At 41.5% G+C, this 60,948-nt stretch overlaps 1 long non-coding RNA gene and 2 other non-coding genes across 3 annotated transcripts; all 3 read left to right on the top strand.

Annotated features, from left to right (window-relative positions):
- Positions 1 to 16,884: 16,884 nt before the first annotated feature.
- On the top strand, positions 16,885 to 41,554 carry LOC145535836 (uncharacterized). Its single transcript, XR_014075511.1, has 4 exons — positions 16,885 to 16,900; positions 18,776 to 18,811; positions 31,621 to 31,687; positions 37,036 to 41,554. It is a non-coding gene; the product is annotated as an uncharacterized LOC145535836 (long non-coding RNA).
- TRNAR-UCU (transfer RNA arginine (anticodon UCU)) lies at positions 26,041 to 26,112 on the top strand. Its single transcript has one exon. It is a non-coding gene; the product is annotated as a tRNA-Arg (tRNA).
- An 11,517-nt stretch (positions 41,555 to 53,071) lies between the features above and the next one.
- TRNAC-GCA (transfer RNA cysteine (anticodon GCA)) lies at positions 53,072 to 53,143 on the top strand. The gene has a single exon. It is a non-coding gene; the product is annotated as a tRNA-Cys (tRNA).
- Positions 53,144 to 60,948: the final 7,805 nt, after the last annotated feature.

Raw genomic sequence — 60,948 nt, 5'->3', positions numbered from 1 at the left:
TGGCATGCAGGATATTTAGCTGCAGCATGCGAACTCTTTAGTTGTGGCATGTAGGATCTAGTTCACCGACCAGGGATCGAACCCAGGCCCCCTGCACTTGGAGCTCAGAGTCTTAGCCACTGGACCACCAGAGAAGTCCCCTCTTATCGCTTATTTTAAACACAACCTTTATCATATACTGAATTCTTGTATATACAAGAACTGCTTTGGATGCTATTTTCTGATGCATTGCTCTGTCTTCCTAGTCCTGTGCTATTTCACTGTGTCAACGACTGTAGTTTAAAATCTTTTAATATTTTGCAAAGCATGCATAACTTCTTTATTTTTCCTTAATATTTTCTAGAGGTTAAAAAATCCAGACCATTCTTGCCAGTTTTCCTTTCTGGATGAATAATTAGACTCAGAGTTTCAAATGCAATTGGAAAAAATGTATAGAATTAAAATTAATTTGTAGAAAATTGACTTTTATGGACCATGGTAGATATCTTTATTTATCCTCATAATCTTTCATATGCTTTAGTAAAGTATGATGGTTGCATTAATGTAGGACTTACCCATTTTGTGTTGGGTTTATTTCTAGAGATTACTCTTGTGGATGTGTAGAGCTAGTTTTTGAAGGATAGGTGAAATTTGGATTTGGGGAACAAAAATAGCACATTTGAGGGCTTAGTGAAGAAAATAAGCATGTAATGTCTGGGAGAAGGTATAAGAGTTAATTATTGGGTGGTAAAAACTTTATAGGTAGCTCTCTATTATGTGTAGGATAAGTTTTACTAACAATACTTGCCTTACCTCCTTCAATGGCAGGCAACCCACTCCAGTATTCTGGACTGGAAAATTTCATGGACAGAGGAGCCTGGCGGGCTACAGTCCGTGGGGTCGCAAAGAGTCACAACTAAGAGACTAAAACTTTCTTTACCTCCTTGAAAGGATTGTTATGAAGGTTCTTAAAATGTGTGAGATATATGAAAATTAGTCTAGTCCAACGCAAACAAACAGAATTGTTGAGGACTATTTAAATGTTAGATGAACACATTCTGACACCTTGTGGTCATTTAAGGGTATGTATGATGTTAGAATTCCATTGGTTGAACTGAAAGTATATGGATTGTCCACAAAGTCATATTTAGAGCTAAAAGGAGGGATCTTAGAGATAATCTAATCTAATCTAATCTAATCTAATTTACACACAAGGAAAGTGAGTCCCAGAGAGTGGGTCGTCTCTGTTCCATCTCACACAGCTTTTTAGGAACAGAGCTGGGATCTTTTTTTTTTTTTTCTGACCTCTTGCCTGTTGCTCTTTTTACTATAATTTGTCCCATTTGCTGACTTTTTACAGTTAGAGGAGAAAACAACTCAAAATTATCATAGTTTTAAATTCCTGGGAAATTTCACTATATAATTTTGATATCATCTCTGAAGAATTTAAATCACTTACCTGTGTATGTGTCAGGGTGATGGTGGTGTTTTCTATGGGTGGAAGGGAGGAATTAGGGCTGATTTCTGGGTGTTTCTCAAGCTGGCCAAACTCTGAGCCTTAAAAAACGTATCATTCTGGCTCAGTGCAGTGGATCTACACAACAGTTTGAACTTCAGGGACCTAGAATATTTTCTAAGCTATTCATGGGATTTTCTTAATAGCCCAAAGAGATCTGTATCTTCCAGGAATGGGTCCCTCTTTCTATGCCTGCTGCCCTAAGTCATTGGAAACGGAGCCTCAGCCTGTCAGCAAGAGAAGTTTGGGTGGAGTGGTGAGGATGCAAACCTGGTTGGAATGGATTTGATAGACAGGGGAGGAAAAGAACTAGAGACAGTGAGTTTGAGCCACTCTTTTGATGAGCTTTACTGTGAAGGGACAGCAAATTTACTGTAAATGGAGTAGCAGCGGGAGGGGACTGAGGGAAAGAGATGATGAGAGAAATGACATGTGCTTGTATGCAAATGGGAATGTCCTCCTTAAGGACAGGAGGGTGTCCTTGAGTTGGTGATGGGTAGAATTTTGTGCACAGGTGGAGGGGTTGGCACAGATGGACAGGAGTGCAGAGATGACTGCGGATGCAGGTAGAAGGGGGAAGGAGCGCTGGGAGCTGGTGGAATTTCTCTTTTGACCTTTTGTATTTTTTTAGTGAAAGAAGAAATGAGATCTTCACCTGGGTGTGAGGCTGTGGGAAAATGTTAGGGATTTGAGGGGACAAGAAAATATATTAGACTGTGTTCTAGGAGAATGGGAGAGTAAATGGACTTGGGAAATTGAATAGTGTAGTTTTTAGGAAACAAGTCCTGGAAATTGAGTTTCTGGGTCAAAAATTACATGCGCATTCTTTTCTCTTGATAGATATTAACAACTTATCGCTATAAAAGTTAAACCCATTTATACACCTACAATTGATATATGAGCTTATCTGTTCACCTGTTTCTTTGGCAACACAGTATGTTATCAAACATTTTGGTTTCTTTCAGTATGATAGTTGAAAACCCGCATTTTGGTGTACTTTTATTTATATATCTCTTCTTATACCTGAAGTAAGCATCTTTTCATATGATTAAAAGATGAGAGGATTTTTCCAGGAAAAGACCTCTCAATCTCAAGAGGTAAACAATTCTCTTTCATCTCTATGGCTAAACCTATACTGAGACCCAGAGCCCCAGACCACAGAAGCTTAGAGGCAGGAAAGATCTTAAAAGAGGTTTGGAGTTTTGTCCAAGCTCACAAGAAACAAGTGAGGGTTAGAATAAGGACCATAAGCCAGGATTCCCAGTGTCCTGGTCAGGACTCAAGTTCTGTGGTCTTGGAGGAGGCAAGTGATGAAGCATTCATACATGAGCTTTTGGAGGATGAATCAGTCCATGTGTTTGTGATGGATGAGGGTGGCTGAGGAGCAGTGGTCTGCTCATAGCCGTCATTTAGCAAACATGCAGAAGGGAAAGAAGGGAGAGCTTTGCAGAACACAGCAGTGGCTTGCTGGCTCATAGAAGCCCGAATTAAGTGGTCTAATAGGTTCCAGGAGAGAAAGTCAAAACCGAAGGAAAAACTCGCAGAAGTGCACAGGACTGCTGTGTCTGACCATGTAATCTATGTGCTGCACAGAGGGCCTTGGAGGGTGAGGGCAGGCAGGAAGGCCAGAAGGTCAGCCTCCATTTGCTGTGTCATGAGCCCACAGGCTATGCAAATCCAGAGAGGATTTGCATTTCTCCTTTGTCCAGCCAGAAGGAGCTTTACCAGTTTGTTACCCTAGAGGGACTTCATTTCCACATGCATCTGTCCTGAGGGGGTGCCTTTCTCTAATTTGAATAAAAAGGCTGTGCAGCAAAATGTCCCTGACAATGGCTGTGGGCCCTCACATGCCCTCCCAGGCCCTCAAGTTCCAATTGTGGAATTGTGTGGAAAGAATGGAGTCAGGGCTAGCAGTTATGCAGCTATGGAAGGAGTTAAGAGGGAGGGGACTGAGTAGAGATAGGTTTAGGGAGATAAGGACAAAACTTGGAATAATACAAGGAGCTGAAATGTTAATAAAATTAACATAATGTACTCCATATCCAGCAGATAATTTACTGTATTTACATAATTATGAGGAACTATTCACATTGAATGTGTGCTGTCATTAACATGGAACATTAATAATAGACTCCATTTCGATATAGAGATTTCCATGGATCCTGCCTAAGGATGATGCGCAAATTGGTGAAGTATTCCTTATTTTTAATCTCATAATAGCCTATAATGGAATATAATCTGCAAAAAAACTGAATCACTATACTGTATACTTGAAACTAACACAATATTTTAAATCAGCTCTACTTTAAAGAAAAAAAAAGAAGATTCCATTTGGTTTCTCACCTGCCTTGCTGTAGTACAGGTTAGGAAGTCTCTTCATCAGAAGATAAGAAAGTCAGTGCCAGGGAGGAATTAAGACTAACACAAATGATATTATATATAATATATTATAAATTATTCTGTTATATAGCTATTATTCACTTTGTAAGAAACTGAATCATTTTTGCATACATGTTGCATTGTATGCAACATATGTCTCCAACAAATATTCATTTTCTGAGTATAGCTTTTCAGGTGTTGGCTCCTCATTTGAGATAAACAGAATTCCCACTAGCATTTGAACAATAAAAACCAAAGTAAAACAAGAGACTAGCTTTAAAGAAAGCTGTACCCTTGTAAATTATGTGTCTGGACTAGTACCCTTTATCACCAAAACATGTGCCTCAAATTACAATTAAAGTCATACAGCCGTGTTCATATGATCTGCTTAAGAAGGAGGATTTTGTGTGTGCCAAGCAAAAATAGTCAAAGAAAATAAAGCAACAATCCTTAAAGAGAATATTCATCTTAAAGATATGGAAGATTATAGTACTTAATTTATGAGCAAATGATTATCTAATTTATTGTGTTTTATAGACAGTGCTGATAGCCAATACACAGGCAAAGACAGAATCATATAGTATGTGAAAGAAGCCCTAGTCCATATTTTCTTTTGAAATAACTGTAATCTCACAGAATGTGAATACTGTATTGATTTACCTGAGTACTTTGATGAAAATCCGCTATGTTGATGACCACTATTGTTTTCATTCGATTTGGCCGGTGATTGATTCAATTTTATGGGTGCTGCAAAATACTTGAGACAGTTAACTGTCTTGAAAACCTCTAACAGTGAAAAATAATTACCCTTGTATACAATTTTACTTCCCCTGTGGCTAATGTAACTTTTTAAGCCTATCAGTTGTTCAGTTAACTTTTACTCACCTGAATAAACCATGTTCAAATGAAGTGGACATTGCACTAAAAATACAAAAATGAAAAGAAGAAAGAGCATTGAAACTTTGTTCATTATCTAAATATTTTAACTCTTTTGTTATATGAAGAAAAGGAAGAGTTAAGTCTAATTATCTGTCTTTTCTCTAGCCTTTGAACCGAGATCCTCTGCTTACTTGACAACTCTGAAGAGGAGCCAGTAAAATGAAGTCACACACGTCATCATAGTGGTATTACTACACAGAATCAAGCCAGCCAATGGGGTGACTAGGAGAATGAAGAGGCAGGCCTAGAAGGCTGCTTAGAGTGGAGTGTAGTCCTTAGAGTGTAGGCATAGGGGTGAATTAAGACTAGATCTCTGCCCTCAGGGAGATTGTAGTTTAGTAACAGAAGGCAGACAAGATATTTATGACAATTCAGGATGACACTAATCACACAAATAAAATAAAGGAGACAGTAGAATATAAACAGGAGGGATTTGGTTATCAAAATGCCTGGACCCCAATCCTGTTCTTTCACTAGTTGTTGATGTAGAGCAAACTACTTGATCTCTGAAGCTGTTTCCTTATCTGAAAAATGGGGGTGAAAATAACACCTCTTTCACAGAGTTATTGTGATGGTTAAATAAGATCATCAGTGTAAAGTTCACAGTCCTGTCTGACACCACAGATCTACATCCATAGTAAATCAACAGCTCAGTATACCTCTAACCTTTGGGATACTATTCAGAGACCTAAACCCAAGTGGCTCCCTCCCAGAGTTTCCTGTATGGAGACAAATTGGATAATTGCAAAGCCCATCTAGTAGTTACCTAATATCCCTAAGCAGCTGATTATGGCAGGTTTTTGCTTTATTCCTGTAAGACCCCACTCTTGTCTTTCTCCCATCATTCTGTGATTGCAAATGATCTTGTGGGGCCTTGGCCCCACTCTGTCTCTGCTCTGAGTTCTCTGAATTTCATCTCTGACTCAGTCCCTCCATATTGGTTTATCTCTGAACCTTGATGTTTGCTCTCTTTTGATTTAGTTCTGGACAGGTAATCTGTTCATGGCACTGGAACTTTAATCAGTGTGTAAGTCAGGATTCTACTAGAGAAGCAGAACCAGTAGGAGATATATATAACACATATATCATATACACACAAGTATCTTATATATATATATATATATGAGATATCACACATACATACATATTTTCTATGATATCTCTATCTATCTATCTATATCTATCTATCTACCGATCCTTCTATCTATTTATCAAGAAATTGGCTTATACAGTTTTGGAGACTGGTTAGCCAAGTTTGGGCATGCTGACAGGTTAGAAAATCTTGAGCAGGAGCTGATACTGCAATCTATAGGCAGACTTCCTTCTTCAGAAAAATCTCAGTTGTGCTCTTAAGGTCTCTCAGCTGGTTGGATGAGGCCCACCTACATGATTGAGGATAATCTCCTTTACTTAAAATGAACTGATGATAAAGGTTAACATCATCTACAAAATATCTGCACAGTAACACCTCGAGAAGTGTTTGATCAGATAACTCTACTATAGACTAGCCGTGTGGCCACACATAAAGCAAACTAAACATCACACTCAGTTTCTCTGAATTCCTTTAAGCTTTAGTGAACATCTAGTGCCCCTGAGACTTGGTCCTTCCATTGTCAACCCACTCCAGTATTCTTGCCTGGAGAATCCCATGGACAGAGGAACCTGGCAGGCTAAAGTCCATGAGGTCACAAAGGGTCAGACACAAATGAGCATCAGTTATTCTCTATTCTTGGCTTTAATATGCCACATACTCAGTCCAGCTAGCTACTGCTACCCACCCATAAGGATGTGGCTCTTCCTGAATGATGTTGACAGAGGTGTAGAGAGAAGTACAGGTTAGAGGGCCATTTAATTCTATCTCTTCATCTTCTAATCCCTCTGGAAACCCCTAATAAACAATTAGGCTTGAGATATAGTAATTCATGCTATATTGGTGATTTATTAAACAGCTCATTTCAGGTGATAGTGTGTTGAGAATCTTCCAGTCCAGTGATTTCTAAACATCTTAATCCCTTGAGGAACTTTAAAAATCCTAGTTCTTAGATGTCAAGCCCCAATATCTACTAATTCTGTATTAGGGAAGTACTGCATATTTCCATTTGAAAATATTTTTCCTGGTGATTCTGATGCACAGGCAGTTTGGAAACTGTTGAAATGGTCTAGTCCTCTTGTATGACTGATGAAGAAATTCTTTTCATAATCTTTAAGCGGATCTATAAACTTACCCATCTTGTCTTTCAAAGTGCTTCTCTTATTTCTAAGAAAGGGTGCCCTTTGGGGTTGATTCTCTTTCATAACATTATGCATTTTTCCTTCCCGTCACTCTTTCCAATCGGGCTACCACCTCCCATAAACAGGCTTAGCCTCACTCCAGAATCTCTTCCTCCTTCTATCTCTCCATCAATTACCTGGCACCACCATACATCCATCCCGTTACGTAGGTCAATAACTAACAGTCATCCTAAATGACTTTTTCCCTTACCTGGATTTTCTTTCTCTGTTATAGCAGCAGTAATATACCCTCTTGACTTCACTTCCAAAATACATCCTGAATTTTATCCCTTTTCACCATCTCCTCTGCTTCTACCTGAATCGAGCCATCATCATACTTTGCCTGGACTCCTCTTCTACAAGACAGTCTTCCCAAATCTCTCTGCTTTTACAACTTGCCAACATACAGTCTGTTCTCAACACAGTAGCCAAAATTAAAATTTTAAAATATAAATTATATCATGTAATTTCCCTGCTTAAGTCCCTGTAATAGCTTTCCATTGCAATTAGCTAGCCACATTTATTACCATTTCCAATAGGACCCTGTGTGATCTGACGTTTGTCAATCTTTATGGCCTCACCTCCTACCCGTTTCCATGTTTTTGTCTCTGTACATGTCAGGCTTATTCAGTCTTAGGACTTTTACGTTAGTTGTTCTGTCAGCTCAGGAAGCACTTCTGCCTTTAGTTTCTTGGTTTCCTCCTGATCAGTCCGATCATGCTTCAAGTGTCAGTCTCTCAGAGTGGTCTTTCCTGAGGACCTAAGATGCTCTATCATGTAACTCTGTTTTAATTTCTTGTAGCACTCATCATTATCTTACAGTCTTATTATGTGTTTGATTCCTCATTTTGGTCTGTTTTCTGTCTGAAACTTGTAAGCTCTTTTAAGCATAGACCTTGTCTGTCTTATTCACTGTTGTACCGCAGCATCTAGCACAATGCTTGGCTTTTCCCTCTTTCCCCTTTGATTGACTATATAGTGCCCAGAAGTATTTTTTGATCATCAGAAGTAACACTGGACTGTGGTATCAGCTCCTGCCCAAGAATTTCCAACCAGTCAGCATGCTCTACAGATTGTAGACTTGCCTAACTAGTCTCCACAACACTATTACATCAAAGCCAAGATTAGAGTTTATTTATTTGATATTTTTATTAAACATCAAACCTTACAATCGCAAATGCTTTTAAAAATAATTTTAACTCAGAATCTTAAAGATAACAAAGCGCTATGACTTCCATTAGTTCTTTTACTTGTTCTTTACAAATATTCTTTGTAGTAGGTGGTATTATCTCCAATTTATAGATGAAGAAATAATTGTTAATGTAAATTTCTGTGTTCATTCAGACATTTATAATGTGCTAGCTGGCACAAGGGATAGAAATGCAGTAATCTAGAAAGTTCTAGATTGAACACTGGTCTTTAGCCTCCAAATCCTCTTCTCTGACCTCTACATTAGAACCCTCTGTTGAATATATGAATCATTAAAATAGGACAGGTCATGTGTTTCAAAAAACTAAAATAAAAAATATTATATATATTTGCAGTAAGTCTATGAAGTCATTGTTGATCTCTTCTAGGTAGACTTTATGATGTTGATTTTTTTTAAAAAAATCTCATTTCTTGATGTTAGAACACAGATAAATTTTAATTTTGGTGTAATATAGAAAATGATTCCTCTTTCTGTCAGAATGTGAGATTCTTTTGGTATTTAGACAGTTGGAAACTATAAAATTAACGATTTTACAATGTATATTAAACAAGTAAATATTATTTTCACAAAAAATGTATTCTGAGTATGCTGATATAAAAAAACTTTTCTGAGGGGGAAATAAAAGAAGTAACCCTAGTCTTCTCTGTGTTCTTCAACTAAAATCAGGACTACTTTAACGAGTTTGTAACACTACTCTCCGAAAGGCAATCTGCAGAGGAGGATAGTTAGAAAGGTGAAGAGTTTCGAAATGTCAGTTGTCTGAGGAGTAGGTCATGAAACTTCCATGTTTCATCTGGAGAAGGGCAGACTGAAAAGAGCCATCTCAGGTTCATCACCAAGGCTCACCCTCTTTTGCTCGTTTGTACTCTCTGACTTTCTACCTAGTTTTGAGTCATTAATGCTTCCTGTTGGGTTAAAGATAAGCTCAAATTCTGGGCCTTTTTTTCTCCTTATAACCCAAGCTTCTGAATTCAGATGGAAATCACACTTCAGTTCACATTCTTGGCAGAAAAGTCAAGTTTCTTAGGTGACCTTCTGTGATTGTATTTATGCTGTACCGACACCAGTGCAATCTCTGCTAAAGGCTCTGTGCTGATAGATGCAAAAAAGGCTGGAAAACTCCATTGGCTTTCTTTTTATGCAAAGAAAATTAGTTAAATGCATCATATTCTCAGGTTCCTTGGGCATTACGTTGCAAACACTATCATCTTCTCTTTTATCTCCTGATTTAAAAGAAATTGGTGATTTTTCATAGCAGTTTCAGGCATTGAAACATCAACAGCTCAGGATACCAGTCCTAGTGCAATGTAGTTCCAATTCTGCCAGTCCTTCTGCCAGAGACTGTTTCTTATTTTCCCACTGAAATGGGTCCTGAGGATCTTACCTTGCTATTGGAGTGGCGAGCATGGCTCTGTTGTTGCATCTCTTTAGTGTCTGCTGTGGTTCAGCAGTGCTGTTCTGCTTTTCCCAAATGGGGACCCAAAGTCTCACATACACAGTGTTGTTGATGACCTGCCTTAAGAATCCAGAGTCCTACCTACTGTATAGCACAGGGAATTCTACTCAACACTCTGTAATGGCCTATATGGGAAAAGAATCTAACAAAGACTGGATATATGTATATGTAAAACTGATCCACTTTGCTGTACACCTGAAACTAACACAACATTGTAAATCAATTATACTCCATCTATGTCCATCACTAATATTGGCCTGTAATTTTCTTTTTTGTGTGATACCTTTGTCTAGTTTTGGTATCAGGGTGATGGTGGCCTCTGAAAGAATCCAGAGTCCTAATTTAGTATTTTTGAGGGTTCTCCCTAAACAGTTTGTTTAATTTCCAATATTTTATCTAAATTGAATTGCATTTTTATCAGGAAATAATTTGTGTGTGTCTGTGTTAGTTGCTCAACCTTGTCTGACTCTTTGCAGCCCCACGGACTGTAGCCCTCCAGGCTCCTCTGTCCATGGAATTTCCCAGGCAAGAATACTGGAGTGGGTTGCCACTTCCTTCTGTAGAGGATCTTCCCAAACCAGGGATTGAACCCAGGTCTCCTGTGTTTCCTGCTTTGCAAGCAGATTCTTTACTGTCTGAGCCACCAGGGAAGCCCTAATAATTTAGATCAGGCCTAAACTAAAGTCACTCCTTTGTATAAATATTCTTCCCTGAACTCTCCAGTGAAAATATTTATACATTATTTGGAAATGGTAACACTCACTTTAGAACTTAAGATAAAAATCACAATTCTCCCTTTTCCTGGTATCCTTTACCAGACTTGCTATCACAAATTATACTAACATTTTAAAAGCTATTGGGGTAGCTGGGCCTGGGAAGTTATTTTTGTCAATCATTCACTAAATGGTTTTCACAATCATGGAAGATTGTTGCCTAGACACATTGTTTTGTTGAGAGTTGCAAAATGGTGGGTTTTTTTCCCCCTATTTCTTTCATTTCTTCTGCATGTAGTAGTTGGAAATTTAAAGTGCTTCCACTTAGCTAGTTGACTATGTTGAAATACAGCCTGCACGGGAAAGTTGAGGTAAATGCCTGAGTATTTCCCTTATCAATTTTCAAAATATGGGGTTGTTACCCTAGTAACTACCAATGGTGATCAATAGTTTGATGGAGGAGTTAAGTGTGATTTTTATATATTTAATGCATTGCAGTAATTGCAGGTGCTTTTTGATGATCCTTGCTAAGTCCTTAGGAATCCCTTAATGTTGGCTCCTGAATAGGACTGGAAGTTCCCATTAGGCAACCAAACTGGCAGGTCAAATCAAGAGCCATTGCACTGAGATGCCTGGAAGAAAAGAGGGCTGGTTGCTGAGGGCCAACTCTACTTATTTGGCCTAAAGTAACGTGTTGGACTCACAATGAAGCCATATAATTTTCTCTCCGTGTTTTGTTATTTTTTCACATATGACTAAGTGCTTACTTGGGTGCCTGTATTAATCTTTTCATAATTACCTTTTGTTCCTTTTACCCCTCTTTGTAATTTTACCACACTGGGAACCACCCTTCACCACATCCCCACACTGTCAGAGTTTTGAATATAAGTTGTGAAAGCAGGTATCACTAATCTTCTTTCCAATTTCAAAAAGAAAGCTTCCAGTGTTTCACAGAACGTATAAAATGTGTGCACTCTCTCTCTATGCAGACACACACACAATTTGTTGATACATTCAGGTGGTCTTTAGCAAAAGAGCTGCTAAATTTGGCTTGCGAGCCTGCCATATATACAGTTGGTAAGAAGTCAATGAGCCAAGGAACTTCCCTGGTGGTCCAGTGGCTAAGACTCTGTGCTCCCAATGCAGGGGGGGCCAGGTTCGATCCCTTGTCAGGGAACTAGATCCCACATGCCCCAACTAAAGATCCATCATGCTGCAACTAAGACCTGGTACAGCCAAATAAATTAATAAATATTTAAAAAGAAGTCAATGAGCCAAATGAATGCACGGAGTCTCACATACAAGGACAGCAAAAGCAAGATCAGAAGATCAGCATGATGTCAGCGCCTCATGTCCCTCATCCCACAAAATGACAGTGAACCACAGGGACAAGATGACAGATGACGTGAGCAGCAAGGTGCTCTATCATGGAGGAGCTATTTTCATATTACATCTAATTTGTTTTATAGCTTGAAGTGGTACCCTAAGAGAGGAAGCAAGACGGAAAATCCCATGCCTCACTAGAATGAGGGAGGCTACCTCCTGGCAGCCCTCCAAAAGACAGCAAGGAGGTGAGAAACAGTCCTCATAAGGCTGCTTGTCTTGACATGTTCTGGGGAGGATCACAGAGCATTTCACCAAGACTTAGGTCAACTTGCTGTTGGTTGAGCCTTGCCTGTGTGGAGAGGTGGCAGGTTGGTAGCACACCTGAGCAGAGGCATTCCCCTACAACCATGAACAAATCCTGAAAATTAAGGGAGCCTTTTAACTATATTGATACACTATAATAAAAAATATTTTTTATTATTACAATAAAGTTGTACTAATATGAAGCACAAGCTGAAATCAAGATTTCTGGGAGAAATATCAATAACCTCAGACATGCAGATGACACCATGCTAATGGCAGAAAGCAAACAGGAACTAAAGAGCCTCTTGGTGAAAGAGGAGAGTGAAAAAGCTGGCTTAAAACTCAGCATTCAGAAAACTAAGACCATGGCATATGGTCCCATCACTTCATGGCAAATAGATGGAGAAACAATGGAAACAGTGACAGACTTTATTTTCTTGGGCTCCAAAATCACTGCAGATGGTGACTGCAGCCATGAAATTAAAAGACGCTTGCTCCTTGGAAGAAAAGCTATGACAAACCTAGACAGTGTATTAAAAAGCAGAGACATTATGTTAGCAGCAAAGGTCTGTCGAGTTAAAGCTGTGGTTTTTCCAGTAGTCATGTATGGATGTGAGAGCTGGACCATAAAGAAGGCTGAGCACCAAAGTATTGATGCTTTTGAACTGTGGTGTTGGAGAAGACTCTTGAGAGTCGCTTGGACTGCAAGGAGATCAAACCAGTCCATCCTAAAGAAAATCAATCTTGAACATTCATTGGAAGGACTGATGCTAAAGCTGAAACTCCAATACTTGGCCACCTGATGTGAAGAGCTGACTCATTAGAAAAGACCCTGATGCTGGGAAAGATTGAAGGCTGGAGGAGAAGGGGACGACAGAGGGCGAGATGGATGGATGGCATCACCAACTCAATGGACATGAGTTTGAGCAAGCTCTCGGAGGTGGTGAAGGACAAGGAAGCCTGGCGTGCTACAGTCTATGGGGTTGCAAAGAGTGGGACACGACTGAGCGACTAAACAACAATATTTAATGAGTCAATTATATTGTGTTCTGTAGAAATCCTTCAGTCTTGGTAAATCAGGATTTTACCACTAGATGGCGCATGACAAGCATTCATCCTTCAATTGGTTAGTATGGAGGGACTACAAACTTAATTCTCACTAGTGTTGTGTTTTTTTTTTTTTGCAGTCTCACTAGTTTTAAAACATATATACATTTTAGCTTCCCTGGTGGCTTAGACGGTTAAGAATCTGCCTGTAATAACTTTAAATATAATTATTGTGCAATAACTTTTTGTTAAAGCATTTTATTCTTTATTTTCTGAAATTTAGAGCAAAGAACAATGCAGTAAACACCTGCATGTACTTAATCTCGATTTACCAATTACTTGTTGTTGTTTAGTCTCTAGGTCATGTCTGACTCTTTGAGACCCCATGGACTGTAGCCCGCCAGACTCCTCTGTCCATGGGATTTCGCAGGCAAGAATACTGGAGTGGGTTGCCATTTCCTTCTCCAGGGGATCTTCCTGACCCAGGCATTGAACCCACATCTCCTGCATTAGCAAGCGTATTCTTTACCACTGAGCCACCAGCGTATTGCTAATTTGCTCTATCCTTTCTTTGATTTTTTTCTAAAGCATTTTAGAGTAATTTGTAGATGTTATGGCACTTCACCTCTGAATACTTGAACATGTGTCTCATGAGAACAAATCTATCATCCCACATTATCATACCAACTATTATATTGATCTAATATTACCTAATATCTAGCCTATATTCAAATGTCCCAATTTTTCCCCAAATGTCTCTTATAGCATTTTCTACTGAGGATCCAATCCAAGATCACACATTGCATTTGGTTGTCATAGCTCTTTTTGGGGGTCATATTTCTTAATCTTCTTTAATCCAAAACAGTTTCCCTGCCCCTCCTTTTTTTCTATACAAATATGAAAATGCACATATATTTTAAAATATTTCCTATGTATTTCTTCCTCCACCGAGTGTCCAATATTTTTAGGCAGATAATGTAACAACCCTAATTATAAATGTTATCCCAAATGGATGACTTTTTTTAAAAAAATAAAATACTTCTAAGTGCGGCAATTGTACATGTCATGTATAACAAAAACCCATATAGAAATTTGAGGGGTAGCTCTTTGTTAGATTACAAGCTTTTTAGAAAGGTAATGGAATGTGTTTATTCATTAGTCTAGGGAGACTATACATTTCTATCCACAGTATTTTGAATGTGGTGAGACTCAATACATGTTTGAGGGGTGAATGAAAGGTTTTCTCTCTCTTCTTTTACTGTAGTAAAATATGCACAACATAAAACGCATCATTTTAACTATCTTAAGTGAACAGTTCAGTGGTATTAAGTACGTTCACATTGTTGTGCATGGTTCTCTTTTAATAACCCAAGGAATATATGTTAATTGTAGAAAAGTTATTAAATAGATAATCAAAAAGAAAAATGATCTAAACACCCCTCAAACTTGCCGTCCATAGAAAACCCAGACATAGTTATTCCTAACATTTTGGTAAATATCCTTTTAGTTTTCTTTATGTATACTTATTCCTAGCCAAACTACCACACAATTGCACTCATCTCACACTCTAGTAAAGTAGTGCTCAAAATTCTCCAAGCCAGGCTTCAGCAATACGTGAACTGTGAAATTCCAGATGTTCAAGCTGGTTTTAGAAAAGGTAGAGGAACCAGAGATAAAATTGCCAACATCTGCTGGATCATCGAAAAAGCAAGAGAGTTCCAGAAAAACATCAATTTCTGCTTTATTGACTATGCCAAAGCCTTTGACTGTGTGGATCACAATAAACTGTGGAAAATTCTGAAAGAGATGGGAATACCAGACCACCTGACCTGCCTCTTGAGAAACCTGTATGCAGGTCAGGAAGCAACAGTTAGAACTCAACATGGAACAACAGACTGGTTCCAAATAGGAAAAGGAGTACGTCAAGCCTGTATATTGTCACCCTGCTTATTTAACTTATACGCAGAGTACATCATGAGAAACGCTGGGCCGGAAGAAGCACAAGCTGGAATCAAGATTGCTGGGAGAAATATCAATAACCTCAGATATGCAGATGACACCACACTTATGGCAGAAAGTGAAGAACTAAAGAGCCTCTTGATGAAAGTGAAAGAGGAGAGTGAAAAAGTTGGCTTAAAGCTCAACATTCAGAAAACTAAGATCATGGCATCTGGTCCCATCACTTCATGGGAAATAGATGGGGAAACAGTGGAAACAGTGTCAGACTTTATTTTTTTGGGCTCCAAAATCACTGCTGATGGTGAGCAGCCATGAAATTAAAAGACGCTTACTCCTTGGAAGGAAGGTTATGACCAACCTAGATAGCATATTTAAAAGCAGAGACATTACTTTGCCAACAAAAGTCCGTCTAGTCAAGGCTATGGTTTTTCCAGTGGTCACGTATGGATGTGAGAGTTGGATGGTGAAGAAAGCTGAGCGCTGAAGAATTGATGCTTTTGAACTGTGGTGTTGGAGAAGACTCTTGAGAGTCCCTTGGACTGCAAGGAGATCCAACCAGTCCATCCTAAAGGAGATCAGTCCTGGGTGTTCATTGGAAGGACTGATGTTGAAGCTGAAACTCCAACGCTTTGGCCACCTCATGCGAAGAGTTGACTCATTGGAAAAGACCCTAATGCTGGGAAGGATTGGGGGCAGGAGGAGAAGGGAACGACAGAGGATGAGATGGTTGGATGGCATTATTGACTCGATGGACATGGGTTTGGGTAAACTCCGGGAGTTGGTGATGGGCAAGGAGGCCTGACGTGCTGCGATTCATGGGATCGCAAAGAGTCGGACACGACTGAGCGACTGAACTGAACTGATTCTTAGCCATATAAGATATAAAAATGATCATATTATATATACTGTATAGTAACCCGCCCTCATTTTCTTAGCATGTAGTTAATATTCTCCATGTTAATAATAAATAAGTGGGTTGTTTTTGATCTGGTTATATTTTATCCGCTATTTTTGCAACGTGTACCTCCAGTAACCATGAAGGTGGGTGGGGAGCATGGTGACAGGGCTAGAGATACAAACGAATTCTGTGCATTAATTTTTTTCTCTGAGCACAGTGGATAACAACACTGATTTAGAGCCTGGATTTATAGCTGTGTTGCTATTTGTAATTTGGGGATCACAGAAAGGGTTAGGCATCTTTCGCTAACGTCCATCTGTAGGTCAGGGGTCTAGTGACAACACTGCCCCAAGGGACAGGGACCAGACAAGAACAATCTCTGTCATTTGATTGGAATGTCTTTGGAATCTGAAATCTTCCCAGGGAGAACTTGTTATTGAATTCCTGCCTTGCCTTTATTGGGGAAAAGGCATGCATCTTGAACAATAAAATGGCAATGCTCACCACCAGAGACTAGACGTTGTGAATGTTCTCTGATGCCTAGTAGGACCACTGCAGAGAAAAATATTAATGAGACTGTTGCTAGGAGATGGGAGAGCCAAAGATCATGGCTTTGTAGGGGTTTCACTGGAAAGCAAGGCAATTTAGGTATGTTTTAAATCAGCGGTTTCACTATTAAATTCCACCCTTTGTTGAGCATGCGCTTTTTAGCATGTAGTGTTTAATATGATTTTATGTTTGGGGAGGAATTTTGAGGATAATGCCAAGGCATTTTTTCCCTTTCCCTCCAGCTAATCCCTTCTTCGCAGCACAGCTCATTTTCCATCGGCCGCTGAGGCTCTTCCCCCCACCCCTTCAGTGCGACAACTTCCGAGCTGGTGGAGAGGCAGAGCGAAGGCAGCTGGTAAGTAGTGGAGAAATCTTTTGTAACATAGATATCAGAACGTTTTTTTATAGCAAGCGACATGTTTTGATGGATCAAAATAATACAGAACTGTGGAGGAATTTCTGATTTTAATCCATGGCATTGAGAAAATGGCTTAATTCAATTCTAAACATTCCACGGTCACTTTTCTAGTTTAAAGCTCATTTCTGAAACGGTGAATGAATTTTTAGAAGGAAATATAGAAACTTCCCTTTTGTGATTCTGGTTAAGATAGTACCTCAAAGAGGACTCGATGAAGATGTTATTGAAATGAGAAATTGCGTTCGGAATGCTATGGCAGCTTTAGGATGTTTGCATTAGATGTGATGAAATGGATGACGATTCACAGTGTTCTAAGATCTGATTTCCTTTCACGGTATGGAGAGCGCATAAGAAAAATGTTATTTTGCAATGGGGAAAAGAATACCATGCCTCATTTTTTTAATTAAGAAAATCATGTGACTGGATGTCTGTACAGGAGAGAAAATGAGAAGGAGGGCACACTGTAATGTTCAGATTAATTGCTTCACATGAGAGATGAACATGTGTTGAATGAGAAAGATTTAAATTTGGTTTTAGGATGAAACATCATGAAAGAGAAATAATGACTATTGTGACTGTGCCTTTATTTGGAAAATAATTCATTTGTATTTGTGGACATCGATTTTTACAGTAAAGACAATATGATCAGTGCTTCTTCTTGGGAAAGGGATGTGGAAAAAATAGCAGATTCCTATCAACAAAGCTTTTATATTTGTTTCTGAATCATGCCTGAAAATGTTTACACTTTCGTGTCTCCTTTTACCTGGAAATTGCTTTCGTAGATACGTTTCTGCAAGAAAAAAGAAAAAAAAAAGCTGAAGTGCTGGGTTTTTTATTTTTCTGAAATTCAGATTGCCTTGGCAATAGGAAGCAAAGGAGGAAAAGATAGATAAGCAGATTTTTTGAGTTAGATGCCAAAATAGCAGTCAGGGAGGAAAAGATAAGAATGAAATAGCTTTAAATAAAGTTGGTAAGAGGGGCCATTTTTTCCAAGCTGAAAATGTCTGCTGGTGGCATGTTTTGCAGGAGGTGGTGGGGAGAGTATGATGAAGCCATAGGAGGGAGGGGGGGCTTCGAACAGAGCACTGCGGCAAAGAGGATGACTGACACATCCAGGGACACGTGACCATCCTCTGCTGTAGTGAAGAAGATTTTCCAGGAGTCCATCTTGTATAAGAAATTCTGTACCTACTAACATACAAATACTACTATAATCTTTACATAATACATCTTGAGTTTATCTGGTTTGCTCCATCGTTGATAAACTTGGGCAAATTTACTCTTTGCTTTTTATTGTCTCTAATCCCAGACTTTCTTTTCTGTACTCTCATCCCTTTTATAGCCCATATTAAAATCAATATCTTATTAAAATATCTTGCCGTCCTTCCCCTTTATTATAAAAATTCACATATTTGTTGTAGAAAATTGGGGAAAATCTAAAGATGCCCATACAAATTACCCATAATCCTATAACCAAGAGCTAATTGCTGTTAATATAGTCAGTCCCTCTTCTCTGAATACATGCAAATCTATGCATAAAATATGTATTTATATATAAAATGAAGATCCTATGCACATATCCTTTTCAAACTGCTTTAATCACTAAGCAATATATTGAGAGAAATTTTCCATATTTTAAAATATCCCACAAGAATGCGATATTTTGTGGATGCTTAATTTTCGATCATATAAGTGTTCCACTAAATGTCCAATTATTGGAAGTTTCTACGTGCAATTTTTGCTGTTATAATTTAAGGAATATCTTTCCATATAAACCTCTGTGTGCTTTTTTGTTTTTTGTTTTTCTCCTAGGATAAATCCATAGCTGTGGAATTCCTGGATCAAATGGTACGAAACAGTTTAAGGTTTCTCCCCTACCCCGCCAACCCCATACAATATCGCCTCATTTATTTATCATATGTGTGTGGTAAAAGCATTATTTTCCAGTTTATTTGCCTATTTATGTTTTATCATTTATGGTGAGTTTTCTTAAACATGTTGCAGCTTTACATTTTTAGACATCCATAACTATCACGTTTTGATTTTGTGATTTCTTTCTTTTATGAGTATATTCACCTGCATTTTTCCTAGTCATTTACTTGTTTCATTCTTTGTAATTAACTCTAATTCGTCTAGAATTCATTTTGGCATATGATATGAAGTAGATCTAATTTTGTGTTTTTTCCAAATAAGGTCACCAATTGTTTCAGCATCATTTATTGAATAATCCAACCTTCTTCCACTCATTTGAAATGGCAAGAACTGTCCTCCCACTAGATAGGGTGTAGCTTTCCACAGGTCGGCCATTTTCTCTCTACCTAAGAAGGTTACATTCAACAATAGCACTGGTACCTTCTTGCAGCTTCTGACAGCTTTCTATACTATAGCATGACGTTCTTGCTGATGCCTTTAACAAATTCAGGGCACACACAGTTTAGGGCAGTGGTTTTCAAACAGGATTTAAAAATTTTAAATAGTCAAAAAATTATCTTTCTGAGATGCGTTTTACAAGCGAAAATCAAGGAATCTTGATATATTAAACCACTGCTCCAGATGTACTATTCCTCCTAGACACAGCTGACAGCCTAATTGTGTAGTCAAATAATACTCCTGGGGTTAGTGTTATTCCTAAAGTTCCTCCTTCAACCTCTTTTTCTACTCCTCAGGTACTCGGAGAATTAAAGCTGACTGGATTCAGTTCCTGGAATTTTCTAGAATGGTAGAAGTGGAAAATGTAAGAAATGTATAAGGAACAAAAATAAATAATGTTTGCCAGCCTGTTGCTGGCAGTAGTCTGATCTAGGCATTTAAAGGAGGCAGGATGAGTCCCAATCCATGCCACCACTGCCACCATCTCTTGTAGAGAGGGACATACCCCTGTGAATCGCCTCTTTTTACTGCAGGTATAAGGCTCAAGCATAAACCACGGAGTCTTTTAGTGGGCGATGGGTTAAATGTTGCTCAAAGAAATATTTGACTATTAAAATCACCTGCTACCCACTGTTGACCCACTGACTCCCAACACAGTATTCTTTTCTCTGTTGACTTCTGACTCGCTTCTAGCCTTTACTGATTTAGGAAGAAAAAAGGGGGGCGTGGGTGGGAGGATGCCTTGCCTGCCCTTTCTGCAAGGGGCTCCTTTGGCTCACAGCCGCAGCCCCAATCATTCCTAGATTTGCGGTATTAGGCTATGATTTGTTTGTGGCTGGAGGTTGGTTTCCATGGCAATGGCAGCTCACCAGGGCATGCGCATTCGCTCTTCCGCAGCGGCAGAATGCGGCTGTGGAGGCGAGGGAGGGGTCATGGGGGCTCCAGACGCTGAAGGTGTTATTTTGCTGTCTTGATGTCAGTTCTTCTGGGCTGAAATGCCACCATTATGGTATATAGAGCATTGAATTTTTTTTTAATCCTCGGAAGGCTTTGAGCCACTCCCTTTTTCTTCCTCCTATATTACCTGCTCTCAGTATGTCCACCAGAGATCATGTAGTCTTCCCAATCTTTGAGGCCACTCATCCACAAGGGGATCTTGACGCCTCAGGCCCCCCAGGGGATTCATAATGGTGTGGGCACAGGTAACAGACTGCCTGGTTTCAAACCTCCACCGGTGGCTAGTTGCATGACCACAGGTATAATTTTACTTAATCTCTCTGTGCCTCAATTTCCTCAGATGGAAAATGGGGGTAATAATAGCGCCTTTAGAACAGTGTCCCGTAATGATAATCAGTGTATAAGTGTTGGCTATTATTCTTTGTAGATATTAAAGGAGACTTGCCCTGAAACAGACTTGTGCTGCAATGTACAAACTCACCCTCTAATGTCCCGTGGCCAAACAGCACAAGCCTGGCAGTTATCCCTACAGCACAAAGACTCTTCGCTTTGCATGTGGATAAGCACCAGGGCCACAAACGTGCCTCACAGCACACATTTCACCACATCACCCAGCCTCACCCAGGGGCACACATATCCTCCCTGCAGCCAAAAGTCTCACTAAAGTATGCAGATCTGCATCCCCTGTGACACAGAGAGACTCTACCCGAGACACACAGACCATTACAGCCCCTCTGATTGTCTCCACGTCACACAGAGCCTTTCCCTGGCACACGTAGAGCCCACAGACACAGCCCACAGAACATAGATTCTTCCAAAAGCAAGCATCTTCTCAAGGCCCAAAGACTCACTCCAGAGGTCACAGACATGCCCTCCCATCGACCAACACGCCCCATGACACAACACTCTTCACCACACAGCAGGGACTCAGTCCGTGGCACATAGGCACCCCATGGAACAAAGGCTTTCCCCACAGCATCCAGATTTCTCCCATGCCCCACCTACTAAACCCATAGCTGAGGTCCTCCGCAGGGTGCAGACTCCGCTTGCATCTTCCTGACCCAGCACAGGGACTCTCACCAAGGGCGAGGACTTTTCCCGGGGCACAGAGACGCCCCCCAGAGTACGCAGGCCCTCCTCCGGGCACAGGACCTCCTCCCCCTGCTCCCGGCACACAGCCTCCCCCATCCCAGAACACAGTTCACTATACAGCTTGAAGACCCACACAGAGAGACACACAGACTCTCCGCTGACAGACAGGCGAACTCCACAGCATGCAGACAAGCAGCACAGGACCCAAGCCCGCCCCAACGGACACAGATGTGGCCCGCAGGACACAGACACGACTCAGATCACACAGACTCACCCCACGAAACACACAGACTCACCCCACGAAACACACAGACTCACCCCACGAAACACAGTCCCCCTCACCGACGCTCCCCACAGCACACAGTATACTGTCTCCAGTATCTAGGCTCACCCCACAAACCCAGCTGTCTCCCCAGGACCCAGGCCCTCCCCCTGGGCACACAGACCCTCTCCGCCTCAGCGGACTGGCCCCAGGACACACAGCCTCTCAGTGGGACACAGTCGTGTCCACAGCACAAGGACGTGCCCGCACCACCTAGACCCTCCCCACAGCTCCAAGACTCAACCCACAGCACCAAGATTAAATCCAGAGCACAGACTCGCCCCACTGCACTTGGACAAGCTCACCCCATCACAGAGAGATGCAAAGACGATCTTAACATGTATCCCCCACCCCCTTGGACTGTGGCACGACACACCATCTTTCCCTCCAATGTACCAGTTGACTCCACAACAAACACAGACACCACACAATGCAAACACTCACCCTATGGCACCCTCATGTGCCCTACAGCACCCATAGCTCCTCCAAATATGCACTTCTCCATAAGGCACACTGTGGCCTTGGATCAAGAAAGCCCCTGTCAAATTCTTCAGACACACTCTGTGATACATAGACACACCTCACAACTCACAGCATTACTTCCCAGTGTGCAAACTGGCCCTACAGTGCACAGGCCTGTTCCACAACAGACACTCTCATGCTGTGGCAGCACCTAACTTTTCCCTGAAATGTTCAGATTCGCCCCTCAGCACACAGTCACCTCACAACCTCCATACAACCTATGACAAAGCACAACCCTACACTCAATGATGCAGAGTCATGTGACAGGACACACTTGTCATGTAGATTCACTTCACCCAAACCATACTCCTTAGGGTGATTACGCAGTGCACACACACACCCCCAAACACTCACCACCCTTTGCTCTACAACCTCCTGATTCACCCATCACACACAGATGGCTTTCACACCAAGGTTGGCCCAAGGAGGCCCAAAACTTCATCCAGATGCACAGATTCTCCCATCAACACACAGACTTGCTCCACGACACACACAAACACCACAGAACCCTGAGCCTCACCCCAAATACTCAGTCAAGCCTTTCAAGTCATAGATTTGCCCCACGACATAATCACACCCACAAAACTTAGAATTCACAGAAATGCCTGTGAACACATAGATTTCTCCCTCAATGCATAGAATTGCAACACAACACATATTTACCCTAAGATAGAAAACCTATAAAGCACTTGAGTCTTCCCCAATATGTAGACACACAACACACACTATTACCTGTGCAACGCCAAGATTTCCATCATAGTTTACAGACGTGCTTTACCATCCCACTGAGCTGCAGCCCTGGCCCACAACACACACCACTTGTGTAATGGCTAAGAGCAAGGCCTCTGGACCCAGACTACTTGGGTTCGAATTCAGGTTCCACCCCTTTCTACTTGTGCACATTGGGTAAGTATATTTCTCTGTTTTTTGGCTTGCTCATTTGTAAAACAAAGATAACAGCCGTACCTATTGAAAAGGGTTGTTGTGAGTATTGAATGGATTAGGATATGCTAAGCGCTTAATACAGTGCCTGGCACACAGTAACTGTTTCAGTTGTTAATGTAATTAACAATGTAATTGATAGTACCATTGCTAATGTGAAAAGGGTCAACCCCAGAACATCTGGGAACATTACAGCACACAGACGCTTCACCACAACAGCCACACACCCTACAGAGCATGGACAGGATCCTAAACCAGATCCTGCTCGCCACACACAGAGCTTCATCACAGTTCAGAAGTGTGCTCTGTGATGCATGGGCTTGCTGCTTAATACACACACTCACCCCCACAGTATCCAGACCCACAACACAACACATGCACACACGCATGCACCCTCCAACTCGGCGATATGCCCTCTGTCACATGAACACACCCTATCACGCACAGATTTTGTCCCATCATGTGTAGATACAGCACAGAACTATGCTCCTAAGGTCATGCTCCTCAGTGAATAAGTCTTGTGCCTTGATTGTGACTCATCCCACAGCATACAGCATCACCCAGCTTGCCTCACGGGCACAGAGAACACTTCATAATACGTGTCTCACCTCCCAGACCCCTCGGGTGCTTACTGTGTAAGCGCTCAGCATTGCGTAACACACACCCTACTCTGCAACACGGTGTCCTCAGCCCAAATGCACACCTGCATGCAAAGCACCAGCATGCCCCAACAACACAAAGACACTTCCTGTAACATGAGCACAGCTAGGCCCCAGATGTGCAGAGATATTGTACACCAATACACACCCCCCCCCATGCAGAGGCATCCTAAAATGCCCAGACCCTCCCTCCTCAATTAGCTTCCCAGCTGACACAGTGGTAAAGAATCTGCATACCAATGCAGGAGACACGAGAGACCGGGGTTCGATTCCTGGGATGGGAAGATCCCCTGGAGTAGGAAATGGCAACCCACTCCAGTATTCTGGACTGGAAAATTCCATGGACAGAGGAGCCTGGCTTGCTACAGTCCATGGGGTCATAAACAGTCAGAGACGACTGAACACGTACACACATTCCCTCCTCAATGACCTCAGAAAACAGGCACATCCCTGCAAGATAAACACGTTTCCCACAGTACACGTGGTCCCCTCATCACTCACAGAACTGCGTCACGATTACAGACTTCCCCTACATGACTCAGTCTAGGGCAGCAATACCCATCGTCCAGGGACTAGATGTACAACATGTAAACACACCTTTCCAAATCGACACTCCTGCAAACACACAGGGTTCTCTGACAGCTCACAAAATTGCTTCACCACATACCTGTCCTTTAAAGCAAGAGCTCAGCACAGTGGCCACAGTTGGTGCAGAGTGGAAAGCCTTGCCACACAGGACAAACATTAGCATCTTTGCTTCCAAACTTGCTATAAACAATGCCCCCTCTGCACAAGACCCATCCTGAAACTCAGGGAGAAGCCTCACACACTTGGATGAATTTCTGCTCTCTGTAGGGGCTCTGCAACCTACACTATACCACCACACCGACAGAGACCCCACAAGGTCCAGAGATATGCACATCCCCAAACAAAGCAGCAGTGCAGATTGTGGTTAAAAGCTTACTCTTAGGATTCAAGCTATCTGGCTTCCAAGCCCACGTGTATTGTTAACTAATCATGTGCCTTTGGAAAGGAGTCTTAACGTCTCTGTGCCTTGTTTTTCTCAGGTATAAATTGGGAGTAATAGTGGTACCTACTTATTAGGGCTGTCAAGAAGAATAAATGAGTGACTGCTTATAAGGTGTTTAGAAGAGTGCCTGGCACAGAGTTAGTGTTACGGATGTTAGCAGATCTGGTTGTTGTTGTTACTGTTGTTTCTGCACGTGCAACTGGACCATAATGGTACAACTCAATCTAAAATAATTCGAATTAACACACAGCATGCAGCTCAGAATCACATCACAGCTCACTCCCACCACCCTTTCCTTACAATTTCACTATCGACTGCAGTTAGCCCACAACACTGGGAAGCACCTACTGTGCAGAGTCTCTAACACACGGATGCATCACATAACACACATGGCAGTGCACAAACACACCCATGACACACAAACTCATCCATGCAAACACTCATCCCATTGAACTAAATGCACCTTGTCAAACACACACACACACACACACACACACACACACAGGGGGTCTACAATACATATACCACAGAACACATTGGCCTCACAACACAAAGAACTCACTTTAAAATCCCTAGAAACAATCCGTAACACATAGACTTCTCTAACACAGAGAGCTGATCCATATTGCCTTGACATGCCTTATAGCATATAGACTTGATTTCACCACAGACTCCTCCCACAAAGTAGAGAAAGGCATCATGACACACCATCTTGTCGCACTGCGTACAGTCTAGTCTCCGAAATCCTGGGTGACCTCCACAGGGTATGGATGTCCACAAAACCCACAGCCCCCCCAAGGGAACAGAATTACATCACAGTGCAAGGGCCCCAAACACCTTTAGTTGTGTCCACCTAGTCCTCCAATAGATATGCAAGGCCCAGAGCCCTCAAATACGACCTGTGACTGGTAATGCAAATGTCTGCCCACCTTACCCACACTCACATCAGAACATCTGGAGGGAACTTACTGCTGACAGACCACCCCACACTGCACAGCCATGCCTCACAACATACAGATATTCATCTCAAAGTACAGACACAACCCCAACCCACACAACCTGCTCCATAATGCACAGAGTGATAACAGTGCAAGACATGCTCCACAAACACCTGTCTGCCATGTCGTACACACATTCATCACATAGCACCATCATGCCAAGTATAAAGCCCAACAAAGAGACATCCCTGGTGGTCCAGTGGTTAAGACTCTGCACTTCTACTGCAGGGGCACGAGTTCAATTCTTGGTCAGGGAAGTAACATCCCACATGTCCAAAGTACGGCCTAAAAACTACCCCAACAAAGCACAGGTAAACCCCCCAGTGCATAGACCTGCCTCATAACAAAAGACACCATGCATGGGCTGGGATCACCATGCACACCCTCACTCTATAAACCTGGTTTGCTCCACAATAGATGCAGTCACTCCACAATGAAAACACTAGAGCCGCAACACCCAGGCTCACTGAAAAGAGTTTCCCCAGCACAGAGGAGGCCCTATAACGTGCAAGTATGCTTCCTTACCTCCCAGGCTTGCCCAACCAAACCGTGCAAGGCATACATCACACACCAGTCTGGACAGATGGTAGAACACCTTGTATACAACACAAACATGACTGATAGCATACTTAGTCCCCTGCAGTGCACAGACTTACCCCACAGAGCACACGCTCATCCCCGTACGCAAAGGCACATCCTAGAGCACACAGACATGGGCTGCAACCTCCAGGATAACCCCGCAATGTCCAGATTCACGTCACAGTACCATTAAACCCCATATCATTAATGCAGACAGAAGTGCACAGCACACAGACTCGCCTTCAAAGCACATAGCTGTACAACACAGCACAGATGTGGCCTAGAACTGAGATGTGGTGCCCAACACATACACACACACACACACACACACACACACACACACACACACACCGCACCTTGCTGGGGAGACACCTGGCTTACAGGGAAAATAGGAGCAGCAACTTGTCATGCGCAGCACAAAGGCACACCCTGCAATGCTTATCCACAACCTATTACAAGGACTGACCCCACCACTCTGAGCTCAACACACAGTGTACAGAATTGCAAAAACCCAACAGGCAGACACAAATACGAAACCCAGACTCTTCTTGGAAAACACAGAATCGTGTCACAAAGCCCTGATATGCCGCACGGTGCAGTGTCAAGTCACAATGAGGAGACACAACTCATGCCACAAGACTCTTCTTACAATGCAGAAATGTGCCCCAGCACGCGTCTCTCCTAGATGTTCTCCAAAGACAGTGCCGAAACTCTGCTCACCACTCAGAGACCCACACAAAGGAGCATACAACCAGCCCAAATTGGGCAGATTCCCCAGGTATTGTAGAGGGTCAACTCAAGACACACAGATGTGTCACACAACACTCACAGTTGACACAAAACACATGCATTTGTACACACATGTCCCTCAGCAAAATAAGTGCTCCCCAACACTTGCAGTCAATGACAACACAACCTCCTCTCCCAACAAGGCATGGAATAGCATCTTAGGATACCACCCATTCTGTTGAATACAATCTGTAGAACCTTCTCACAGTTAACACACTTAGCCCATAATACGAAGATTTGCTCAAGCAGTGTAAACACATGCACTATAACATGCAGAAACACCCTACAATATACTGACACATGCGAGATAGAGATTCCTCTCAGAACTCACAGACTTACATTACAGCACATTAGCTCACTATTCAGGGTACAGATGAACTCGACACACACTTTTTGCCCCACACCACACTAACTCCACAAATTTCAGACTTGTCCCAAAACGTGCAAATTTGTCCCTTGGAGTCTCAAACTCACAGTGCAATACACAGACTCTAAAAATAATTGCCAAACCACATGAAAACATAAAAGCATGCCCCCATAGAAACACCCTCATTAAGCCCATAGTTGTGTTTCAATGGATAGGAAAGAACAACAGCACTCCCACTCAGCTCACAATTCTTGGGGTCACCCCACAATGCACAAAATTGTATCATACTGCACAACCGCAGTCAACAACTCACAGATCTACCCCAGAGAACAAATTCGTGCCACCACACACTTAGCACACGACTCCCAAACTTGTACTAAACACTCACACTTAGCCACAAATACACAAACCCATCCTGCATCAAGCCCAGTGTGACACACACACTCACATCTGCCCCACAGTGCCTGTACACACATTAGAATGTACAGGCAACAGTCACAACTTAAGACACTGCCAAAACAATGGGTAGAATCCAATCACACCACCGAGCTCTCGCTACATTGGCCAGACTCACATCACGGCAGTCCAAATTACACAAAATGTAATAGATGTTCTATACAAAGCTGTTCTATACATCCTGTTTACATCCAACAATCCACACATATGCCCCCAAAGATGTAGACCCCCCAGAAACACAGAGAAGTGCATAACAACTTACAAACACTTCTCAAAACATGCACTTCATAACAACTGGACTCCTCCACCATATCTGCTCACATCCTCAAATGCAGAGACTTGCTCCCTCCCCCACCCGCAAAGTCTTGTCCAGGATCTCTAAAACCTGTGACAGAAAACTTACCTGCCTGACAGTACATACACAATTTTACACAACTTCCAAATTCATCCTACAATGCACAGGCTTTCCCCCTACACACGGCCTAAGTCCACAGTGCAGAGACTCATCTACAAAACAAACAATGAGCCCATTATGCACCACAACCACCAGATGCCCCCAAACACACAGAACGTGCGCCACAACTCCAAAAACCACCCCGCCATGTGTATATGAGCCCTACAGTGCCTAAACTCTCCCAGAACTCCAAACTCAGCTCTCAACGACCTAGACCAGATGACTGATGATATTACGCATGCTCCACAACGTGACTCCCATTGCAGCCCGTAGAATAGTATCACCATACACAGGTTTCTCTCACAACGCAAAAATTCTCCAAAAAAACCGAGACTTGCTCCCTGAGGCATCCAACATCACTATAACACTTAGATTTGCCTCAGAATCAGTCTTGCACCACAGTACTCGCCAAATGTCTCACAACATCTACAGTGACCTTATAATGGACAAACTTGCCCCACCATGTCCAGGCTTACCCCACCACACCAAGACATGCCCTCTAACCCACAGGTAACTTCCATAAAGCCAAAGTCTCCCAATACTGCAAAGCCTCACTTTACAACATCAACTCACCCAATTTTACCCAGTGGTAAAAGTACATTTAAAAAATATCCAGCCACAAATTCAGTCTTGCCACACAACGCCCAGACGTGTCTTCCAGCACACAAACTAGCTCCATAATCCCTAGCTACAGTTAACCTATGATGAGCAGGTGTATCCTGTGACACAGAGACTTCTCCCACAAACGCAAAACTGCATTCTGATGCACAGATTCACCCCAGCACGTACACACACAATCGCTCTGTAAGGCAAATACTTAACCCCACAAAGAAAACATGTGTCGCCAACCCCCAGAATTGCCCTAGGACACACAGACTTTCCCCACGGGAGGAAGACATGATCCCCATTACAGAGTTGTTCTCCTCACCAGATGTACTTTCCAACACAGCCTTGCACTTTGTCACCCCTACACCTCAGCAAAACCTCCCAGAGAAAAAGTGCCTCCTACAATGTGGAAAACACCTTGCAAATGCAGGGACATGCCCAACCGTTCCAGAATGGCCACATCAGGCTCAGACTTCCTCCCCAAAGCAAATTCACTTGGAAACACCTAGAACAAAATCACAACTTACAAGCACACTCCCGATCACGTTCTCCCCACAACGCACTGCCATGCCCCACAATATTCAGACTGATCCGCCTGCACAAAATCTCACAATTCAATACATGAGCCACAATACTACAGACAAGCCTCAGAGTACACAGGCTTGTCCTACACCACTGAGAGACACGCCCTATAATGCATAGACTGACCTACCACACAAACGTACCTCACAGAGCAAATCTTTACCCAGCATAAAGATCCCAAACTCCAGACATGTTCAGTCATACACTGTCATATGCTACAACACAGAATTACTTCATGAAGCAGATATGCCTACAGCACACAGGGTAATCTTAACGCAAATACGCAAGCTCCTGCACACCCAGACTCACCCCTAATAATACACACTCTCTTTAAAACACCAGAATATACCCATCACCTCGTCCAGAATCAGTCTAATCATACAGTGTGCAGCATGGACCACATCTTCCAGAAATGGCATACTATGTAAAGACACAACTCCACTTAGGGGACTGTCCCTCTTTATGAAGCCACATAGATTGCTCGTGAGGCACAGATATATCCTACAGTGCAAAGGTTATCCCTATGACATACCAACTTACTATAGAATCTCCAGAATCAACCCATGACATGTTGTCTCACCCTGTGAGTCAAGCATATGCCCCACAACACACAGACTGCAGTGTGTATACCACAACAGCTAGACACGCCCTACATTGTGAGGACATGTCCTTCAGTCCATAGATTTACCTGATGGTACATCCAAAAAAGGCTTCCCCAGTGGCTTAGTGGTAAAGAATTTACCTGCCAATACAGGAGATGCAAGAGAAGTGGGTTCAATCTCTTGGTTGGGAAGATGCCCTGGAGGAAGGCACGGCAAGCCACTCCAGTATTCTTGCCTGGGAAATCCCACAGACAGAGGAGCCTGGTGAGCTACAGTCCATAGAGTCGCACAGAGTCAGACATGACTGAGTGACTAAACACACACACACATCCAAAAAATCCTAGTCATAAAAATCACAATGCTCCGAATCACTCCCACAAAACACACTCACTCCAAACCTCAGACCTCACAGGACCCATAATTCATAGCGATAACCCATAATCCACAGCTTCACCTTACACCCTATAGCTATGCCTCCCTTAATGCAGAGAACAACATCACAGTGCACATATGAATCATACCAGTCATGGACTGACACCATGAGAAACTCATAAGCCCTACCGTTTACTAACACTCCACATACTTCACACACACTTGCCCCACAACAGCTAGACTCACCTTCCTTCAGACAGACTCAACACACAACATTTAGCCTCACTCCAACTACACAGAGACATGCCACCTAAACTCAGAAACTAGCCCTGGGACACTCAGACTTGTCCCACAGTCCTCACAGAAGAGCCATACTGAGAGACACACGATCCACAGCACACATATTCATCCCACAATGCCCAGCTGGGCCCCAGACTTCACCGATACCCTCATAACATCCAGACTTGCTACATAATTTTCAGAAGGCTTCACAAGAAAAGCAGGGTAGTAAGTGTGTGTCCTCTGGAACATTCAGATTGACTTCATGAGGCATCCACACTATCACGTTTAAGCCTCAACAACAAGTTGTTACTCTGTAGGACACGAACTGAGGACCTACGTGCTCACACAGGATTTTGGCATGTGAGTTCATTTCTTTGGCTCTGTATAAGCATTTGTAAACATGGATGAAATATTTCCTTTTCAGCCATTCCAAGGATGAAATGAGATAGTTTCAGGAAAGAATCAAGGTTCAGGACACAGGCTTGGGAATGCAGTTGTGCCTGTTCCCAGTCCTGGTTCCGGCACTGGGAACTGGACGCATTCGAGAGTAGAAGTGGTTCAGGGTAGAGCAGAAGGCAGAAAGCTTTCATGTCAGTCAGGCCTGGTTTTGAATTCTGCCTCTGCCACTTGTCAGCCATATGATGCTCATGATGCACTTTAATTTTCTGATCCTCAGTCTTCATTTGTCAACTGTGGATGATGCTGGTTCCTGCCTCCAAGACTGTTGGACAATATGGCACCAGGTATCTTAATCTGCATTTCTAGTCAAAGAGAAGCAGTAGAATGGGAAAGAAGGTTGCACCAGGTGGGCCCTGCCTAGGCCCAGCGGGAGGAGGAAGATAGGTGCATGCCAGGGTCTCTGACAGAAAGGTCCCTGATGGCATCAGGACCGGAGGATCTGAGCAGCCACCATATATGGCCTTCAGATTATAAAAGCCTGTGTTATTACACCATAGTTACCATCTTTAATAATGCACATTTTCTGAAGAAGGCCATCGTTTTGTTTTTTTTTTTGCTCACATATGTGTTTAGTTTCAGACCTTGAGATCTATCTTAGAATGCTTCAGAAAAGTGAGTGGATCAGTTTTATTCTATTGTTTGTTGTCTCTCTGAATGTATTTCTCATTCTTAAAAGAAGAAAAAATTACCAGTGTCTTTAAAAGTTTCCTTCCTGGTCTCTTGCTCCTTTTTTTTCCTTTAAATTTATTTATTTTAGTTGGGGGCTAATTACTTTACAATATTGTAGTGGTTTTGCCACACATTGACATGAATCAGCCATGGGTTTACATGTGTCCCCCATCCTGAACCCCCCTCCCACCTCCCTCCCCATCCCATCCCTCTGGGTCATCCCAGTGCACCAGCCCTGAGCATTTGTCTCATGCATTGAACCTGGACTGGCGATCTGTTTCACATATGATAATATACATGTGTCAATGCTATTCTCTCAGATCGTCTCACCCTTGCCTTCTCCCACAGAGTCCAAAAGACTGTTCTATACATCTGTGTCTCTTTTGCTGTCTTGCATATAGGGTTATTATTACCATCTTTCTAAATTCCATATATATGTGTTAGTTTACTGTATTGGTGTTTTTCTTTCTGGCTTACTTCACTCTGTATAATAGGCTCCAGTTTCATCCACCTCATTAGAACTGATTCAAATGTATTCTTTTTAATGGCTGAATAATGTTCCATTGTGTATATGTACTACAACTTTCTTATCCATTCGTCTGCCGATGGACATCTAGGTTGCTTCCATGTCCTGGCTATTGGAAACAGTGCTGCAATGAACATTGGGGTACATGTGTCTCTTTCAATTCTGGTTTCCTTGGTGTGTATGCCCAGCAGTGGGATTGCTGGGCCATATGGCAGTTCTATTTCCAGTTTTTTAAGGAATCTCCACACTGTTCTCCATAGTAGCTGTACTAGTTTGCATTCCCACCAACAGTGTAAGAGAGTTCCCTTTTCTCCATACCCTCTCCAGCATTTACTGTTTGTAGACTTTTGGATAGCAGCCATTCTGACTGGCGTGAAATGGTACTTCATTGTGGTTTTGATTTGCATTTCTCTGATAGTGAGTGATGTTGAGCATCTTTTCATGTGTTTGTTAGCCATCTGTATGTCTGCTTTGGAGAAATGTCTGTTTAGTTCTTTGGCCCGTTTTTTGATTGGGTCGTTTATTTTTCTGGAATTGAGCTGCAGGAGTTGCTTGTATATTTTTGGGATTAATTCTTTGTCAGTTGAAAAGGCCATCTTTTAATGCTTATTTTTGTGGCTATTTCAAGAGCAGGAAGAAAATCTTGAGCCCCCTCTGCTGGCCGAACAGTAGAAAGGCAGGTGAAGAAATGCGTAGAAAAGTCTTTCTCCAGTAAAGTAGTTACATCAACATATATAACCTTCATCACAGATAAGTACCTGCACACCAGAATACACACATACACGCATAGTGCCACAGATATTCACACTGACATAGACCTACAGGTGTGTCATCATCCCACAGATCATACATTCTTTCAGCCACAGCCAAAGACATGTGTTTGCACAAATATGAGCATATAACCCAAAGTCCCAACAGGGATCATCATATGTCTACACAAATACACATATGCATCCACACAGATCCATACAAATGCACACAGCTCTGTATGTAGACACAGAGCACCATGTAGTCAGAAATATACACTCCACACTCGCACAGGCCCAGAGAAGCATGCAGAGACATATGTATGCCAACCTAGGCATCCAGAGGATGTGTTTACTAATTCATAACCTCAGAGTTGCAAAAACACAGATGCATACACATACAGACATATGACAACATATAGATGCTTCTAGAGGCTGATGGGGTACATGTCCATTCCCAGACACTTCAGATGTTTATGCAGACATATAGACAAACCCATGGAAGCTCACACAGACACATGGGTGTTTGCCTGTGTACACACACACCCATAGACTTCACGGAGTTGTCCATATGCAGACACAGGTGTATGTGTTTTTATTGATACACAGAGACACGGAGACATTTACACAAAGACTGAAGCGTGGAGATTTATTCATAGGTAGATACATGTGTTTTAAATATGTACTTACTATTATTTTCATGCTCACAGGATCACATGGATCTACACACAGAGGCATAGATGTTATTAAAACATACCTGAGCACACATGTTCCTGCCTGTACATGCAATCTACATGCTCATGCTCACCATGAAAACATATAAACGTGCACACATGCATATGTATAGAAATGACCATGGGGATGCACATGGGAATGTTTGTGCATGTTGGTGTGCATGTAGAAACACACAAGCATGCAGCTGTGCACACATACATGCACTTGTACATGGAGACATATCCATGTACACACCGACACAACAGAAATGATCCATAAATAAATCTCTACATGCATATACATACAGAGACAGTGCTGTATACATATAGAGACATAGACTTTTATATATAGAGAGATATGCATTATATATAGATACAGGGGAGAGAATGAGGCAGGGAAGAGAGAGGGAGATTGATTCATATGCAGAAGTGTATACCTGCAGATATGGGCATATAGGCACACAGGCCTAGAGACCCACACAGAGGTATACATGGGCAAATATGTCTGCACTCACACACACTCACTTAGATGCACAAGAGGAACATACAAAGTCACACTCATGCACAGAATCTGTTAGATTCACAGAGACACAGGCATGTAGACAGAGACAGAAATACATGGACTCACATCCATGTAGACGCACAAAGGTATCGACACTGAAGCTTGTACAGATACATCTATACAGATTTACACACGTGAACACATTCCACTTGAATGTACAAATGGACAGGGAGACCCACAAATATACCTGAACAAACACAGAGGCACACAGGAACACAAGCATGCATGTCTGTGCACACAGACATAGAAAGGTATGCACCCACACTGGCAGAGCCCAGCACACCTTCACAGACACACAGTTGCACAGACACATGTGTGTATTGTCATATGTATGCATGCAAACAGAAGTGGGCATAGGTACCACAGAGGCATATACAAACCAAGAGGAACAGAGACACAGCAGAACACATAGGGAAAATCCCCGTACACAGAGTCCTCAAATGCACACAATGACATAAATGCCTGCACGTGGACACACAGATGCATTCACCCAGAGAGTCATCCAAAGACATTAGTTCTCATGCAGACAGACTTATGCAAACTCACACACATGTGCCCATAGACATGAGGATGGTCACACAGACATACACATCCAACCAGAGGTGGAGGAACAGATGCATGAACACCAAGGCATGCGTGTGTGAATAGAGAAGCCCTGAGACACAGATAAAGAGGCTTATAGGCAAGAATGTACACATGTGGGTACATGGACTCCCACCCCTACACACACCTATGTCATGTACACACAGATACACAGACATGCAGAGGCCCACAAAGATGAATATTTGCAAACAGTAAACATGAGGACAAAACATGTCCACACAGGCATGGGTGCTATCTTATACACACGGTCTCTTGCAGAGATATAAACACTGAAGACAAGACTTCAACCACATAGATGCTGACACGCTCCAAAGCCCCTTACAGGAACATGTACACAGAGCTCTATAAATGCACTTGCCTATATGGACACACAAATTCACATGCAAATGTAGATGGCAGGCATCCCCACCCAGAAATACACAGGCACACAAAATCTTCAGCCTATAAAAGCGAGAGACATACACATATGCATGCATGTGTGCTAAGTCATTTCAGTTGTGCCCAACTCTTTGCGACCCCATGGACCGTAGCCCTCCAGGCTCCTCTGTCCGTGGGATTCTCCAGGCAAGAATACTGGAGTGGGTTGCCATGTCCTCCTCCAGGGGATCTTCCCAACCCAGGGATCGAACCCACATCTCTTTAAGTCTCCTGCACTGGCAGGTAAGTTCTTTACCATATATATGTAGAAATAGAGACAAACCCACAGGCACACAAATGCACAGATGCACAGAGATGCACCCTCACATGTCAATATATACACACATTGACTTGTGCTCATGTGTGCACATGCACACATGATCTACAAATGTACTCCTATGCCCACACAACACTCAGTCTAAATGTACATCAAATATAAGAGTGTACAGACACTAGTACATCTGTCAATGTAAGCATATAGGTGTATCCATGGGCTTAATCATGGTACAGACAGAAACACAGACTTCCACATGCATAGACATAGAGACATATGCAGACTTAAACATATGAAAACAGACTCAACCACATATAAAAGAATGTGACTTTTAGTGCATCTTTTTCGTAGCCTCTTCAAGAGAAGAGGAAAATTAGTGAGCTCCCTCCGATGGCTAAACTATATAAAGTGATGTGGAAATTACCAGAAATATCTCTGAAAGCTCTGGATTGCACACGTGTTTGTGTGTGTGCACACACACACACTTCTACATGCACAAATCATGGACATAAAATCACACAGAAGCACAGAAATATAAATATGAATAGGCAAATATAGAAAGACCCATAGACAGTTACACACACACAACCCCAAAGTATCTCAGAGTGTGATATTTAAGGGTGTGGCTATTTAACTTGCAAATGAACAAAACAAAACCTGCATTTGCATCCCATATCTGGCACTTACTGACTCAATGATTTGGGGCCATTTTCCTGCTTTCTCACCTGTATCCTGGGGGTTATATTAACACCTAGCTCTTAGAGCTGTTTGCAGATTCAGTGCAATGAAGGGCTTAACCTTGTGCTTGGAATGTCCCAGAGGCCGCTGCTGCTGCTGCTTTTTGGTTTTGCTAGAGCTGAAGTACTTAGTTGAATAGGGTTTGAGTTTTGTAGTTAAACTGCATGGTTATATCAGAGAGATGTATTAGTTAACAATATTTGTAAATGATATTAATGAAGAATAAATGACCCTCCCAGACAAGGCTATTTCTGAAATTTTCAGAGATGAGCAGGACTTCTTACTGTCCTTGGGAAATGGAAACACCTAAAACAAATATTTCTTGCTATTGTTGTATGTCGTTGTCACCATTCTATGTTATTCGTATCCTTTTCCTTTTTGCAGGAGATAGGAAGATTGAGAGAGCTGGTGGAAGCGGGGAAGAGGACGTCTTTCGCCACCTAGTGACCATTTTGAGTAAGTACAGTATTTGTGGGTTGCTTAGAAATACTCCCTAAAATTTCACCCATTGCAAGGTTGTATAACTGCCCTGGTGAATAAGCTGGTATACATCAAGTTATAGTGGTTTCTGCTATACCATAGACCCCACCCTTATCCACTGTTTCGATTTCCAATGTTTCGGTTACCTGCACTCAACTGTGGTCTGAAAATATTAAATACAAGTTTCTAGAAATAAACAATTCATAAGTTTTAAATTGCACGCCATTTTGAGTAGCATGATGAAATATTGTGCCGTCCTGCTCGGTCCCACCCAGGATGTGAAGTATCCCTTAGTCCTGCACATCCCACTCGTTAGTCACTTAGTATCAGATCGACCATTGAGATATCACAGCCTTGTGTCCAAGTCACCCTTATTTTGCTTAATAATGACCTCAAAGTACACAAGTAGTGATGCTGGCAATTTGGATACACCAAAGAGAAGCCATGAAGTGCTCCTGTAAGTTAAAAGTTCTTGAGTTAATAAGGAAAGAAAACCACGTTGTATGCTGAGGTTGCTAAGATCTACGGTAAGAACGCATCTTCTACCCATGAAATTGTGAAGAAGGAAAAAGAAATTGGTGCCAGATTTGCTATTGCATCTCAGACGGTGAAAATTACAGCCACAGTGAGGGATAAGTGCCTAGTTATGATGGAAAAGGCATTTTATTGTACAATAAGATATTTTTGAGAGAGGCCACGTCCACATAACTTTTATTACAGTGTATTTGTTCTATTTTACTATTTTTCATTATTGTCATTAATCTTACTGTGCCTAATTTATAAATTAAACTTTATCATGGGTGTGTATGTATCAGAAAAAATATAGTCTATATAAGGTTGAGTACTATCCACGGTTTCAGGCATCCACTGGGGGTCTTGGAACATATCCCTGGGAATAAAGGGGGAACTATTCAGAAATTAACAAGTCATAAAATAAAAAGAAGTCTTTGTTTCTAAAATTCTTTCCCTCACTCAGTTTTCCTCTGGGATTCAATGAGACTATGTTTTATAGCAGTGGTCTTCAAACTTGCTAATTATAGGCTACCTAAAATAATTTTGAGAAACTGTCTCCCTGTCAAACATCTTGAAGTTAGCATCTGAAATTTCTTATCATAAGTTTAATTATTTGTACAGTTATCATTTGCAGCATATTATAAATATTTATACTTTTAATAAATGATTTAATGATTTAATCACATTTTTAATCTGTCCAATGAGCTAAAAATACCATGCTAATTGGAGAAGGGAATGGCCACCCACTCCAGTATTCTGGCCTGGAGAATTCTATGGACTGTATAGACCATGGGGTCGCAAAAAGTTGAACATGGCTGAGTGACTCACTTTCACCTTAATCTGTCCAATGAGCTAAAAATATCATGTTAACTAGATACTCATCATTGTTAATTAAGAGCAAACAAACTAGAAAAAACCATGAACAGTTAGAAATTTTACATGATTTTATTATCTCCTTGAAAATACCATTCCATTCAACTTCCTTCACATAATTTATCTTAATGCAATTTATTTTTGTGTTTAAAGACCTTTTATTGGTCACCCGTACATCTCTGCAAAAATATAGGTTGAAATAAATTTTCCTATAATGCTAAGCTTCTAAGTACTAAATCTTTTATCATTAAATTATTAGTAGCACACAGTTTATCAGAAGAGTATAAAATATTACACATTTTGAAAAGTAAAAAATGAAAACTAGAATTCGGTTGGCAATGCTTTTCTTAAGTGAATTTGATTGTTTATTTTTCCCCAAATTAGTTCATGGCTTGAAGGATGACTCTTACTTCTAATGAGACGGAGTACAGTATAAATTTTGTTCCCATAAATAAGGAGAAGGGAACAGAATGAGTGTCCAAGTCACAGGTCAAAAATCACATGGTGACCAGTCATTAAAAAAAAATAATAATGACTTAAACTTTTTAAATTAATTTTTTAAATTTTTAACCGACAATTTGGCTGAGCCCATCTTTAATTGTTTGAAAGAAAAGAAGCCCAATTTATAGAAGGGTTTCTTGCTGAATCATTAATTTTAGCATTTCTGGGAGGTTTACCAGAATAACCTTATTACCGAGGTTTAGCAAATGACTATTATATATCATTCTTTCATTTTGAGTCATTGTTTTTAATTCAGTGGACTTACAAAGATTGGGAAAATCAAAACACTTAGCTCAGTTGTCACTTAGTTAATACAGTAATTTTGACAAAATCACTTTAGTTTATTATTTCCTGTAAATATGAAACTTTGAGGCTACCGATTTGGATTATTGATTTTGCAGGAAACATTTATAATATAACTCAGTTGGCAAAGGCAATGTTCATATCAAAATAATCAGCCAAATCAGCTTTATCTTCAGATAAAGTGTCCAACTTCACTTTTCAATGGAGAATATAAATTAATATGCATTTTGAGGAACATTATTTAAACCATGGAGAAATCAATTTGGGGACACCTCTGGTTAAATATTTTACTAGCAAAGTAAATAGAAGATTAAAATGAGATTTTTATTTATTTCAAAATAAAGAAATTAAATAATAACTTTGTTTCTTATATGTAATTTAAAATCAAACAGTGTAATATGTAGCTAACATGTTATAAAACAAGGAATTGAATGGTATGCATAGTTTCTTTTGGTAAACAAATATCCCAATTTTGGGTTTCTGGAAATAATTAAGAATAATGTATAAAAATTTTTAAAGACATTAATTTTTTTAGGCCACAGGTTTAAACTATTCAACCATATTTTATAAAAGAGAAAAGTATATAGAGCTAAAAAATAACTGGTCTGGCAACAACCATATTTTATTTTTTGATAATAAGTGCTAGAAAATCTGTAATTATAAGATGAAATGAAGATTGACTTTCATTGGGAAAGATATTTCAAGATACAATCTGAGAAAACATGTTTTAGCTAGTTTAATTGAATGATGTACCTTATTTGAAAGAAATCACATACAATTTCTATACATGTTTTACCAATGTAAACATTTTGTAATACAAAAAACATTCTAATTATGTGTAAAAGAATCAGCGTGGACAGTATATGCAGCTATTAGGAGGTGCTTTTCTTTCCAGTTAATGACAGATATAAGTGATTAGTGTTGAGAATAGCTGCAAAATAATGCTTAATTTTAAGCAAATGGGAAAAAAAGTTGTTCTTGGACAGATCAATTTTAGGCAGGAAGAGGCATGGATGTTGAGAAGCTGAGTGTGGATTTCCTGCAAACTACCCCTGCTCACATACTTTCTGAAAAGAATTCATGGATGAGTAGCCACGTTTGAAGACCACTGTTCTAAACTGTCATCAGCAGGATTGCTCCAGAGCAATTTATCGTCAGTTAGGATAATCAATTTTTTGTAGTTCACAATCACAGGAGTGCAGTGGAGGTAGCTGCCACTCTTGATTTTCTGCCAACTGCTTCTATGACTGACCATGTTTGAGCCAAAGGTTCTGAAAGGGATTATTTTTGTTTTGCTGATAAATATGTATATTGACTAGACCTCCATTGTCTGATATTGGAGCTGCTAGCAACAAGTAGGTATTGAGCATTTGAAATGTGATTAGTGCAAACTGGGCTTCCCTGGTGGCTCAGTGGTAAAGAATCCGCCTGACAATGCAGGAGATGCAAGAGACCGGGGTTCGATCTCTGGGTTGGGAAGATCCCCTGGTGAAGGAAATGGGAACCCACTCCAGTATTCTTGCCTGGGAAATCCCATGGACAGAGGAGCCTGGTGGGCTACAGCTCATGGGGTTGCAAAGAGTCAGAAACAACTTAGTGACTAAACACAGACTAGTGCCAGCTGCAATATATTCTAAGTGTAGAATGCAACACAGCAAATTTCAAAAACAGGGCACATGTAAAAGAAATTTTTCATTAATATTTTTATATGAGTACATGTAGAAATGATAATATTTTGGATATATTGAGTGAAACAACACACATTATTAAAATTAATTTTACCTGTTTTTTAAACTTTTTAAAATATTGTAACGTGAATATTAAAATGATACATGTGGCTTGCATTATATGTTTTATATGATGGTGCTACTCTAGAGCTCATATTAAAATTCTCTAACTTCCTCTAAAAAGCATGATCACAGAAAAGATTGATTTGTCCACAAATGTTGAAATTTGTAGCCGTTTTTCTTAGGAAAAAGTAAAAACACCCAAACAAACCAATATTCCACTAAAGATATTGAAAAAGTAGTCTTTTATTTGTACCTGGAAATTTTCCCAGAATGAACTTTGGATGGCTTTTCAGTGGATATATGTAAAGTTTTACAAGCTCTTCAAAATTGTCAGTGGCAGATATTGCATTCTACAGAAGATGAGATGTGTTTCATCACATTTGAGATTTTTTAATGTAATATGTTTTTATGTAACACTAAGAAAGAAAAAAATACTAAATAAACTGTGATGTAATGCTTTCATATCCATAAAATTTTACACTTACCGCAAGAGCTTTTTTTGGCATATATGGACATACATCGTGATCATCTATCATGACAGCAAAATAGCCACAAGCAGGTTTGAGTATGTATGGCAGTGACATTTCCCTTTCAACTGCCTCCTGGCTGACAGGGATTGTAAAATGCCACTGATTGTAAGACACATTCTGATTTCAGAGATATGAAAATGTGAAGAAAGTATGCATCTTAGAATCGGTTAAATATGGTCAGTCATTTGTCAAGAAAGAAAGGATCACAGAGGACAGAAAGCCAGACTCCAAGACATCAACCTAGTGAAAACACCTTTTCTGTGTGTGATCGGATATACAAAACCCAAAATGTGGCTCTTATTCAAATTTTATCATAGAGCACTTAAAAAACATTGCAATATACATTTCATGTTAGTTGTTTGATGGTTTTCCTAGCTTTCTTTTATTTGTTTCCTGGCTTGGAAGTGGGAGAAGTGGAGGAGAAGGGGCCGACAGAGGATGAGATGGTTGGATGGCATCACCGACTCAATGGACATGGGTTTGGGTAAACTCCGGGAGTTGGTGATGGACAGGGAAGCCTGGCCTGCTGCAGCCCATGGGGTTGCAAAGAGTCGGACACGACTGAGTGGCTGAACTGAACTGAACTTGGAAGTGGGAGAATTAGGAAAGAATCGTGATGGGTGGGGCTTCGGCGGGGCACAGTCTGGCTCTCTCCAAACTGAAAATGTTTAGCATCTCTGGAGTGAGAATCACTTAGCACAGCCTTGTGTGGGGCTGTGCCTTCAATGGCACTGTTTGTCCTTCGCGAGCGGGGTAACCAATGCAGCCTTTCTGCCTGCCCCTGCTTAGCTTAGTTCTAACATATTCACCGTATCCTTTCTTGATTGAAGGGTCTAAGAGAGAGAGGGATGGAGATAGAATTGCTTTCCTAGTTTTTGTTTTACATAGTATTTGAGAGGCTGAGCAAGGTGAATAAAAACTCCACAGGAAGTCCATTATGTCAAGAATCAATGAAGGAAAAACACAGTCTAGTATTTATCATCCAGAAATTGTGTGAATCTCTGATTCTAATGGTACTCATGATGATATATTTATGAGAGGAAACAAATTTCAGAGTTCTCAGGAAGTGAGAAAAATAAGAGAATCCCAACCATGTTTCCTCCTTTGTCCCTACACTTGTCCTAAGACTTAAGTGTCTCTTGAGGGTTCAGAAGCAGGGCCCAGCTTGTGACCAGTGCAGCCTCATTGGGCTTAGAAGGGCTCCATGCTTGCTTTAATGCTCTGCTGTCATGGTCTAGAAATTCTTAATACCTTTTTAAAAAGGAAGTCCCACATTTTCATTTTTCCCTGAACCCCACAAATTATATAACTAATCTTGTTCAAAAGGAGACACTTGCCAGAGAATAATGAACTGAAGTTGCCAAATTAAATTAGAAGCATTGCTTTTCTAATATTGTGTCCTGAATCCTTTTTGTCAGTACTTGTAAATACAGTATTCCTAAGCTACTATTGTTGTTAGGAATAATAGTTGTAGAAGTAATCGCAGGAATGGTAGTATCACTCAACAGTAATTTGTATGGACTTCCCCACTGATTCATAGGACCTGGGGCATCTTCTGTGTCTCTCTTTTCTGATCTGTAAATGGCAGTGACATTTCACCTTAACCCCAGATAAGGTTAATTGTTAGAATTAGATTGAAATGCCCGTGCAAGTACTTGTGATCTCTAAAGGTTGAAGCAGATACAGAAGATGATTTATGCCCCTCCCTGGCATGGAGTCTGGGCAGCACCAATCTGCTGGGGTCCTGGTGCCTGAGTTGCACTCAGCGGTGAGGCCACTCTGCCCCATGACTGTATAACAGATACCCAAGGGGGTCTTAGAGCCGGACGGTCAACACCCCTGCCATGTTAAGAGCCTGCCAAGGCACATTACACTGCTGCCAAGATGGCTGGGTCAAGGCTCCTGGCTGGAAAACACTGCTATGGGGACAGGGCTAGGGGGCTGAGAAGACATGAGAGGAAGTGTGGCCAGGAAAGATCCTCTGAGTCCCTGGGACCTAGTCCTGAGGACTTTTTCTAGGGCATGCGTGCATGCTAAGTCGCTTCAGTCATGTCCAACTCTGTGCGATCCTATGGACTGTAGCCTGCCAGGCCCCTCTGTCCATGAGGATTCTCCAGGCAAGAATACTGGAGTGGGTGCCATGCCCTTCTCCATGGGATCGTCCCAACCCAAGAATCGAATCTGTGTCTCTTATGCCTCCTGGCATAAGGAGTTCCTATGCCAGAACCTGGCAGGCGGGTTCTTTACCACTTGTACCACTTGGGAAGCCCGTGGGCTATATCCGGGATTAAGGAGGACACAGCCATAGGTGCCAGCCACTTCAGATGGCCACAGGAGCTTTCTTATTGCTCAGAATGGAGTTGTATTCAGAATTGCCATTATCTGAGTAAGAAAAGTAGACTTTTGTCTCCATTATGTAAAGGAACTCATTTTCCTGGATATGGGGGTGGGGGCGGGTAAAATGGCATAATGGAAGCTCAAAGAAGCCAGGCTTTTAAGTGTGCAAGAATGCCTGTAGTGACTTTGTGATACATACTGCCAGCCTTATTTAAACAACTGCAGGGTTTTGTTATGATGCAGTGGAGAGAGGGGAAAGCAGCACTTCAAATGAGGTCACAGAAATTGGAATATCTTGGTAATGTCTTCTGTCACTAATGGGGTGTGGTGATCGACAGTTTCCTTTAGTTCACATATCAAGTATAAGACTTTTTGTTTCTTGTGTGTGGCAAAAGCGAGGATGGGGTGTAGTTTTGTAGGAATGAATGTCCAAGAGGAAACTATCTCTTGCCTAAGATGATGCAGTGTGTTCGGTTGCATACATCTATTAGAAAATGGGAGGGGACTGTGTTGTGTCCCCATGCAGAGGGTGAAATGGCCGGGAGATATGTTCATTATTTTGATGTTTTTTGCATTAGAGTTTGCACTCCAGGTTTAGTCTGCCACAAGGGCTGCAGATCTGGTAAACCAATAACAAGCAGCCAACATCTGGTCTGTGATTGCTCCAGATCTGAGACTGCCAGCTGCCCAGCAACTTGACTTGGGGAGGATACCTGACAGCCTAGATCAGGATTGGAGATGGGGGATAAGGCTGATGATTGGGCAGCTGTCCTTGTGCGAATGAGCTTGCCACCGGGCATGTGTGTTTTGAGAGACTTTCATTCCAAGAGAGCCTGTAAAGGGAAGTTGGCTGTTGCATGCAGAGGTCGGGACAGGCATAACGATGCTTGTAGGTAAGAGGATATGGTGTGGGGAGGGTGCTCTGGGGGACTTCATGAACTGGATGGAAAGGGGCCATCTGTACAAGTGCCTGTACCTGACTTAGGTAAGGCCCCGCTCAGGTTGGAATCATAGCTTTCTTGAGCTGCCTGCAGCACTGCCTGAAATCCCTACTGTGTGTTCCCACACCAACCAAGAGAGGCCACATCTGTTGATGAAGGCAGATTGGAATCTCAGTGATGACCTCACTTATAGGAAGATGATAATATCGTCACGGAGTTGCAAAGAACCCTTCAAGGCCATTTAGTGCAATCATTATATCTTAATTTTAAAACCTCCGATAAATGGTTTTTTCCTCCAGAAATGGGAAGCTCAGTGTTTCCTGAGGCAATCCATTCAGCCTCTGGCCATCTTCAGTACTTCTGCTTTGTACTGGACTGAAGTCTGCCTCCCTGGGAGGCACATTCTGAACTCTGGGACAAGTCACATCCTGCTGACATGTGGCGCTTTTGGTCACTGAAGACATTTAACTCTTCTCTTTGCCTAACTTAGACTGTCCGCTGTTCTCCATTTGACAATTTAGCCCGTGTTACCCTTACCCTTGTTTCCCTCTTCCTGAGAGTCCAGGTCCCCAAGATCCCAAAGTTTGGACAGTATTCCTGGTTCAGTTGGACCATCTGTTCCTTAAGCTGAATATCATTCGTCTATTGACTGCATGACATTTATGATCAGATTGCAGTGTTGAGCCACTCAGAGTTTCCAGACAGTCTAAATGCATCTGAAAGGTGCCTTAAACCTGCTTCACTAAGAACCCCAGGGATAACCAAAGCTTCTAACCAAAAGTATTTTACTCACTGAAAGTTAGGTCATGGGGGTATGTGCATGCGTGCTCAGTTGCTTCAGTTGTGTATCACTCTTTGCGACCCTATGGACTGTAACCCACCAGGCTCCTCTGTCCATGGGACTCTCCAGGCAAAAATACTTGAGTGGGTTGCCATACCCTTCCCCAGGGGATCTTCCCAACCCAGGGATCGAATCCACGTCTCCTGCATCTCCTGCATTGCAGGCGGATCCTGTACCCACTGAGCCACCTGGGAAGCCTCATGGTGGTACAGGGGGGAACAAAAATGGAGGGTAGAAATTTATCTTCTGTTGAGAGCTGTAGTATCTATTTTTCTTCTGCATATCCTTAGTTTATCTACATATCATTTCATATGGACTCGGGGAGCCTGAGAAAATACGGAAAAGTGAATCTTAGATAGGATCGAGGAATTGCATTCATCATGTGCTTTGCTCACAGTGAAGTGGGAGTGAGCTGAAAATTTCTTTTTTCATGTCCCCATCCCCCTCAGCCTCAGGAACATACAACATCTTCTGCAAGGAGAGGAAAAGAGGACTTGGTCACTCAAAAATATAGCAATCTAATCTGTTTCTTCCTCTAGATTTTAGCTAAAAGGTTTTTTTACTACATGGGCTGAAAAGTGTGATACATTCTATATATAATTAACTAAATAATAATCCCCAGTAGAATGTAAAGAAGACTTGATGTGGTGGATTCATAATGCAGTGTGATATTACATCTCTGAGAATGTTCACATTCTTGATGGGTTTATATAACCGGCACACATCACAATGATGACTCACTTAAAATTATGTAATGAACACTGCATGCAAGAGTTAAACTCAAAATTAGGGTAAGAGGGGTGATTGCTGTACATGTAGCTATAGAGATAGAACAGACTGAGGTGCTGGGAATGTTCTGGAAAAAAAAGTCATCTGGGTGAAGACTTTGCTTGCATTGCACTGTGTTCATGATTAAGTATTCTGACGCCTCTTACTCTTGGCATTTGCTACTTTTGTTGCTCTTCCACCTCTCTTCATGCGGCTAGAGTTCCCACGGTTTCAAATCTGGCTCCTTGCCTTTGCCCTGCCTTTAGTTTCTGCAGAAAACAGCATGTAAGTTTCAAATGCAAAACTGAATTCATTTGAAAAACAAAAGATTAATCCATTTTCAAAAATGTCTACCATAAGTGTATAGGAGTTTTCTTAGTAGGAAAAATAAGAAATGCAATATTAAAATAAAAAAGTTTATTTAGGTAGAGGGTGGAATGCACTGGGTTTTGTGTTTTTTTCCAAGTTTGGAACTCTGGGCTGCAGTCATTGTGAGCGTGTGAAGCCAGGTGTCCTGACTTGGATCTCTGGTCCCTTTTCAGCTGGCAGTTGGAAGGGATCCTGTGCCCAGCTGCCTTCACGAAGAGCAGAACTGGGCCAGGGGCAGCAAAACTCTGTTCTCCCTCTCCCAGGCCAGCAGTCTGTTAATAAGGAGCAGAGTGTGCGATGGATGCTAACGCCTTATGCAGTTAAAGGCACCCCATGCTCCTTTACAGATGAAGAACTGAGATAGGAATGTGAAGTATTAACCTCCACTCTAGAAGAAACCATCTCACTATTCATTTTCATAAAACTTTATTAAAGTTATGAGCTTCAAATTTAATTGAAATATTCAGGAAACTGCTTCTTGGGTCGAGGAAATTAAACCGTGAGGCAGCAGAGGTATTTCATTGAGTTTCAGTTTAATGGAAGCCATTGGACACTTGATCCAGGAGCGGTACAGCTCTCTTTCTCTGCGTTAGTCAATCTCTTTCTCTTCCCTCAACCCAATCAGTTAAGGGTCAGTTCCCTGATGTAAATTTTATCTAGTTGATAAAATTGATCCATTATCTAGTTGATATCATTGATCCAGGCAATGGAACATCTTATTATGGCGTGCCAGATAATTAGAGTTTACTGCATCCCTATTTATTGGCATGTTGAACAGTCTTGGGAGGGGGAAATTTCCTCTTTATCCTTCTTGAATTCTTTGGACCAGTCTAATGATTAAATTGACATAAGACAGATCGCCAGGAGAAGAAAAGAATGACCAAAGGAGGCTGAGAAGTCCTTTTTGTGTGCAACTACTTGGAAAGTATTTTTAAGCTTTGCAACTTAAAAACATAACTATTGATAGAGGATTGTTTAATCTACAAAATACACTGTAAGTCCAAAGTGAGATGCATGTGGTATAAAATAAGACCTGGAAATCTCCACTGGTTTGCCTGTGGGCGGAATAAGTTTTGAAGAGGCTCCAATTTCTTGCCATGGCTGGATGAACAATTTGCTGAGGTAGAGTTTCAGAGGAAACAAGAAGATTAGCTTTGTATTTGATGCAGAGTATTAAGGGCTTTCTAAAGAGATTAAATCAAAACCTTATTACAGTCCACTAATGCTGTATTAATGTTGCAGACATTTTTTGCTTTTCAAGTTTTTCATTTAAACTTGTGTTTGTGAATATTATTAAATTTCTTGGGATTAAGGATTTTGAAAGCCCCTTGTTTGTAAAGCTCTATTATTGAGTTCTCTGTAGGAGCTCAGAAAGCCCTCTGCACATATAACCCCCAAGTCCTAATTATTACACGGGGGCTTAAGAAAGACAGAGGTGTTGAAACAGCTTTGGGAGAGAGAGGAACTTGGCCCATGGAAGACAGATGTTTGCAATTGTTCCTCCACCTTTTCCATGTCATCCTCTCACCCCTATCCTGTATTGCTGGGTGATGATGATTCTAGGGACATGGCATTAGATTTAGCCCTAGTGGAGAACTTTGGTTCAGCCTCTTTCGTGGGCTTGCAGAAATTCGTGATCTGGAAGTGTAGAGTTGCCTCGCTCTGGCTCATCTTGGTTCTTTAGACTCTTCTCCCTCTCTCCCTTTGCATGCCACTGCCTTCACCTAGAATGTACCTCTTCCTCAGTTTGCCTGTTCAAACTCACCCTATCCTTCAAGGCTCATCTCAAATGCATTTATATCGTCCCTTACGCCTCAAATAAGAAATCCAATCTTCAGTGACATCTGGTAGTCCCAGCTCACCACACTCTATGGCAAAACCTAAAAATCTTATCAGCTCCAAGGTCAAGAGAAGGAGGTGGAGAGAGCAAGGCCCTAGACTTTCTTGTGGGGAAAGGCTTCTCTGATGCTAACATCAGCTGTCTAGAACTGTGTTTATTGCTCCAATGGCCAGGCATGGTCGTTTGCTTGTATCTTCCCAATAAGGCTTGTGAACACTGCCAGATTAACTGAGCTCCGCACAAGCCCCATAGTGAAGATTCTCTTGCTTCTTCTGGGCAAATAGGTTCATGTCTTATAAATATCTCTTTGATTGGGAAGGCTGTCTTTCACATTTTTGGTAAAAATTCACACCCACCTCCTTGGGGGTAATGCAAAGCTGGACAAGCAAGAATGCATGACTTTTCTGGGTAAATGGTGATCTTCTCACCACTGTGTGATTAAAGCAGAATAAACTAAGACTGTAGCTTTGATCCTCAAGCCCAGATTTCAAGTGTTGGAGTTTGTCAAAACTGCCTCTCTCTTCTCCCCATCTCATCTCTGTGTCCATTTCTTACCCTGAGCTGGTCAAAATGATCTGGACACAAACTTATACAGGTTGGAAGTGGCAAAAAGATGCACCTCCTATAGTGTTGCGTATGCATGTCTCTGCACACTTAGGTTTGGGGATTGTATGTCAGCTGGTTGTATGTTCCCTTATGCATCCTGAGAATCAGTTCAGTTCAGCTCAGTCGCTCAGTCTGAACCAACCATCTCATCCTCTGTCGGCCCCTTCTTCTCCTGCCTTCAATCTTTCCCAGAATCAGGATCTTTTCAGATGAGTCAGTTCTTCACATCAGGTGGCCAAGTATTGGAGTTCCAGCCTCAACATCAGTCCTTCCAGTGAATATTCAGGACCAATTTCCTTTAGGATAGACTGATTGGATCTCCTTGCTGTCCAAGGGACTCTCAAGAGTTTTCTCCATCACCAAAGTTCAAAAGCAACAATTCTTTGGTGCTCAGCTTTCTTTATAGTCCAATTCTCACATCCATACATGACCACTGGAAAAACCAAAGCTTTGACTAGATGGACCTTTGTTGGCAAAATAATGTCTCTCCTTTTTAATATGCTGTCTAGGTTGGTCACAGCTTTTCTTCCAAGGAGCAAGCGACTTTTAATTTCAAGGCTGCAACCACCATTTGCAGTGATTTTGGAGCCCAAGAAAACAAAGTCTGTCACTGTTTCCTCTTTTTCCCCATCTATTTGCCATGAAGTGATGGGACCAGATGCCATGATCTTAGTTTTCTGAATGTTGAGTTTTAAGCCAACTCTTTCACTCTCCTCTTTCACTTTCACCAAGGGGCTCTGTAGTTCTTCTTCACTTTCTGCCATAAGGGTGGTGTCATCTGCATATCTGAGGTTATTGATATTTCTCCCAGCAATCTTGATTCCAGCTTGTGCTTCATCCAACCCAGCATTTCTCATGATGTACTCTGCATAGAAGTTAAATAAGCAGGGTGACAATATACAGCCTTGAGTTACTCCTTTCCTGATATGGAACCAGTTAGTTGTTCTATGTCCAGTTCTAACTGTTGCTTCTTGACTTGCATACACATTTCTCAGGAGGCAGGTCAGGTGGTCTGATATTCCCATCTCTTGAAGTTTGTTGTGATCCACATGGTCAAAGGCTTTGGCATAGTCAATAAAGTAGAAGTAGATGTTTTTCTGGAACTCTCTTGCTTTTTCAATGATCCAACAGATGTTGGCAATTTGACCTCTGGTTCCTCTGCCTTTTCTAAATCCAGTTTGAACATCTGGAAGTTCATAGCTCATGTACTGTTGAAGCCTGGCTTGGAGAATTTTGAAGGTCACTTTGCTAGCGTGTGAGATGAGTGCAATTGTGTGATAGTTTGAGCATTCTTTGGTACTGCCTTTCTTTGGGATTGGGAAGACTGACCTTTTCCAGTCCTGTGGCCACTGCTGAGTTTTCCAAATTTGCTGGCATATTGAGTGCAGCACTTTCACAGCATCATCTTTTAGGATTTGAAATAGCTCAACTGGAATTCCATCATCTCCACTAGCTTTGTTCATAGTGATGCTTCCTAAGGCCCATTTGACTTCACATTCCAGGATGTCTGACTCTAGGTGAGTGATTATACCATTGTGATCTGGGTCATGAATATCTTTTTTGTATAGTTCTGTGTATTGCCACCTCTTTTTAATATCTTCTGCTTCTGTTAGGTCCATACCATTTCTATCCTTTATTGTGCCCATCTTTGCATGAAATGGTCCCTTGGTATTGCTAATTTTATTGAAGAGATCTCTAGTCTTCCCCATTCTGTTGTTTTCCTCTATTTCTTTTCATTGATCACTGAGGAAGGCTTTCTTATCTCTCTTTGCTATTGTTTGGAACTCTGCATTCAAATGGATATGTCTTTCGTTTTCTCCTTTGCCTTTCTCTTCTCTTCTTTTCACAGATATTTCTAAGGCCTCCTCAGACAACCATTTTGCCTTTTTGCATTTCTTTTTCTTGGGGATGGTCTTTATCACTGCCTCCTGTACAATGTCACGAACCTCTACCCATAGTTCTTGAGGCATTCTGTCTATCAGATCTAATCCCTTGAATCTATTTCTCACTTCCACTGTATAATCATAAGGGGTTTGATTTAGGTCATACCTGAATAGTCTAGTGATTTTCCCTACTTTCTTCAATTTCAGTCTGAGTTTGACAATAAGGAGTTCATGATCTGAGCCACAGTCAGCTCCCGGTCTTGTTTTTGCTGACTGTATAGAGCTTCTCCATCTTTGGCTTCAGAGAATATAATCAATTTGATTTCGGTATTGACCATCTGGTGATGTCCATGTGTAGAGTCGTCTCTTGTGTTGTTGGAAGAGGGTGTTTGCTACGACCAGGGCGTTCTCTTGGCAAAACTCTGTTAGCCTTTGCCCTGCTTCATTTTGTACTCTAAGGCCAAATTTGCCTGTTACTCCAGGTATTTCTTGACTTCCTACTTTTGCATTCCAGTCCCCTATAATGAAAATCTCCTTGACTTCTGTGTACCTTGCAGCGTCTAGCACAGTGCCAACTGGAGAGTGGCCAGTCAATGCCTGAATGCACAAAAGACAGAATCAGTGTTTAAGGGTCAGTGTGGATCTATGTTTGTATCTAATATTTTGGATATATTCGGTTATATAAAATGTGTTAGAAAATTAATTTACCTGTTGCTTTTCACTTTTATCCATGTGTTATCTGAAACTTTAAAAATTTTATCCATAAACTATGTTATATCTTGATTGGATAGTCCTGGTCTAGAGAGTAACTCCTATTGTATGTGATATAAGTTCCAGTTACTTGGAAACCTCTCAAAGTTGAAACCATCTAAACTTGCAGTTCTCAGCCCTGGAAGCACTTTAGAATCACAAACACTTGATTCCTCCTAATGATTTTGATTCACCTAATGCAACTCATAGTGATCATTTCTTCTGTGCTCTGAATTCCTTCCATAAGGCCGTAGATTGTGTGATCGTAACGATATAGGCCTCTGTGACATGAATGGCAGAAACATGTGTTACCCCAGGTTGGCCAGCTGCTGGATGAAGGGGGCATGCAACACTCAAACAGGCTTAGTTCAGACCCTCAACTAATTTTCCAGGATGAACGGACCCTCTTCTTAGCTCTTCTGTTGTTAAAATCAAGCAAACATACAGGAAACACTAACTTAAATTAATTCTGTCTTAGCAGCTACTTCTGAAAATCAGCTTACTGCATTCCATCTGGCCTCCCAGGGAGATACTTAGTATTACTTGTTCTGTTTTCAGAGAGGAACATGGGGTCAAGGAGTGTGACCATCTCTTTCCTTAAGAGAATTCCTTCTGCCAAATTTGTGTTACTTTGTTTGGCTTTTGTTTTAGTGGGGGGATTTTTTGAAGGGAACTTTTAAGGGGTCTAAGGAAGGGAACATAGAAAAGGCGGCTTGATTGGAACTGGACCATCTATTTTGGAGCGAGCAGTCATTGAGTTCACATTGATTCCTAGTAGCACAGGCTGCATCTTCTAATCTGACCCTCAAATTTTGGGAGTTACCTTCTCCAAGGTCCTGTTAGTTCATAGAGCTCTAGGTGCCTGCTTAGTCTCTACGGATGACTAAGGCTGGAGACCTGGTAATGAGCTAGGAATAAGCTGGCAAAATAACAGAAAAACCCCTAAGCTTTTATATCAGATCCTACTGAATTGTATCTTGGGATGCTGGGAAGTCAAAGCACTTTCTGACTCTAGGGGTGCTTGAAAAAGAGGTGCTGAGTTATTGTGATCATGAATGGCCAAATTTGGTGCCACCTACAGTGTTGATAAGGGCTTCCCTGGTGGCTCAGATGGTAAAGCGTCTGCCTGCAATGCAGGAGACCCAGGTTCGATCCCTGGGTTGGGAAGATCCCCTGGAGAAGGAAATGGCAACCCACTCCAGTACTCTTGACTGGAAAATTCCATGGATGGAGGAGCCTGGTGGGCTACAATCCATGGGGTCACGAAGAGTTGGACACAACTGAGCGACTTCACTTCACTTCACAGTGGGTAATAATGTCTTGTCAAGGCAGTAGAGAGTTACTAACAGGAAAGTTCCAGTAAATAGGGGCTTCCCTGGTTGCTCAGCCGGTAAAGAATTTGCCTGCAATGCAGTAGACCCGGCTTCAATCCCAGAGTCAAGAAGATCCCCTGGAGAAGGGCATGGCAACCCACTCCAGTATTCTTGCCTGAAAAGTCCCATGGACAGAGGAGCCTGACAGTCCATGGGGTCACAAAGAGTCGGACATGAATGAGTGACTAACATTTTTTTCCAGTAAATAGTCCTCTGCATCCACAGTGTCCTGAGACTCTTCCAATCCTCTGTCTAGGATTTTTGATTAAATACTACTTCCCTGAGTGAAAGATTCAGTCAAAGATGCCATGTTGTCTGGGTTATTATGGAGTGGCTCTGTTGCTTACTAGCTATGTGACATTGGGCAAGTAACTTCTTAAAGCTCCATTTGTGAAACAGGAATCACAGTAGGACCTACCTCTCATACCTTTGTCAGGACGTGTGATGAATTACTCTACATATCTCCAGCACCTTAAATGGTGATGATGTGCCCAGAATAGTAGCTGAGGAAAGGTCTGTGGGATGAATAGATGAATGAGTTAATGAATATTAATATTGCAGTGAAATTGTCCACTTTTTCAAATCAATCTGAAAGTGCCAGGGTTTTATTGGGAGCAAATTGCCAAAGGTAAATTAGTTAGTCAAATATTTAGATTCAGGGTATCTTCACTCCCCACGTATTTTCACAAAAGAGATACTAGACTTAGATGGAAAGCTAAAGATAGCATCTTTTGCCAGTTGGCTTTGAGTCTCACAGTGTCCAGAGTATATGTTTGATGTTGCAGAGATATTTTAAGGGATTAAATTGGTCTCAAATATGAAAAATGTTAAATGCAGGTAATTTATAGCCCAATGTAAGTAAATGCTACTAAGTAAAGATCTATTAAAATGGACAAGCAATAGTTAGAATGGTGATTAGTAACTATATATTATTGAAACATGAACCTTTAAGTCCTTGAAGAAAAAATAATTCTCTGAACTGCTTATAAAATTTCTCCCCACTAAAAATAGAACAAACAAGTAACAAGTACCCAACTTTTTCTTTTTAAGGACAGCCCATAAGAGGATGGTGATTTAACGTAACAAAGAGATATTGCAGAGCCATGAATCTAGATTTTTTAATGTAAGGTGAAGTTTGAAAAGATAACATCATGCTTTTTTTACCCCTGAAAGTCCATCTTTATACTATAATTATAACCCAAATCACATTTGAACAAAACATCAGATAGGGTCAAATTGGAAACCTCTTGTGTTAAGAGATAGTTGTGGCTGCAGAGAATAAAAGTGACGTGCTTTGCAGTCAGGTCAAGTGTAGAGAGAGTTAACGCTGGCAGTAATAATCCAATGGTGAAACTGTTAGTCACTCAGTTGTGTCCAACTCTGTGACCCCGTAGACTGTAGCCTGCCAGAATCCTCTGTCCATGGGACTCTCCAGGCAAGAATACTGGAGTGGGTAGCCATTTCCTTCTCCAGGGTGTCTTCCCGACAGAGGGATCAAACCTGGTCTCCCGAGTTGCAGGCAGATTCTTTACAGTCTGAGCCACCAGGGAAACCCAGTCCAGTGGTATTCCAACTTTAAAGCCAGATCACCTCCATGACTTCATTTTATTTTTTCTTAATCCATGGATCAGTTTCTCTTGGAATCTCCTTCACAGGAGCTCTATGGAATGGGGAAAGAGAGAAGAGAATAATAGAACCTGTTACATGTCCAGAGACAAAGTGAGAAAGCAAAAAAAGGGATGCAACAAAAGTAAGGGAAGCTGAACATATAGCCAGCCCAGCAGCTACTACAGTGAGCTGGGTTGCAATGTCATTTGAGGCTTTACCCTAGCCCATGTGCCTGGACGAACATAAGGAAATGTGCGTCTACAAAGCCATTACTTTATTTTCAATTTCGTTAACAGCTTTTAAAATCAACACATTTTATAGCAATTAACTATAATTACAAATCTTACAAATATTTTTATGGATAATTACACACCTAATTATTGTTCCTTCATTTAATTCTAAAAGAAATTAACTCTGCCATTTTGACAAGTGCTTAGTGTTTTCAAAACTGTGAATACTCTATTACTTAAATTTGTTGTTATACATTTTCACAAACTTTTCCGAAATCTGAAACTGTCTGTAATACCTTCAAGCAAGTCCCCTGTCTGCGTGCTGGTCCCATACTACTCTCATGCCTACCATTGCTTGGAAGGGACTGTCACCACTGCTAAGGAAAAATGACCCACTCAATTAGTTAGTGGCAGGCTAGAGAATTTGGCTCCATATTTTCTGATGATGGTTGGTTGGGTATTTGACAGCTGGATGCCAAGTGGATTATTGATTCATCTGGATTTCCACAATTGACTTTCTGTCTTCAGGCTACTAAAATAGTGTGTTTGGGGGAGATGAAAAAAAAAATTAGAAACACTAGTCTGTGTAACTTAACAGGTTTAATTTAAGCTAACTGCATTAAGATATTTGATGTGCATTGACAATAGGGTAGGTTAATGGGAGATATATTGAGTACTGGGACTTAGATGTGTTGAATGAATCTCTGAAATTCAATTAACTGGTCCAGATATCGTCTCAAATGCTGTTGGTGGTGGGGATGGTTCAAGTTAATCAGTACTGATGAGGAATTCCAATGAGCTATGTTTGCAGTGAATTCTTAACAAGAGGGGAAGAATAAAGGGGAAGACACATGAGACCTATGACCAAGTTCCAGTTCAGATGCTTATGATTTTTCATGTGACCTCTCATGATTTTTCAGAGGGATGAATTAGACAATGTGGGTAAAATCATTGAGGATTGTATTTGACAGGTGGTAGGTTCTCAGCAAGTGTTCTTTTCCTTTCTTCCCTTAAATTATACATGTATTGTTCTATAAATAATTCAGTTTTCAAGATTACTTCATTCTGAAAAATATTTTATTTTTGCTGATTTAATTTATCAATGTCATAAGAATGATCCAGTATTAACTTGCAGACCCACGTGATTTGTTTTATGATTTTTAAAACCTTTCTACAAGTGCATTATCATATACACTTTTTAAGTACTTTTCTTTATAGTACTAGGTGCTAAGATAAATCCTTAATAATGTGAAAGAAATTCTAAGTTAGGGATATAGTTGCATTGGCCAATGAATGCATAGATCTTTTTCTAGAACATGTACAGTTATTGTATGAACCTGAAACTAATTTTTTTCTTTATAGGCTTTTATCACTTGGTCTTATTGTTTTGGAAGATGGTGGTGTTTGTTCTAATTTCTCCAGTTGCGAGGCAAAGGATAATGAATTGCCTCTAATGTCAGTTCTCACAATGATAAGTGATGGCCACTTGTTTGTATCTGTGTGAGTGACAGGTCCCATAGTACTCACAGCCCTTCCATCACACAAGGCTCACCTCAGTCTGGATGGCTAATCCCCACCCTCCTCGGGTGGGGATTTTTTCATCTTTTCTTTGGGGACCCTATGAGCCCATCATTGAGGGGCTATATCATTGTGATGAATCACTCGAAAATATTTACTGAGCCCATTTACTGGACCAGTAATTCTGCCAGGTGATGGAACTATAGAGATACCTATTTGTAAGATCAAACCTTAGAGATACCTAAAACGTTGCCCAACCCTAAGGTGCTTATAGTCTAACAAGGAGCTAAGACTTGTCTGTGGATAACTGTAATACAAGGTAAGAAACGAAAGTGCCGCAAGGAAGAACAAGAAGCTATTAGAGTTCAGAGAAGGGAGTGATTACTTCTAGTAGGAGGAATCTGGGAAAGGCTTCACTCATTCATTCATTCACTCATTCAACAAACAAATGAACAAGAGGTTATGCTAGGCTGAGGATACAAAGCCAAATAAAACAACCTCTGTCCTTGAGTTTACCTCCTAGGAAAAGGCAGATACCCAAACTAATGACAGAACTGTGGGATAAGGTTAAGTGTTACAGACAGTTAAGGTAAGAACAAAATAGTAAGGTAGCTTAGGAGTTCAAAGGGTTTCCCTGGTGGCTCAGCGGTAAAGAATCTGACTGTAGTGCAGGAGACATGGGTTTGATTCCTCCATCAGGAAGATCCCCTGGAGAAGGAAATGGCAACCCACTCCAGTATTCTTGCCTGGAGAATCTCATGGACAGAGGAGCCTGACACGCTACAGTCCATGGGGTCACAAAGAATCAGACATGATTGAAGCGACTTAGCATGCACACAGGAGTTAATATCATTGAGGAAGCCAAGGAGGGACTCATGGCTGAAGCAGAGTTTGAGCTGAGTTTTCTTTAGTGAGTTTATCATCTAGTGAATGTGACTGCTATGCACATAGAGAGCTCTAATACCATGTGAAAGGTGCTAAGTGCATGAGAGAAATTCAGCAAAGAGTTATGAGGGAGGATTCAGGGGTGAATATGTTAACTTCAGCTGGGGCCTCAGGTACTTACCAAAGAGATCACATTGGAGCTGGGCCTTGCAGGATGAGTAGTTCAACAAGGGAAGGGTAATGGAGGGGATAGTACAGAAGGGACAGCATGAATCAAGTTGTGACCTCTTCCTGGCAATGAAGCTGAACCTGGCCTCTGTACCCCAACACCAAATTAATTTTCAAAGACAGAGTTTTGAGTGAAGTAAAAAAGAATAGCTTTACTGCTTTGCCAGGCAGAGGGGTCCACAGCAGGCTAAATGCCCTCAAAATTGTGTGTCCCAACTTTGAGAGGGTAGTGAGAAGTTTTATAGTAATGGTTCAAAGAGGGTGTGGTCAGCTCGTGGACATTCTTCTGATGGGCTGGTGGTGATATAATAGGAGTCAGTGTCAACAGCATTCAGGTCTCAACTGGTCTGGGGTCTGTATACTTGTGAGCAGCATACCATCTTTAATCGTTAACTTTTTCCCACCTGGAGGAGGTTTCAGTATCCGCAAAACAGATCAATGCAAGACTGTGTGTATCGAGGCAAACCAGGACCTTTCCCCAAGGCTGCTTTTTGACTGTTCCTCCCTTATCTCTGCATCCTCTCCCTTCCCTAATTAAGCAACTGTTTGAACCTGCCCATTGGAACTCAGGGAAGGTCTTGGAGGCTGAATGAAGCCTAGTTCCTGTAGTCAAGCAATGGGAGACACAAAAAGCTTCTATGTCCAGGAGCTCCATAGAGTCCTGCTCAGTATCAGTAAGTCCTCTGAAGTGGCTGAAGTAAACTCGGCTGAATGATGGCACAATGTGAGGAAAACATAAGGTGCATCCAGATCATGGAAGGTAACCAATGCCAAGCTGGGTCGCTGGACTTCACTGAGTAGGCAGTGTGTCTTTTCTTCTGATTGTGCTTTGGGATTGAGGCAATATTAATTAAAAGCTAGGGTTCTGCAGTTGGACTGCTTGCATTTATATTCACATTCATCAGTGAACGAGCGAGTCTCTTAGCCTCTCTGGGTCTTGGTATTAACATCTGTGAAATGGGGGTGACAATAGACTGTGTCCCACAGGTACAACCTCTGAGGATTGATTTAGTTCATGTACATGAAACTCCTAGGACAGTGCCTAGCAAAAGGGAACACTGTATGTGCCAGTTGTTGTTGGTAGCACTAGCAGTAGCAGCAACAATACTGCTGCTGCTGCTACTGCTGCTAAGTCGCTTCAGTCGTGTCCGACTCTGTGCGACCCCACAGATGGCAGCCCACCAGGCTCCGCCATTCCTGGGATTCTCCAGGCAAGAACACTGGAGTGGGTTGCCATTTCCTTCTCCAGTGCATGAAAGGGAAAAGTGAAAGTGAAGTCACTTAGTCGTGCCCGACGCTTAGCGACCCCATGGACTGCAGCCTACCAGGCTCCTCCATCCATGGGATTTTCCAGGCAAGAGTACTGGAGTGGGGTGCCATTGCGGAGAAGGCAATGGCTTCTCCGCAACAATACTAGCTGTGATATAAATAAGTAGCAACTTTAGGGAACTTTGGTGCTGTGAATTTATAAGGACAACTTAGGATAACCTGACTTGCTTGAGAAAACCAGTAGTGAACCTCAGGGGCTATTTAAAAATGATCAATACTACACTCTTTGCATAATTGTGAAGATACACCTGAGTTGAGCCATGTACTAGCCACATGCGTAGCCAGGACTCAGCAGCTAGAAATGGCTCAGCCACAACGTTAGCTGTCAAGACAATGGGGGCAACCAATAAAACAGGTCCAAGATTATGTCCAAGTTAGAGTTTCAGAAATACAAATCACATCAGCAAAGCTTGCAAACAGTAGGCATCACCTGTGGTTAAACTTAAGATTGTGCTGAAAGTGAGGCAATAAAAGAATTTCATTCCCATGTCCCAGGTTCCTTAGCTTTCACACCCTTACCTCAAGCTGTAATTTTAATATGAAAGTGCAGCTATTTCCAAATACAGTCTGCGCTCCTGTCCCCAGGTTGAACCTCCTCTGGTTGCATATCCTTGGATTCAACCAACTGAATGTGAAAAATTCAATCCACAGTTGAATCAGCAAATGCAAAACCAACAGATAAGGAGGGTCAAGCGTACTACACCATTTTATATAAGGGGCTTGAGCTTCTGTGCATTTTGCTATCTGCGAGAGGTGGAGTGGGGTCCTGGAATCAGCCCCCTGCCTCCCTCAGGAGCTACTGAGGGATGACTGTAATACTAAAGTGTTCCCACAGGGGTCGTGTTCACAAGAAACAGGCACAGTCCAAGAACCATGATCTGCAAAGCTGTGAAAACTGTTCTTTCTCATTTGACCCTTTGTGTGATTTGGGGTGCAGTCGACAAGTATGACTGCATTTCACAGGTAGCCCATGATTGATTATATTCCCATTGTGTGTCCAACTGTAGATTCAGCCAATGAAATGTCCTTGTATACCTGTCTCTTTCTTTTGGGTTGCTCTAACCTTTGGCTCACTTAATCTGGTTCTTGGTCATCACTAAAGCACACAGGCTGCTGTTCCAGACAGTGGCACCTTAATAAGCACTGGAAGAGACCACAGATCTCCTTTTTCAAATGAGCTTTAGCATAGCGAGCTCAAAGATCCCTTTGCAGATTCACAGCAAGCCTCCGGAAGTTCCTGAGACACAGAGCAATTAAAATGATCTCTTTTTTGAGACCTTTGTGTCTTACACTCTGAAAGCTCTGTTCAAACATCATTTTGCAGGTCTAAAAGTAAGGGAATCATATTGCATTGGAAAAATGGTTATTATATGTCTTAAAATCAAAACCTTTAAATCAGATAAATAAATAAAACCTTTAAATCAAAAAGGATTTAAAAGTGGCTGGTATTCTGCCAGTAATCAAACAGCCCTCCAAGGATTAAGCCTTAAGTGTCTTATGCGCAATTTATTCACCCTCCCTCAGAAAATGGATCTTAACTTACACCTTGGTTTTGATAAACATCAATTAAACATTTACCTACAATAAATCGTGTTGTATTCCTTAGAATTTTTTCTTAACAAGGGATATTTTGGATGGCTCATGTTTGTTTAAAAAGACTATCCTTGGAAATTTACTAAAATAAACATACTTGTGGCAAATAGAAGCTTTCAGTAGAGTAGAGCTAGAAATGTAGAAATGAGGGAACTTATTAAGTTCAGAGGGCGTCTGTGAACAAAACTCTTGCCTATTGGTATGACCC

This window comes from Giraffa tippelskirchi, chromosome X (assembly GCF_054371585.1).
Source record: "Giraffa tippelskirchi isolate mGirTip1 chromosome X, T2T-mGirTip1v1.2.pri, whole genome shotgun sequence".
NCBI classification, from domain to species: Eukaryota; Metazoa; Chordata; class Mammalia; order Artiodactyla; family Giraffidae; genus Giraffa; species Giraffa tippelskirchi.
The sequence above is the reverse complement of the archived record's forward strand: the minus strand, read 5'-3'. Positions and strand labels throughout refer to the sequence as shown.